Consider the following 66,033-nt stretch of genomic DNA (forward strand, 5'->3'; position numbering starts at 1 on the left):
AGAAAGAATATGGAGCAGATAGATTGTGGAGATGGATTTGGCAAGATTTAGCAATGAATAGAAGCCCTAGTGACTGGAAGAACATTGGACTTCCTTATCTGCGTGCTGGTAAAATCCCTTCAGTCAGATGGAAACTCTGTGATCATATGGACAGTTTCTGGATGTTTTCATCTTCCTAGATCCCAATGTAGCCTTAGCAAATGTTTATGGAATTTAAATACGGAGGCCTTAGCAATTCTCTGGACCAGAGGTCTCAAACCTGATGCCTATGGGTGAAATATATTGTGTTGCCTGAACCAAATTAAAATGCAATTGAGGAATATTTAACCAAAGAAATAAAAATACAATGAAACAACAGATATGGTCAATAGCCTCCCTTCCTATCTGAACTGGACACCAATGCTGTAGCCCAACATGCTGAGGAGGAGCTGGTTAAACCCTTGACAAGGCATCATCTTCTTGCTGCAGCACTAGTGAAGCAATAATTGATCAAGAATGGATAATTCATTTCCAAAAAGGTTGCAAATATTAAAAATTCTTCTTTGACAGGGTTAGCATGTATACAGAGAACAAAAGCAAGATCTGGATATACCGAGAAAATATTGGAAAAAGACTGATGAGGCTGTGAATTCGTCAATGAAATGTTTCAAAACTGTTCAGATGAAGATCAACTATTCTAAAACACATCCTAACATTTAGCAATAAAGCCACTTACAGTTTCTCCTCTGTTCCCATCCACAAATCAGGTTGATCATTTCCAGTGTTCATGACTTGACTACAATCTCCCCATTGGTGTGGGGTTTCTTTTGTTGAGCAATCTGGTAAGTGACTTTATAGGATGCTCCAAGAACAGATTTTTGTGAAATAGCAATTCAAGTTTTGGAAGTACTCCAGTTTATTCCAAATTGAGCTTTCTTTGAATGAAAACAACCTGCATCTTTAGATGTATGTCTAGGATGGATAGACATGAAATGCTCTTTCAGTTTTGCTGCCTTTATATTTCCATTAGCAAGAATTTTTCAATTAAAAAAACTGCTTTCTTACACAGAACTGTCATGTTCAGTAATACAAATAAAACCATGTAATGGATAGCCTCCATCATACATTCTTTTCGACATTTCAACTTCAATTGGGTCTGTAAAACTATAAAATAAAGTTAAAATCATTGATACAATTGATATTTTTGAATAATGTTTGTGTGGTTTTAAAGAAATTTGCTAAGGAATGTACACACAAAGTAATTTATATATGAACTGAGTAAATTGTAAAATATGGAACAAACTCGCATGACAAGTAAGTAAAATAAGGCAGAATTTATAATTTATTCAGTTCTAACACTTTAATGGCTTTTAACCCTCTGATAGACACAAGCAGATTACAGTAGTAGCTCAGAAGTAATTTCATTCCTGGAATTTGGCTATTTGCACAGAGCCTGTGGCTTTCTTTGCTTTCCTAATCATGATGTAAACCTGGTTCATATGATTGATAATACTGGAGCCTCTCCTCATTGATGGAGTTTGATTTCTCACTGTCCCTAGCATGTATGAAGGACAAGTAGAGTTCATGAGAGTGAGAGAGAAGAAAGATCTGGCCTCTTCTGGATTCCAGCTTCAAGAGAGAAGATAGGATATCCCAACTTCTCTTCAAGTTATTGAAGAGAGAAAGAATGGACAGAAGCTGACATGAGATGAGCCAGCAATCTCTGTCACATCCCCATTCTCACCTTGCTACTAGAGACTTCTGGGAATTTCCCCTTCATCTGAAACTTTTTCTGGCATTTAATGGGAAGGTTGTCAAGTCTTGGATACAGAACTTGGAGCCTTCTTTTCCTGGTAAAGAAATGCTCATCAGGAACTGTAATTTGAACCTAAAAATTATATTCCCTAGAGTAATAATAGTTAAGGGAGTTAATAGATGTAATTCCAGCCCAGTATCTCTTCTCTAAGGAGAACAAGTGGCCAGCCTCTGGCTCCAATCTTCCTGCTTCCTCTCCTGGCAGAAACCAGTCTCCTTTGGAGAAGGGAGAAGGAGAAGACAACACTAGAGGTGTCTATTCTGTGAGCCACATTGAAATAGAATCATGTGGATGCATATAATCTACACTGGCAAAATGAAACAGAACAGAAACAAATACCTTTAAGTCCATTTCTTGGAGCTCAGGGATAAGAGGAAGAACGAGGGAAGGAAATCCTTTCCTTTTCACTCATTCAATTCATGGGGCCCATGCCATGGGTGAATTGTGATCTTCACCCTCTGGAAACAGCAGGAAAGAGGGCACAGGAAAGAACAAGACTGGTCAGTCTGGCAGTTTTTTAAAACGTGGCCTGTTGTGGCCACACGGACAATTAAAGGAGACTATCTCCACCTATGTGGTAGCAGATACAGAGACTACCATATTAGCCAATGTGAACATGCTCCAAAGGCCCTTAAGGGCACTTTCTAGTTAGGTAAAGTAGGCACGACCAGACAAGCCCAGGTTACCTATGCAGCGCTATTTTGTACTTTTTCTATTGTTACAGTCTATTTTAATGTTACATTGTTACTTTTCATATTTAAAACAGCCTATCAAGTATTATTTTGTATCATGAAATGTGACTACATATTTTAACTTAATGTAACATCAGTTTGGATTCAATGTAAACAAGTAATTTACACTGGACTGAAAAATTCTTGCCTCAGGGAGAAACGTAACATCTATTTCAAAATCCTCTTCTATAGAGGCTACATTTTCTGTTATTGTAGCCTTCGCAGCCAAATGGGATGTTGTAGAAAAGGCGGTTTTTACTGTTTGGGGAGACTGTTGTGACAGCTTGAGAGAAAGCGAGTATTGTTTCCTGTCACGGTTGGAGAGAAGATGGGAAGAAAGAAAAGAATGACCTTACTTGATTGCACTCTTTTAATCTTTTTTCTTGTGAAGATGAAGTCAATTCTGATGAAGAGATAGCCACCTGAATGAACTGAATGACATGGAACAGTGTTCTCACGAGTAAAAATCTGCCATTACAGTGAAGGTTTGAAGAGATTATAATTGTGATAATTCTTACAGCCAAAAGACATTAAATATTTTGTCTTTTTCTTATTTGCATTGTTAATAATTTGTATTTTTTAGCATAATATTTATTTAATCACAGGAGAGGAAATGATTTAATATAAAGACATGAGGAACTATTATTGAGAAAGGTTTCTTCATTCAATAAATATTAAACTCAGTAAATGCTGAATAAAAGGGAATGAGAGTTAAAGTCAATTGATTAATTAATAAGAAGTTAAATTCTTAATAAATAAGAAAATATTCAAACAGGACCCTGGATTGTTCTAGAACTCAAGAGGATAAAACTAAATATGGGAATGAGTCAAGAAGTATCTGGAGTTCAAATCTGGCCACAGACACTTAAGCTGTGTGACCCTGGGTAAGTCATTTAAGTTCTGTCACTCTCAGTTTCCTTATCTGTAAAATGAAGATTAAAAAATAGTAATGCCTACCTCCAGAAGTTGTGAAAATCCAACGAGACCATAACAGTACAGCACTCAGCACAGTGCCTGACACATAGCAGATACAACATGAATGTTAGCTATTATTGTCATTGTTGTGCTTGCTATCATTGTTGAAGTTCACATGGTTGTAGCCTATAATCTCCTTCACTTATAACAAAAGAATAAAGTCCCAGAGAAAGAACTGAGGCTCGTGTTCAGGGGTCACATATTAACTTCAATGGGGAAGGTATGTCTCTCTTCTCTCACCAAGAAGACAGGACCTGTTTACCCAAGATCCTCAGGTCCAGCTGCACTGCTCTAGTCCATCAATCAGGCTCCTTCCTTATCATCTTGTTAGCAGACCTGTACTAGTTATGGAATGTCTATACATGCCCCAAAGAGTATGTGAGGATGACTTCAGTCTAGAACTCTGCATAGTCTCCTAAGAGCTGGGCTCACTGGCCAGTCACCATATCCAAAGATGGAAAGAAACATGCTTCAGTGGCCTTGAACCTTGCCTCGTTAAAATCCATTGAAAACCTAGGAACTATAATAAAAGTGAGACTTGGGAAAATGGATTATTCAGAGAATATACACTTAATATTTAATATGAAAAAAGTGTGGTTTCATGATGAACAATCAAATAGGATAAAATCTTGTGAACTCATTACCAAATTATACAAAACAAGTTATCACCACCCAAAGGAAAGCACAGTGCACACGAAATATCCTTCAAAGATACAAAATGTTGTAAGATTTATTGTAAAAGTCAATAAATAAAATTATTTTCTCCAGTCTCTGTATCCTTCTCATAAGCATTGCCCCTACATGGGTATCCTCCTTTATACCTCCATTCTTTGCTTTTCCAGATCCTCTTTATGTCTTGACTTTCTCCACTAGAAAGGAAATTCCTTGAGAGCAAGCTTTGTCTTTTTTTAAAGACAAATATAAAAAGATGAAGGAATAAAGCATTTATTAAGAGTTTACCATGTGCCAGGCATTGTGGTATGCTAGAAAAGTTAGTTTATTAGAGGAAAACAAAATATAAAGGGGAGCTGGGGGGTGGCATTGAGAGGGAAGAAGGGTAGCATGGCAGCCCATAGGGATTGAAGGGTGGGTTGGAAATTCAGAGAGCTGAGAGGGGTCCTGAAGCTAAAGGGGTTTGCAAGGCAGGCCTTACAGTACAGCAGTCCTCAGGGGAGCATGGCAGCTAGTATGGAAATGAAACAGACCAGAGATTGCTTCTCTTTGTATCCCAATGCTTAGCACAGTGCCTGGCATTTATTAAGTGGTTAATCACTGTCCTTAATTCTTTAAGAAATGTTATCATCTCTGTCTGTCTCTCTCTCTCCATCTGTTTGTCTTGGTTTGTCCCAAGTAGACCTAATACACTGTTGGTATTTGTCGAAGTGCCTTCCATAGGTGAGAAATAGGTATACTCCTTTCTGTGCCCATTAAGTAGTCTTCCACAATCTGTCATTTTCTTTTTTAGGTCCTTATTTCTTGCTTATTTTTTGGCTGCATTTTCTCACTCTGAAAATGATTTGTTGAGTGCCTCTACTATGCCTATGTGTCTCTTGCCTCTCTTCCCACACTTTACCTGTGTCAAATTCCAGGTCATTCTGATCAAAAGTGTGACTATTGCCACCTGTTTTGGTATGTTGCTCCAGCACCAGGACTTGTTTCCCAGCTTTGGCCAGGACAGTTGCTACTATCAGGCCTCCAATGCCACTACTGGTAGATCACAAGCTCCTTGAGAGCAGGAACCCTGGCTTATTCCTGCTTTCCTTCCCAGAGTGGTTGAGGAATTTTTAAAGCCCTCATTGGAAGATGAATTTCTGATCCTAACCCCAGCGTTCAGCTCAGGCCCACCTTGGCCCATCCCTTAATCTGGAGTTCAGATAGGTAAGCCTGGGGCAGGGAGGAAGTGAACATCAGGGAGTGGCTGACAGGTGTCTGCTGCAGTCATCAGGTGATCCCTGCTCTGGCACTGCACCCACAGAAGCAGTGGGATGGGCATCCTGGTGGGGGTCCTTTATAGACTGATTCTGTTTCATTGTAAGTCTGAACAAGCCTCAAACTATTTGCCTTCTCTACACCAGGAGCTACACTGGAAGTGACAAGCATGGAGTGGCTGTGGACAGTGTTGGCTCTGGCTGCGGGAGTCATGCTGTTAGTGACCAGGGTGTGGAGGCTCGTCCTGGGTGGCAGCCCAAATGCCTTCGTGGAGAACGTGAGGAGGTCTCTGAGGGTGCTGGTGATGGATGGAAAAGCTTGAAGGAGGGTCCTTAAGCAAGGTACTTGTGGGGAAAAGAATATGGGGCAGGAGAGATACAGATAAGAGAGGGACTACAGTTCTGCTTCTGCAGTCAAGGAAGTCATGGGTTCAAATCCCCTCTCTGAGCCTCAGTTTCCTTACCCGTACAATGCTGTAAGAATGTTTTACAGGAGAACAAAGTATAATCTAATCCCTTGTCCTTGGTCCTTTGAATGGACTTTAACTCATGTTCCTAATTTCTGAAGTTGCAATAACTAATAACTGGTAAGAATGGGTACCACAATGCTGATAAAGTTGGTACCTGATTTCCTTTAAAGCCTTCCCACCAGGTATGCCTGGGCACCCAGGCTGTATCAGCAGTTTTTATTTAGGTACAGTCATCACACACCACATATCAGTCGGTTGTGCTTATTCTATTCAATAAACATTCCTTCCTTGTATATTATATGCAAGTCACTGGGTTATACTTTCTTTCCTTCTCCTTTGCCGATGCCTGATCCATCAAGTGATGATATTATTGCTTGGGCTCCAAGTTCTAAAGTCACCTTTTCTCAGTCCGGTCTATTATTCAGGTCTTGCTTAGCAGATAGGAAAAATTTTCTCTGGAATAGGCTAACTGCTTTTGAGTTAGAGAAACAAGAGTTTCAGTAACAAGAGAGTCAGTGACTTATTTTGTTCCCATGCCTCACCTCCTGATCACCTGGTACTGTCTGAGATACTGACTCCCTCACTTCTGCCTTTGTGTTGCAACTTTCTCCATCACTCAGGTACCAGACCAGCTGGATGCAGTGGTGATCAGTAGTGGCATTGGAGGCCTGATAGTAGCAACTGTCCTGGCCAAAGCTGGGAAACAAGTCCTGGTGCTGGAGCAACATACCAAAACAGGTGGCAATAGTCACACTTTTGATCAGAATGACCTGGAATTTGACACAGGTAAAGTGTGGGAAGAGAGGCAAGAGACACATAGGCATAGTAGAGGCACTCAACAAATCATTTACAGAGTGAGAAAATGCAGCCAAAAAATAAGCAAGAAATAAGGACCTAAAAAAGAAAATGACAGATTGTGGAAGACTACTTAATGGGCACAGAAAGGAGTATACCTATTTCTCACCTATGGAAGGCACTTCGACAAATACCAACAGTGTATTAGGTCTTAAAAACTTCAAAAACAAACGCAGAAAAGCATATATATATATATATATATATATATATATATATACATATATATATATAAATACCTCCTTACTGCCTACAATTCAATAAAATTAATTCAATAAAGAGCCTCTGAAAAATGGTTAAAAATAATTAAAGGCCAATTAACTTTATCCTAAAGAATTGGTGAATTAAAAATATCATAGAAACAACAGATAATTTCATTAAGATAATGACAACAATGAAAAAATCAGAATTTTTGTAGGCAGTCAAAGCAGTCCTTAGAAATGTAAAAAGTTTATATTTCTAAACATTTTTTAACAAAAGAAAGAAAAACATCAATGATTTGTAATTTTAAAAAACCCTAGAAAATCAATAAATTTAACCCCCAACCAGATATTAATTAGGTGTACACCACTTGTACACCACTTTGGTACTTCACTTAAATCTCTGCCTCTGGGGACACTAAGGCTGATGGATTTCTTGAGTTCAGGTGTTTTGAGTTGGAGATTGTTTGTCTACATTAAGTCCATTACCAATATGATGAGCACACAGGAATGGGGGAATGAGATTAGAATTGGGGTGGGGTACAGGGTAAAGTGGCCCATGTTAGAAAGGGAGCAGGCCAAGGCTCTCGTGCTGACTGGTCATGGGATTGGGCCCATGAATGGCTGATGCCACTGGGAGGGAAGGAGGGAAGGAAGGAAGGAAGGAAGGAAGGAAGGAAGGAAGGAAGGAAGGAAGGAAGGAAGGAAGGAAGGAAGGAAGGAAGGAATTTCTGGAAATAAAAAAATGAACAAAAACAAAAGCAAAAAAATTGAATTGATAAATAAAATTAGGAGCTGGATTTTTTAAAAATATGGGCTATTTTAGGCTAATTTGAATTTTTTTTAAAGAAAAAAGAGGAAAAACTAATTATCAGTATGAGTAATAAAAAAGAAGAATTCCTAACAAATAGACACTGGACCTAGAGGCAGGAAGGCTCAGACACCTCCTCAATAACCCTTTGTATGCCACAGTTTTCCAGTAAAATGGGGATAATAACAGCACCTATCTCTCAAAAATGTTGTGAGAATTGAGATAATATTTGTATAGTGCTTTGCAAACCTTAAAGTGCGATATAAGTATGAGCTATTAATTAGTATTATTATTGGAAATTATTTTGTTCAACTATATATAAATAAAAATGACAAATGAGATGGATAGATATTTACAAAAATCTAAAAGCCCAGATTAGCAAGAAATAGAGAATTTAACCCCATCTCAGAAAAATAAATTGAATAAGCCATAAATGAACTCACAAAAGGAAAAAAAGAACAGAGAAGAGATGGCATTATAAGCAATTTCTCTCAAACATTCAAAGACCAGTGAAGTCCATTATTTCACAAACTGATTGCAAAAATAGAAAAAGAATCCTACCAATTTTTTCTATGATACAAATATGGTCTTGATGCCTAAAGCAGAGAGAGTCAAAACTGAAAGAAAACATCATTGTCTCTAATGAACACTGACATAAACATTTTAATGAAATATTAGCCAAGGGCTACAGTAATATGTCACAAAAATTATATTCTGTGGCCAGATTGGATTTATACCAGAAATGCGAGATTGGTTTAATAGTAGAAACGTGATAAACATGACATACTGCAGTAATAAGAAAAATAAAAATTATGATTCTATAAATAGATATAGAAAATGATTTTTGATAAAGTATGACACATGATTCTGTTCAAAATGGTAGAAAACATAGGAACAAATGGACCTTTCCTTAGTATGACAAATAATATCTATCTAGGGCAGGTAGGTGGTACAGCAGATAGAGAATTGGGCCTAGAAGCAGTAGGACTGGAGTTCAAATTTGGCCTCAGACATTTGCTAGCTCTGTGACCCTGGGAAAGTCTCTTAACCCTATTTGCCTCATTTTCCTCATCGGTAAAATGAACTGGAAAAGGAAATTGCAAAAAGCTCTAGAGAGTCAGACATGACATAACAATAATACCAAGAGGCAATATTATATGTAAAAGGAATAAACTAGAGACTTTTCCAATAAGATCATCCAAATACACCTCAGCCTGGGAGACTGAGAAAATGTTGGCATCATGTACTGTAATAGAAAAGTTAGAAAGATGGGGAAGTTTGGGAGGAAAGATGGTCATTTTGGTTTTGGATACTTTGAATTTAAGATGTCCAAGGGAAATCCAATACAAAATGTCGAATATGTCATTGGAGACATAAGACTGGAGGTCAGGAGAGAGGTTGGGTTAGACAAATAGATGTAAGGACCATCTGCATAGAGATGATCCATGGCAGAAATAGTATAGAGGGAGAAGAGAGAAGGCTCAGGACAGAGCTTTGAGGGATACCCATGGCTGGAGGGCACTACTAGGATGAAGGTCCAACAAAGGAGACTGAAAAGAAGGGCACAGAGAGGAAGGAGGAGAAGCAGGAGAGAGCCATGTCATAAAAGAGAGAAAAGAGTATCAGGAGAAGACAGTGCTGAACAATGACAAAAGCTGCATAGTGGTCAGAAAGAGGAAACTTGAGAAAAAGCCATTCTTGGACTTCTGGGAACCAAGAAGGTGGAGTAAGCATTAAATCATTCTCAATCTCCCTTACTGACCTCTAAAAACCCAGTAAATATCGCTGCAAGAAAAACCCTACAACAGTGGAGCCAGTAGAAAGATGGAGTACAGCAGTCTTTTAGCCCAGGAGGCTTGGGGGATTAATGGGAAGGGAAGACTACAGGATGGGAGGTATCTCAGCAAGCCCCACCCCAGCAAACTAACAGGAGATCTTGAGCCCTAGGGTGGTAAAGCAGGCAAGTGCCAACACCAGGAACCCCACCCCCCTGGACCACCCATCCCCCTGGACCACCCATCCCCCCCCCACCTGCTTTGATGCAGCCAGGGGAAACAGGAGACTCCAGCTCAGAGAACCACCATGTGCACCCATGGGCAAGCATCCTCCAGCAAACTGCCCTGTGCTTCAGTGCAACTCTAGATGGCAGACGCCCTACAGCAACCAAATCCCCATAAGCTTCAATGCAGCCCTAGCCAAACAGGTGTCTTCCACATGTTTCAGCACAGCCCAAGGAAATGCAGAAAAACCCCACCTGGCCTCAGCACCCAACAGCCACCACCACTAGGACCCTAGCTCAGTACCATGTAAGCTGCCAGATGCCTATAGCCTCTAGCTGCCAGCACCTGAGGCCCCAGCACACAAAGCCAGTGACCAGTCCCCTGGCCCCTAACACAAGAAGTTTGGGACGGTGTTCCCTGCACTCCAGTTGGAGAGTTCAACTTTAAAAGCCAAGAAATAGGCAGACATCATGGGCAAAAATATTGACCATAGATTCTTTCTATGGGGACAGGGAAGAGCAAAACAAAAATTCTGAAGGGAACAACATCGTCAGTATACCTAAACTGGTTTCAAGCCCAAAAAGCTGCCTTAGAAGAGCTCAAGGAGTTTAAAAAGTCAAATAAGAGAGGTAGAAAAAGATTAAGAAAAGAGATGAAAGATATTCAAGAGTTAATAGCTTGGAAAAGGACAAAAATTGACTATAGAAAACAATTCTTTAAAAAATACAATTGGCCAAATGGGGAAAAAAGTCCACTGAAGAAAACACCTCCTTAAAAAAGTAGAATTGGCCAAATGAAAAAAGAGGCACAAAAACTCACTGAAGAGAATTCCTTAAAAAGTAGAATTGGCTAAATGGAAAAGGAGGTACAAAAGCTAATTGAAGAAAACAATTCATTAAAAATTAAATTGTGCAAATGGAAGGTAATGACTTTATGAGACATCAAGAATAAGTCAAATAAAATTGAAAGAATGAAAAAATAGAAGAAAATATAAAATACTTCATTGGAAAACAAACTGATTTGGAAAATAGATCCAGGAGAGCTAATTTAAGAATTATTGGTCTCCCTGAAAGGCATGATTGAAAAAAGAGTCTGGATAGCATCTTTCAAGAAATTATCAAGGAAAACTGCCCTGAAGTCCTAGAACAGCCAATTAGGGAATTTGTTTTACTTGATTATGCATATTTATTATAGGGGTTCTGTTTTCTTTTTTAGCATGTATGGAGAGAAGTACAGAAAATATTTGTTAATTTTGTAAAAATTAGTTAACAAAAGTAAATCAATGAGTTAATCAATCAACAAGAATTTATTCAGCACCTACTCTCTACTTGATAGTTTGCTAAGGTTGGGTTACAAATACAAAGAATGAATAGATGTTTAAATTGTAAAAGTTTCCTGGGAGCCTGGTTAACATAAATCAGTTTAGTAGGGCCTGATCAACCAAGGAAAATCAATAACATAAGTGGTATGATGAGGATGGGATGCCTCCCCTCTCTTGGAAGGATGACTTATAGTATGAAGGACAAAAAGAGTCCAGATTTACAGAGAGCAAGAGTTTATTTGGAAGAAATTTTACTGAGTTACATTACCTGTTCTTTTGGAACCAAATGGAAGAGAGTTCACAGCTGTGGGAGGGTGCAAGGACTGCAAAGACATAAAAGGAACAATATTTGAGTTTAATAGTAAAAATATGAGCTTTCAAAATCAGTCCTGAAGATAAATAGAGGTATTTTTTTTTAATTTTAAAACCTGGGCCAATCTCTCACTCAGGTTGGAAGTTTAGTGGACATTCATGGGGTTGATCTCAATGCTGAACTGTGTGGAGAGTAAAACAATAGACATTTGGTCCAGGAATTTTAGAAATAATTGGAAAATCAAGGTACAAACTATAGGTTCATAAACAAAGGTAGTCTAGTCCAATACCTCCCTCCCAACTTTATTTTCAAATGAGGACACCAAAGCCCAGAGAGATGTTACAGCTGGGAGGAAATTTAGAGACCAGCCAGTTCAGCCCCTTTGTTTTACAGATGGAGAAACTGAGGGCCAGAGAGGTTAAATTATTTTTCCAAGATTACATAAATAACAAGTGTCAGAATAAGGATTTGAACCCAGTTCCTCAGATTCAGAATTCACCATTCCTTCTAATGCACTCCACTGCCTTCATTTGGGCATCTCAGAGAAGACTGTGTCTATTATGTCACACATCTATTGTGACAGGTAAGATTTATGGTTCATCCTAATCATTCAGCAGGTAAGCTGGTGCAGCAGGGTCAGCTTTGAAGACGATAGGTATTGGTTTCAACTCTGCTTATCAACTTGCTATATGATATCAAACAGGTTATCAGACCCCTGTGCAATCCCAGATATCTTGAATAACTTATGGGACCTAGGCTAGGAGCTCCAAACACCTGGAAGGACTCTGGTTTAAGGCAAAGGCAGTACAGTGCAGTAGAGAGAACCCTAGGCTTGAAGTTTGAAAATCTGGGATGGGGGATTATTAGGGAGTAGAGGCAAGATGGTGGATTAGGGGTAGCCACCCAACTGAACTCTCTCAACATTCCTCTCTAAACAACTTTAAAATTATGCCTCAAATCAAATTTTGGAGCAGCAGAGCCAACAAAAGGTTGGAATGAGATATTTTTCTGTCCTAAGAAAACTTGAGAAGTTGGCAATGAGAAATCTGTAACATGGGATGGAGGTCTATTCCAAGCCCACACGTATGGCAGCAGCAACAGTGACTACAGCAGCAGAAGCAGCAGCTTCAGGAGCTGTTAACCCACAGATGTTGAGAGAGTTGAATAGCTATTCAGAAAGAGAACACAGGGCACCTTTGCTGACGCTGGGAATAGCTAGTGCTGATGGGCAATTCTATTACTCATATGCTGTTCTGGGTAACAGCGGCCAAGAGGAGTGCTAGTACTTGTGACTGCAGGAGACCATGGACCCCTCCTTGGTAAAAACCAGAACACAGACCAGAGGAGCAGTGACCATACCTCTCCAGAATCACACCATCTTAGAAGCACCAAAAACTAATGGACTCCCAGAACTAGCTCTGAAAACAGCAGCACAAAAAAACCTGAAGCTTGGCACAGTCCCTCCCCACACCAAGGTGAGCAGAGCACAACTTTAACATCAAGTTTAAAGTCAAGAAATAGGGTGGAAAAATGAGTAAGTCATATACATAAAAAAAAGAATTGGCCATATAAAGTTAATATGGTGGCAGGGAAGATTTAGACATAAACACAGAAGACAACAATTTGCAAACAGCTACGAAAAAAACTCAAAGAGAAAATGCTAATTGTATCCAAACCCAACAAGCAGTCCTAGAAGAATTAAAGAAAGTATTAAGAATAATAGAGGAAAAATTGGGAAAAGAAAGAGTAATGCAAGAAAATCATGAAAAGAGAATTATTAGCTTGGTAAAAGAGGTACAAAAAACACTGAAAAAATAATACCTTATAAAACAGAATTAGCCCAATGATAAAAGAGGCACAAAAATTTACTGAAGAAAAGAACTCCTTAAAAAGCAGAATTGGCTAAATGGAAAAGAGATACAAAATCACACAGAAAAAAATAATTCCTTAAAAATGAGACTTGGGCAAGTAGAAGCTAATGACTCTATGAGACAGCAAAAAACAATAAAACAAAGTCAAAAGTGTAAAAAATAGAAGAAAATACGAAATACCTTTTCATAAAAACCTGGAAAAAAGATTGGTGAGAGATAATTTAAGAATCATTGGACTACCTGAAAGCCATGATGAAAGAAAGAGCCTAGATATCATATTTCAAGAAATTATCAAGGAAAACTGCCCTGATATCTTAGATCCAGAGGGCAAAGTAGAAAATGAAAGAACTCACTGATCACTTCCTGAAAAATATCCCAAAATGAAAACTCTCAGGAATATTATAGCCAAATCCCAGAGCTCCCAGGTCAAACAAAGTTCTTTAAGAAGTAAGAAAGAAAGAATTCAAATATCATGGAGCCATAGTCAGTATCACACAAGATTTAGTGGCTTCCACATTAAAGGAGCAGAGGGCTTGGAATAAAATATTCTACAAGGTAAAGGAGTAAGGATTACAACTAAGAATCACCTATCCAGAAAAAATGAGAATAATCTTTCAGGGGGGAAATGGATATTCAAGGAAACAGAGGACTTTTAAGCATTCCTGATGAAAAGACCAGAGCTAAATAGAAAATCTGACATTCAAACAGAAGTCTCAAGAGAAGCATTAAAAGGTAAACATGAAAGGATAATCACAAGAGGCTTAATACAGTTAAACTGTTTACATCCCTATATGGGAAGATGATACATGTAACTCCTAAGAACTTTGTCATTATCAGGGCAATTAAAAGGAGCTTACATAGGAGGGGGCATGGATGTAAGTCCATTATGTTGAAATGATTTCTAAAAAAAAGTGAAGGGAGGAGAAAGCAGAATGCAGTGAGAGGAGAAAGAGAGTTAGAATGGAGAAAATTTTCTTACATAAGAGACATCCAAGGAAGTTTTTACAATGGAGGGGAAAATGGGGGCCAGGAAATCCTTAAACCTCTGTCTTATTAGAATTGGTTCCAAAAAAGGAAGAATACATACACACACACACACACACACACACACACACACACACACACACACACAAATCATATTAATCAATATATGTGTAATGAGTATACCAAAAATTTAGTTTTCCTGAGAGCTGACTCTGGCTTGGGAGTCAGAGCTCACAATACAGCTTAAACTGATTAATGAAAACTCCGACCAGGCTCACTATCAACGGACCATAAGTGAAACAAATCAAAAATTGTAGAACCTGTTCTGTCACAGAACTCTGGTTCTGTATTTTGGGGGAGGTGGTCACAACCCCCAAAGACTTGATCCTGAATTGTTGTATTGTGGGACTTAGGGATTTCTTGTGGAAAACCACTAAATGACTGTATGTAATCCACCTTCCCCGCTCCTTCCTCAGTTGTGATTTAAGTATATAACCTGTGCTTTTACTTCAGCAAAAGGAACACTCCTCACTCTGAAATTAAACACCTACCTGATTACTGGGACTTTATCTCTGGCTTGCTGATTCGCCATTCTCAGGTTAGGAACTGGCTCAGTAAAAAAAAGCCCTGTTTACTACAGACACACACAAACACACACAGGGGAAACTGAAAGGGATAAGAAAAGAGGGGGTGATAAAGGTGTGGGATGATAAAGGGAGGCAGTGGTTAGAAGCAAAAGAGACTTCTGAGGTGTTTTAAACCATTGCCTGGGCAATGAGAGGTTAAGGGACCTCCCCAGCAGTCACTTAGCCCATGAGTTTTATAGGACCGTATATACCTAGAGCTAAAGAGACGTCAGGAGGCACCTAGTCCAACCCTATCGTTTTACTCAGATGAGGAAACAGACACAAAAACGTTAAACAATCTGGTCAAAGTCACATAGACGTCAGAGGTGGATGTGCAGACAGGTCTTCCGAACCCCAAGACCCTCTGCTCACTACAGGGCACATTATGGTGATTACGCAAAATATCCCGCACACTGAACCCGAGGAGTACATCAAGTGATCCTAAAGATACCTGGGGCTTCTTCTGCAGATATCAGTAATTTCAGAAGATTTTTGCCTAGTTAGCCTAACGGGGAGAGCTGACCCCTTCTTTCTAATATCTAATTCTATACAGAATGAGAATGGTCACAGATTTAGTTATAAAGAATCTTAAAGTTCACCTGGCCCATCCCCCTTCAATGGACAATGGAAATGAGACGTCTCCAGGTCCAGTCTTTCTCATTGGAATGTAAACTCTTTGTAGAGGGCAGGGTTTTTTTTTCTGCTTCTATTTGTTTTGCCAGAGTGGAGCACATTAAAGGATGCTTAGAGAGTGACTAAGTGCCCTGCATAAGGGCATACAAGTAATAACTGAACTGCCTGTTTCCACGTGGCTGGCACACAGCAGGGGTCCAAACATGCTCCCCCCCCTCCCCCGCCCCTCGGAAGCCCTGACCACCCCGGAAGGCGAGCTTCCCCGGCCCGTCGTGGCGGCCCGCCTGCAGGGTGCCCGTAACGGGGTTACTAATACCTCTACTACGAGAGCGGCGGTGCCCGCGGCTTCACCCACGAGGGGACCAAAGGCCTCCTACCCTGCAGCGCAGCCCCAGGGCCCGGAGGGGCTCGGTCCCACGCCCGGCAGGACTCGAACCCGGGGCTTCCCGGCTTTTTTAGGTCCCGTTTCCGGCCCAGCGTCTCTCGGTCGGACCGGAAGGAGCCCAAACTTGCCCCTCCCCCTCAGACTGGGCACCGCGCTCCCGGTAACGGCGAGTCCTCCAGGAAGGTTCTGGATTTCCAGGGCGGCCAAGTCCACTGCCGTACGTTACAGGAGGGGCAGACACGTGCCGTGTATTTCTTAAGTCGGACGAGAGCACTGAGGCCCCGGTAAGGGACTGCAGCCCGGCCACCCACCCAGCGACAAAGCCAGAGGCGGGATTCGAACTCGCCTTCATTCTCTTCCCCGACCTGCCCCTCCCCCCAGCACGAGCCCCGCCAGCAGTTAGCAGCGAGCGCACGCGCCACAGCGGGTGGGCGGGGCTCCCGGGGCAGACCTGGGCGTCACCCACTGTGACGCAGGGCGCGGCAGAGGGCGTTCCCCGTGCTAAGGCCCGGCGCCTGAGAACGAGGCCAGAGTTGGGGAGGAGGAGGGCCGGAGAAGGAGATGGTGGGCGGGGCGGGGGCCGGATGGGCGGGGCCGGCCGTGCGCCGCGAGGGCGTCTCCTGCGCAGGCGTGCTGGGCCGCCCCGCTGACATGGCGTCGGCGCCGAGCGCTGTCACCTCGTCGCCGCCGCGGCTTCCTCCGCCGCCGCCGCCGGGGGAGGCCTTGTCCCCGGGCTCGTCCTCGTCGTGCGCGGCGGCGGCGGCGGCGGAGGCGGCGGGAGCGGGCGTGGGCCCCGGGGCCGCCCCCTCCTGCGGAGCCCCCGCCGGCGGCGGCTCCACCACGGCGGCGGCGGGGAGGGGGGACAGTAGTTGTAATGTAGACCCCCGCCCCGGCCTCCGAGAAGGTGAGTGCCCGCCCCGGGAGGGGGCGCCGCGGGGCGGGGGCGGCCCCATCCCTCCGGCGGGGGGAGGGGTGTGACACGCCCATGTGACCAGCCCCGCCCAGCAGTAGGGGAGGGGGCGGGGCGGGAGCGACTTCAGGAGCGGGGGAGGGGCGGCAGAGGGGGGGGGGGGGACGCCAAGAAAGGGGGGGCAGAGAAAGACCCCAGGAAAAGGGTATGGAAAGGTTAGGAGTCAAGGGACAGAAAGATAGAGGGATACCCCAGGAAAGACGGGGAGAATATGGAGGAGTTAGGGCAGAGAGGGGGACCCCAGGGAAGAGGGGGGAGTATGGAGGGGTTAGGGCAGAGAGAGGGGGACCCCAGGAAAGAGGAGGGAGTATGGAGGGGTTAGGGCAGAGAGAGGGGGACCCCAGGAAAGAGGAGGGAGTATGGAAGGAGGGGCAGAGAGAGTGAGAGAGGTAGACCCCAGGAAAAGGGTATGGAAAGGTTAGGAGTCAAGGGACAGAAAGATAGAAGGACACCCCAGGAAAGAGGGGGGAGTATGGAGGAGTTAGGGCAGAGAGAGAGGGGGTCCCTAGGAAAGACAGGGGGAGTATGGAAGGATTAGGAAAGGAGGGGCAGAGAGAGAGGGGGGACCCAGCAAAAGGATATAGAAAGGTTAGGAGAGAAGAGATGGGGGGAGAATTAGGAGCCTTTAGTAAGGAGGGTCCAAGGCTTGGAAGGAGAGAAGTAAAGTGAAAATACATACATATATACATATACACACATTCATACCTATATAGACATATATAGTAAAGTGCATACATACATACACATTCATGCCTATATAGACATTTGTTTATATATAGACATATATAATATATGTGTGTATAAGTGAGTGACTTTGCCCCCTAAGTCATCTCCTCCACTCTCTCAGAGTAGTAGTTGCAGAGAACATGCTGAGGGAGGAGGAGTTTCCTCACCTGGGAGTTCCATAAACCCATGAATTCAGGGTTGAGTCCAGTTCTTATTGCTTGTCATCTTGTTATTCTTGTGGCCCTTGGCTCAGTGGATAGAGAACTGTTCAGGAAGGCCTGGGTTCAAGTCCTGTCTGACACATATGGCTGAATGACCCTAAGGACAAGTCACTTCATCTCAGGTAGGCAGATGTAGCTCTCTAAAATGTCTTAGCTTTGGCAGAACAACACAGGCCAAGGCCAGATCCCAGAGGCACTCTTTTCTAATATTCTCATCTCTAATTAAAATCGATTTAGAAAGAAATAGGTTCATGGACCTCTAGGAAGGAGCCTCAGAGGCCATTCAGTCCAACCCCTTTGTTTACAGAGGAGGAAGCTGAGACTAAACAGGTTCAGTGAATTCTCACCCAAGGTCACAGGGTGATAGAAAGCCCCGTACTGCCCACTTAAGCACCACCAGCTCAGAAGCTTTAGATTCCTGTGTAACTAGAGGGGCTTGGCCTCATGGACCTCAGAGGACCTTTCCAGCCCAAACTGCAGCCATCTCTGCAAGATGTGCTGCTTGGTTGTCCTCTACATTTCAAAGATGGGAAGCTTGGGACTGACAGAGGTTAGAGTGACTTATTGCTGTGTCACCCAGCTGTTGAATGTCTGAAACCATAATTGAACCCAGGGCCTTCTGACTCCCAAGTGCAGTGCTGTATACCAGGCTACCTGTAGGGTAGAGAGTGGACAACAAAGGGAAGGAGGGGGAGCCTGCCAACCATGTGGGGACAAGTCTAGCCAGGTAGGGTAGGAGGAGGAAGTTTGTTGGGAGACCTTGTGGCTCAACTACTCAAGCCCCCTTCTGGGGAGACACGGGCAGAGAGACTGTACAGTTTGCCCATCATTTGCAAACTGGAGTCCTTGGCAATGTACAAGCAGCCTCCCTGGGTTTCAGCTCATATATAAAGATGAAGTGGGCCAGAACAGGCACTAGAAAGGGGTCCATCCTCTGAGCCGTGGTCCCCCTATATGTCAGAGCTCTGACCTGACTTTCTCATTTATCAGCGGATAATCAAGCAGATTTTTAGGCACACAAAATACGAAGTACAAAGAACAGTAAAGTACTTCCTGGGCTTCAGCCGCCCTCCTCATTTTCCACAGTTCTTCCCAGACCCTGTAGACCTGACCTCACTATACTAACACTTAATTCTCCTGAGAATCACACTTCTGGAAGGCTTCAGGCCCACCAGATCAAGGCCCACGTTGTTTGCCTTTTCTTTGGATGAATTCCATCCTAGTAGGCTTCAGGGAAAAATTTACACCATGTGAAGTTTAAATTTGTACTTGCTATATAAAAAGTGCACTGAAACTTTAAATGCTTCCATACCTATTTTCCTTGGTTTTAAAACTGCCATTTAAAAGAAGACATCCCCTCATGAGGGAGAGTAAACATTTAAACACTATTTTTAAAAACTTTACAAGAGAGAGGGGCAAGGTAATTTTCTTTTCACCACTGCAGCACACTATAAAAATAGAAGCTTTCTACCTTAAATTCTTTTGGTGTGCTATATACAAAGCCTAATAATAATAATTTTAAAAAAATCCCTGAAATTATTTTTATACTGAACAAGGTAACAGTCTTTCTTATATAAATCACCATAGATGGAAGATTAGTATAGTATTCTGTATAATAGGATAACATTCTGTAAATCTTAAAAGCCCCCTTTAAAGAATTAGGCTTTGTTACCAGTCTATGTAATTGTTCTTTTTATTCAGAAATGGAAATCACTTAGGCGTTTTCCTGCTCCCTCCTGCCCCCTCAATGAAAGCTTGAGCTGTTTTCAGTTGTGGTTTGTGTAACACTATACCTGTCCTCAGGCTTGCCCTTCTCAGTGTCCTGAAAAGTGACACAGACAGCTGGCTGCAGTCAGTCACCATCTTAAAGGAAATGGTTGTCTGTGCAAAGAACGACTAACTTGGTTAGCATGTGCCATCTTGGAAGCATATTCAGGTCCTCTTAGCAAGCTGCAGTGTCAGGTCACTATCCCTACAGTACAAACTATTTCATCACAGCAGGGTAGAGTGGGCACACTGGACTCTAGGAGTCAGGACACCCCATGATCTGATCCTGGCTCTGCAGTGAGCCAGCTGTGTGACCATGGGCAAGTCACTTCCCCTCCTCTGGAACATGAGGGGCTCAGGCTAGATGAGATCGAGGGTCCCCTGTGGTTCTCAGATTCTGTGATTCCATGATACCTGTTACAGTTAACACTGAAGCACGTTACATGGGAAACTGACAAGTAACATGAACTCAGTGGTGATATTCAGTGAATAATGAAAAACCCAGCTTTGGGTAGTGTCATATTCTTTTTCTTTAGAATATTAAAAATCAAATACAATTCCTCTGCTAGCTGAAGAAATCGACTTTTTGTCATTTAGTCAGGTGATTAATCTTGCCCCAAAGCTTTCTGACTTGACACAAGTGGTCATTCTGAAGCGCTCACATTTAAATTTAGACATTTCTAAAAAAGTCTTAAGCATTTATAAGGAGGAAGCTTGGCATGATGGGCAGAGTGCTAGGCTTGGAGTCTGGAAGACCTCAGGTTCAGAAAGTGCCTCTAATGTTAGCTGATGATTTGGGGCATTTGTAAGTCACTTAACCTCTCATGGGAGAATATCCTTCAAGTAGCTTCCTCCCTAGTGCTTTTATGTCATTAGGAGTATTTATTGCCCTTTCCTGTATTAGGAGTCCTATAATACTGTAGTTCCATGTTCTGGATAGGGGATAAGCAAGAGCCAGGGAGAAAGAAAAACGGCCATTTTATTACTTCTAACTTGTGCATTCCTGGAAGTGTAGCTAAAGAACCATTCATACCTTCCTCCTGCCTCTCAAGATCCTGATCAGATTACTGTAACAAAAGTGGCTCCCTTTTCACATGCCAAACCCTACTTTCCTTCTGCTTTAGCTGTAATGGGCTGATCAGGATCTTGTCAGTCTCCTAGAAGGGAATGATCAAAGGTCAATGTAGTGAGAATTCTACCAGGAGCCAAGAAACAGAAGCTGAAATGTATTGAGGCAAATTAAACGTAGGCTTTAATCCAAACAAAACAAAATGAAGACACTTCCATGAAGAGAAGCATTGAAAGAGCTCATGGTAAGAGTCATTATTCTATTTTTCCAAGAGCCAAATTTTTAAAATGTTAGTAACATTGAAAACAATGTTTTTCTCCCACCTATGACCCTCCTCCCTCAAGTGAATCTTTTTTGTTTCCCCACTTAGAGAAAAAGAAATGTAAGATGCTCTTCATTGAGAATGAGGAAAATTCCTAGCTTCATTATTACAACAGTCAAATTATTTCTATTAGTATTTCTCTAAAATAGTCAAAATGAATGTTCATCTTCAAGATGATGAGGCAGAAGTACCTAGATTTTGATACAGATGTTACTAGATTCAAGTTAATTAACAGCATAAGAAAAAACCCAGCAGATTACATCATAGCATTATCCTTATAAAAATTTAGAAATCATAAATTAAAAGGAATGTTTTTTTTAACTAGCTAGTGAGAATCATATTTAGAAATAATGAATGAGTGACTGAAAAAGCATTTACTAAGCACTGTCTTCCAAGGACTGTGCTAAGGACCTGGGGATACAGATAGGAAAAAACGCAAGACAATCCATGCTCTGGAGGAGATCCCACTAAGGGCTGTGCTGATTGTGTCTGCACTAGGTAAGAAGATGAGAATAGCAAATTCTAACATTATACTGTAGTTCTTTCATGAAAAATAATAACTTGTTAGATTGAAATCCTGTGCATTTATTACAGATAGCATTGTATAAAAACTGACAGAATTAAACGAGTATGAAGTGCTTACTATGGAACAGCAAAAATGACTTAGTAGGTGGAGTCAGGAAGGCCCAAGTTCAAATCCTGGGACTTTGGGCAAGTCACTTAACCTCTCTCAGCCTCAGTTTCCCCTCCTGTAAAAGGATAATAACACCTTCCTCCTAAGACTGTTGTGAGAATCAAATGAGAGAATTTTTGTAAAGCACTTTGCAAACCTTACAATTCTTTGTAAATGCTGGCTCTTATTATTATATGCAAAGGAACTGTACCCAAGGCCCAGTTGTAAACACTGGAACTTCAATGTATACCAATTCAAATACATTATCAAATAATATTAGCGCTATTATGGGATGGTTTTCTTTTTCTTGTAGGATGATGATACTTTAAGACCTGTGCTTTTGATTTGTTTTTCTTGAGAGCTGTGGTCTATAGGCTACACTTATCTTAAAATGTGCAAAGCTTGGTATCGTAACAGCCTTGTAGTTGATCATCAGTAAGCGTTTATTAAGAGCTTACTGAGTGCTCGACACTGTGCTAGGTGATGGAGACACAAAGAAAAGCAAAAGCCATTCCTGCCTTTAAGGGGCTTATGGTCTACTTAGGAGACAACATGCAGACAAGTATGTAGATACAAGATACAGTGTAAATGGGAGATCATCTCAGAGAGGAGGCCCTGAGAGGGTGAGCTGGACTGGGAAAGGTGGAGCATTCCAGGCATGGGGGACAGTGGTTGAAGAGGCTCAGGGTCATATCCATGGAACAGTGACAAGGCCAGTGTCCATGGATCACCAGTTGAGGGGAGTGGTGTAAAGGGTAAGGAAGCTGGAGGTGGAATGGGGCATTAAGAGCCACATAGCATCTTCTTTGAAATCCTGAAGCAATGGGAAGGGGGATATGGTCAGACTAAGCTTTGAGGAACATCTCTGTGGCAACTGAGCTGGAGTGGGGAAAAAGGCAGGGAGACCAGCAGAGGACTATTGATCAAATCCAGGCATAAAGTGATGAGGGCCTGTCACAGACTGGGTGGTATGGGATAGATGTTGTGAAGGTAGAGGAAGATTTGGCAAAGTGTTGGTTTTGTGGGGCCTGAGGTGGCAAGCCTGAGAGAAGACCATGGTGCCCTAAACAGTAACTGGGAAATTTGGTAGAAGGAGGGTTAGGAGGGCAAGTTAATGAGCTTTGTATGCTGAGTTTAAGATGCCTCCAGGACATCCTGTTGGAGATGCCCAGTTGGTAGTAGATGATACAAGACTGGAGGTCAGGAGAGAATTTAGGGCTGGCTAAATAGATCTGAGAATCAGCTACATGGAAATGATAATTGAATTGGTGGAGCTGGTGAGATCCCCAGTGAATATAGTATACAATGAAAAAAGGACATTAGTTATATATTTCCAGGGAATGAATGAAATGTGGACATCCCTTGATGTTCCTTTTAATGAGGTTTCACCTGCAGTGATAAAAAAGAGAAAGTTCTTTGTCTATTGTCACAGTCAAGAGAGCAAGAGCTGGCTCAGGAGGGCTTTCCACAACTCAGTGCCAGATTTTGCTAAAAGGCCAGATCAACTTTTCTTTCCCTGTTTAGACAAGATGAAAACATCTTTCTATTTTTGTGGAGAGAGTTGTTTGAGAGTAAAGTCATGGCTTTACAAAATAATACATTCCCTCACATACTATGGCAATTCAGTTCTTTAACATCCTAATCCACATGTAGGACTCAGATTTCAGGGCGTGGGGAAAACAACAAAATGAAATTTGGTGTTTCCTTTTTTTCTTGGGAATTATCCCCAGGACCTTTGCATATAAGAGAACCTTAAGAGGTGTTTGTGGAATAGAAATTTGAGCAGTTCAGAATATAAAACCACCATTTCATAGAAGCCCCCTTTTTTCCCCCTTGGTAAGCATAAATTATTCAAAACATAGAACACTTAGCTATTTTAATACATCAAGAAATCTCACACTCAGGATTAGTAAGCCCTAAACTCTCACTTCAGTATAAACGTCTAAATAATGGCGAAAAGTAATAGATAGTTTTGAGCTTGCCTAAAATTGCACCAAGACTCCTAGAACCACACACACACACACACACACACACACTCTCTCCCTCTCTCTCCCTCTCTCTCCCTCTCTCTCCCTCTCTCCCTCTCTCCCTCTCTCTCCCTCCCCCCCCCCCCACTCACTTACACGCTAAGCAGGGTCACTATCATAGTTGGTGGGTTTTTTTTTAACCAAAAAAGTTAGCTGGATAATTTATGACTACAATCATTTGGAGAAGTGTTGCCTAGTAGCTACAGCAGGGGTGGGATACCTGTGGCCTTGTACCCACATGTGGTCTTCTAGGTCTTCAAGTGTGACCCTTTGACTGAATCCAAACTTCACAGAACAAATCCCCTTAATAAAAAAATTTGTTCTGTAAAACTTGGACTCAGTCAAAGGCTATACCTGAGGACCTAGAAGGCCACCTGTGGCCTGAAGGCTACAACTTCTCACCTCTGGCACTAGAGAGCCAGCCATGGCATCAGGAAAACCTGAGTTCAGGTCTTTACTCTGACAAGTAGCAGTAGCTACACACACACACACACACACACACACACACACACACACACACACACACACACATTCTCCTTTGCTCTTTCTCTCTCTCATTGTGTGTCCCTTGACCTCTCATTGTCTTCAACCGCTACGATGATGCCAGGTTGCAAGTCTGCATCAGTGGAAAGAACTTCCATCTTGGGAATTCCTCAAACCTGTGAATGGGCAGCTCCCAGTGCATGTTCCCACCCTTTCCCCCAGAGATTCATTTTTATCAAATAAGTAAATAGATCTAGCCCTTCTGCAGAATCATTAAAGTAACAATAAGCCTTTCAGCAGAATTGGACACTAAGCAAAAGCAGTTTAAATTCCATCAGTGGTCTTCATGTCTTCAGCTGCATAAGCATTAGCAGCTCTCCTTGGACAGAATCAAATCAGTTCTCATCTTCTCTGTCCATCTCCAGAGACATTTATGTAAGCACAGAGTCTTTATAATCCTTCATGCCTCAAATTTTATCATTAAATATGCCAAAAAATAAAAAGCAGTGATGTCTAAAGTCACTTGTTATTATCTAATAGAATTAGTTAAGAAAGGGATCTAAATTGGTGTATCTCCTGGCTGGATGACTGTAATCTCTTGCTGTCCCAGACCTCTCCCCCAGACTTCATTGATGAGCAGGGCCCAGTGTGCATTGGTGGAAGGGATTCCTTATTATCAGGGATTCTCAGGTCCAACCCAAATAAAAGTGGGTCATTGTAGGAAAATCAGGGCACAGTTGGCCCTAACTTTGGCCAGTTTGTGCTTTCTAACAGATGGCTAGAAACCAAATGGTAGTTTCTTTGATAAAGTATTTCACAGAGAAAGAAACCTTAAATGTCTAAACTGAAAATTATTTTCAGGGAAAGCAATGTTGATTGTAACTATCAGGCTAGGTGTTAATCCTGGGAGTTCTTTAGAATACCCTCCTAAAAAGGGAATTGATTACTTACCTAGAGGACTCATTCTACTTTTGGAGGGTAATTGTAAAGCTATTAATTGCCAAGGTTTTCTTTATGAGAAGCCTGATTATGCCTCCTGCTTCTCCTTAACCCACCCCCACCCCGAGTCGTTCCTAGTTGTGCTCCCTAAGGGCAGCAGAACACATCTGATCTCTTTTCCTCATGATTGATAGCTTTTCCAAATTCTCAAAGACAGCTGTCCTGCTCCCTAGTAACTCTTCTCCAAAATCCTCGCCAGTTCTTCCTTTGATTCTCTGGAACACATTTTCCAGTCCCCTGGCCATTTCTGTCACCACCTTCTGGAAATCCTGCAGCTTTTCTGTTTTTTTTTTTTAAATGTGTCACCTGAAACTGAAGACAGTGCTACCTACCTACATGGTTTGATCAAGGCACAGCACAGGGGCATTCTTGTCTCCCTTCCTCTGGACACTGTCTCTCAGCCCAGGCTTCCATACCACACTACTGACTTAGTTTGACATGTGTCCTAGTTCTTTTTCATAGGGACTCTTGTCTACTCCTGCTGCTCTCATCTTGTACATGAGGCGAGGGGACAATCATTTTTTTGAACCCAAGGATAGTACCAGACACTTATCCATACTAAGAGAGCTGGCCTCAGAGTCAGGAGATGCCTGGGGTCAGGTCCTGCCTTGACACCTACTAGATGTGTAAGCCTGGCCAAGTCACTTACCTCTCACTGCTCAGGGAAGTTCTAGCACCCTAAGGTGCAGAGAAGATGCATTGCTAAAAGTCGCTCCTTATTAGAAGTTCCCCCAGGTTTCAAAAATTTAATCTTAACTCAGTTCAACCTTGTAATCTGTCAAGGTCTTTTTGTATACACTGTAAGCTGTGTCTTCTGCAGGCTTGACACACATGGCTTCTGTGGTTTCATGCAAGTAATGTAAAAAGAAGACTGGCTCAGGACCAAGGACAGATGCCTAGGAGACTAAGATTTAAAAAGCAATTTATTGTAAACTGTTAAATAGCCATATAATCAATCAAAATTAAGTCACTACCACAAGCTCACTTATTCTCTCTGGTGCCCAGTTTCCTATTCTGCAGACTGAGGAGGTGGATGATCCCAAAGGTGGATGACCCCTCCCAGGTCAGTATCCATGATTATACTTGATCCTGTGATCCAGTGACATCTCAAGTTCAAATCTGTGTCACCTTTAGGGAGTGAAAGGCTTTCTTCTCCCCATTGCTCTTCCTTGGAATTTCTCATGCCTTAGATCCCTTGACTCCACAGTTAGGATCCCTTGACTCCCCTTTTATCTGGAGCATCTTTCACCTTAACCTGTCTGTGCTTCTCTCCACTGCAGAGAAAGTGGTCCCTAGTGATGCATATCCCTTCTACTCTCTGGGGGAAGTTGTGGTGATATAGTCCATGGTGCTAGGTGACTAGCTTTGGGACCTTACAGATGTTCCCTTCCTCTCTACCTCTGTTTTTGTTCATCTGTATGGTGGGGATAATGGTACTTGCATCATTCACCTCATAGGGTCACTGTGCAAACCCAAAGGCCCCATAACAGTGTAGTCACAAAGACTCGTGGTTTTATTGACTTGACTCTTCTGCCAGGGCAGACTTGGATGGCAAGTGATAATTACTGCAGCCCATACAACCAGCCTGGTGATGAGCCTCGCCAAATTAAGGTGACGTGGTCCTCAGACAACCAGATGCATACTTGAAGCCTTTCCATCTTGATAGGGCCTCTCTGCTGTCCATGGTTGTTATTATCAAATGAGATGATGTATGTAAAAGTAAGCCCAAGACAGCAAAGCATACATTAAGGTCCCAAGATCCCTCTTGGCATAATTGGCATGGAATGAGACCAGTAGATGACTTTAAAGATTCAGTTAGTTCAGGGCTTTATAATCATCAAAGCAAAACTACACTTTACTCTGAAAGTGCTGAAATTTAAACTTGTGAAATAAGTTTATTTACAATAATAGCTTTGCATCCTTTTCCCTTTTCTATTCTTATTCCAGACTTCTCAGACCAGGCACTGTGCTAAGTGCCAGGGATTCAGGAGACAAACCAGTCCCTGTCCTCAAGAAGCTTAACAACTAATCATGTAACAGCCAGTTTCTGAGCTCCTGTTCTCTTTTTCTCCAGTCAACAAAGTATTCTCATCCATTCTCCACAGTGTATTTTCCAGTTATGTGATGGTGTGTTGTGCTGCGTTTTACATGGGTCATGTTTATAGCTAACTGCATTGCATGCATATCTTTAGGTGGCCCTACTTTAACCCCAAATTATCTGTAATTTCCTTCTCAGAAGTAGAAAGGTTGCAAAGGAAGAAAGTTATTCTAGAACAAGGGTTATACATGGACTCCCAAGGGGATAGATTTCAGGAAGTCTGTGAACTTAGGGGGGGAAATGCATCTTGATTTCTTTTGTAATGCAAGGAATTTTTATTCATTTGAAATTGTTATTCTGGAAAGGGATCCACAGGTTTCCCCAAACTGTCCAAGGATCCATTACATATACCCACAAAGGGCCTCTGTTGTAGAGTATCTCATTGCACTTTGGTAGCATCCAGAGAAACCTTGTAACATCTCTTGATTTTTATTTTATCACCTGCCCCTAAATTACTAATTGGGGCCTCAGAGGCATGCTATGTACTCGCATAAACACTTATTATGATTCTGAAGTATTTGCTGGTATCTCTGGCCTTAGCCTGCTTTGTCAGGTTTACAAGGGATCAGGAAAATGTCATTCAAACAGAACACAGAGGCAGAATTTGACATTGGAGCCTTGTGAATCATTTTTCTTCTTATACCCTTATGGGGGTGGGGAGTGCCCTGGTCTGGGGCCAGGAAAGAATCCTCCCCACAACAGGACTCCTCTCCTAAATCTCCCCATCCACTATCTCCTCCAGGCACGTGATGCGGTGGGGACAGCTCTATCCTTGGAGCCAGGAGACCTGGATCCAAGTCTTGGCCCCAGAATGTGTCAGCTCTGACCTTAGGCTAATCTCTGAACATCAGTCTCCTCATCTGAAAATGGAGGCAATATTAGGACAACATGCTTAACCAGTTTCTTCTGATAGAAGAAAACCAAAAATACTTGTAAACTATAAACATGAGACAGTATTCATTTTTATTTCCCCTCAAGGTATTACAGGACCTGCTTTTTTAACCCAAGTAACAATTCCTCATTCCCTTTCCCTACGTACTACTACTAAAACTGAAAAAAGTATCAAAACAGTATCAAGAGATCCCCTGTTAGCACACTATTTTCTGCAGGGCATTTTCTGGAGCTCTCTGTACTCTCTGTGTACCTACAGTCATTGCAGCTACTTCCCCTCTTCAGCTCTGTAACATCTTTAGGGTTAAATCTAAATCTGACCTCTTTTGAGCATGTGTATACACACATACACACACACACACATACACACACACACACCACTTTATGCAAATCAGAACACATCTTGAGACCTCATGATATTTGTAAACCAACTCTTTATATGAACTCATATCATTTCCAAACAAGCAATTACCTTCTTTTCAGAGTTGACTGTGTGCCCAGCACACAGAGGTCTTTACCTCTCACTATTGGGAATAATGAGTAGAGGCTCCAGTCGGGAGAGGAGATGGAATCAGGTCATGCAGTTTGGGGGTGGATAAATAACATAGCTCACATGAAACATTTGCCAAGCTCACTATAGTCCTGCAAGTGAGGTAGAACAAAATACCGATTTTAAAGATAAGGGAACAATCTCAGAGTTAAAATGACTTGTCCAAGAACACACAGTTAATAAGTGGCAGAAGCAGCATTTGTACCCTTGTCTTCTGGCTTTGGGTCCAGTGCCTTTGCCATTAAATCAGGGCCTTGTGCACTTTATGGCTTACCTTTATATAGCATTTTATAGTACTGCAAAATCACTTTTCCTTCTGTCACAACAGCCCCACAAGGAAGGTGGTGCAAAGTAATATGCTCATTTTAAAGATGGGAAAACAGATTAAGTGAACCCAAGTGTTCATTCACTAGCAGAGCTGGGCCTGACTTACTCCAAGCACAGAATGTGAGAGCTGGAAAGTCTTGGGGACCTTGGTCCAGCCCGCACCTAACTACCTCTGTCACCCTCCTGCCAACTTGTCATCCAGCCTCTGCTAAAATTGCTCCAGGGAGGGATGACTCAATACATCTTGAGGCAGCTCAGCTCTAAAGTAGGAGCATCCTTATATCAAGTATAAATGTGCTTCCCAGATTCCTCCTTCTCCTGCCCTCTGGGGCCTCACAGAACAGTTTGATCCCTCTATATGAGCCTTTCTGATACTCAATGGCAGCTCTCATGTCCACTTCAACCTTTATTTGTGACTAAAGAAAGACCCTCAGTTCCTTCAGCTTATTATCATATGAGATGGACTCAGGCCCCTCCACCATCCTAGTTGTCCTGGGGATGGTCTTTAGCTCATCAGTGTCCTGCTTAACCTGTGGTGCCCAGACTGGAATGCAGCAGGTAGTGCAGGGAGATCTGATGAAGGTCAAGGACGATGTGATTATGGGCTCTCTGTTCTGCATGTTTGCATGGTGACTTCTAAAGCCCCTTCTGCTCTCAAGCCGTGATCCTGTGATTCTTTAAAATCACCCACATCCCCTCTGACTGGGGGAGCTTGCAGTCCTCCCATATTTCTTTCACATAGTTTGTTGTCTAACTGTATACTTTTGCCATGTTATGCTTGCAAAATTGGTACTTTTTTTACCCAAGTATAGGACTTTACACTTATTCCTCTTGAATTTCATCTTACAGAAGTCATTCCTATGCTCTAGCCCTAGGGCTGCAAACTACAGGGTCAAATCTGTAGTAAAATTTTATCTTAAAATATGAAAACTCTTCTTAGCTTGAGGGCTATACAAAAGTAGGCAGAGGGTCAGATTTGACCTGTGAGCCATACTTTGTCAACTCCTACTATAGACTGGCAGGATCTCCTGGCTTTCACCCAGCTTGGTGTCATCTACAGATTTAACAGACATGCCATTTATGCCTTTACCCAGTCATTGATAAAATGGGAAACAAAACCTACCAGGACCAAACTCAGATCCCTGGTGTATCTGACTGGAAACCATACTGACATGGACCCACCAACTCAGTGGACATTTGGAGTACAACCATCCAGCTGGTTCTGCATCCTTCTAGATGTATTATCATCTAGTCCACCTCTCTACATCTTCTCTGTGAACTAAAGAGTACAAGGTACTTTATTAAATACTTAGCTAAAATATAGGTAAATGCTATCTATTGTACAACATTTCTCTCAACTAGGAATTCTGTTTGAATGTAGTCACAAAAGGAAATGAAGCTGGTCTGGCACAACCTGTTCTTGATGATGTCATGCCAGTTCTTCGGGAACACTACTTCCATCTCTAGACAATCAGCAACCATATCTAGTGATCCATTCTAGAATTTTCTCAGATCTTAAGCCTAATACCCTGTTGAGTATGGGATATAGGCCAAAACATACAGGCAGTCATGTAGAAGGTACTTCGTCTTGGTAAAATATATGGAACATTTTTGGTCATTAAACCGTTAAAGTGCTAAAAGAAACTCTATCATCTATGTGAAGAGTTATATCCTCTTAACCCCACCTGCAATTTTAAAGAGTTTGGAAGGAGCTAAAATATTTGGTCATCTTTCTTAGAAGGTCATACATACATTCCCAAATGACTTTTGAACAATTTTTTAAACAGATTGGGACCTTTTTTTTTGTTTCCCTACAACAGGGAAAATCATTTAAGGAACATTTACAAGTGAAAGACAACTTTAAATTATTTATCTTAAAAATTAACTATGCAATTAGACATGATATAGGCTTCTCTATTATTTTTAATGGAAGTGAGGTTCCATAAAAGTTGTGACTTATCCAGGGTTAAACAACTCATTATTAATGGGATTAGAAATCTTAGATATCAATCTATAGACGTTTCTCCACTATATCACATTGTCTCCCTAAAGCTTTCAGTTTAACCATTTTAAAAATTTTAACCTTAATGGGTGCCAGTTGAGGCAAACACAGATTCCCCCCAAGTCTTGATGGGGGCCTATTGAGGCATGCACCGAATTCCAGCTTGTGTATTCAACCGTAACCAGTGCCCACCTGCTTTATAGGGCAACAGACAAAAAAGACATAATACCAGCACTAGCCTCATAAGTTTACATCCCCTCCTCCCTGTATCTCACTGCATAGTCGCAGCTGGTATTTACAATTGAAGCACAAATGTTTATATTACTTATCATGATATAGTGCTGCGCCAGTGTGGTGGAGATGTTTTGAACCATAATTGTGAGAACTCATATCTAATACCTGGGAACAAGAGATTGTTATGGTTATGGATCCTAGAAAACTTAACTCAAAGAACTAATAACAAAAATCCACTTTATACACACTAAAATCCACCTTACATCTGTCAAGTTAGAGTTTGCTCTTGTCATTCAATTAATACTCACTCCCAGTCTTTTATTGTATAAGAAGTCAGAAGTTACATTTTAAAAACATTTTTCTGAATTATGACTAAGGGCTGAGACAGTACAGATTTATGTGCTGTGATCTGTATGTTGTAGATCATTCAGTCTAAGAGACTGGCACTCCACTAGATTCTTCATTCGAAGTTTTTCAGTCAGTTCATTTCCTACATGGGCTACCTCAAACCTTTAATCCGCTGCAAATATTTTAATTTTCTTTTTCAGTTTTTAAAAGATTGGGTTGTGTCATCTTTACCAGATTTAGAATTCACAGAATATCAGAACTGCTGACCCCCGGCAGCTCCCTAGAGACCCAGTGACCACCTAGTTCAGTTTATACCTGAGAAAGAATTCCCCTCCAGAGGGTACCTGAGAAGTCATCACCCTCTCTTTGACTGGAAACCTTCACTGAGGGGTAGCACACTAGTAGCTTCAAGGCAGGCCATTCTACTTTGGGACAGTGTTGTTTCTTGTTAGAAAATTCTTCCTTATCCCAAACCTAAAGTTGACTCAGCTTCGGCCCATTGCTCCCTTTTGGCACAAACAGAACAAGTATCATCTTCATATACCCAGAGACAGCTGCTGTCTCTCTAAGTCTTGTCTTCTTGACGCTAAATGGCTCCATCTCCTTCAGCTGATCCTTTGATGAATTAAAGCATCTTTACTATCCTGATGGTTCTTGTCTAGTTACCCTCCAGCTGACATGTCTTTCCTAACATGAGATGTCCAAAACTCAATGTAGTAGTACTTCAGATGTGATCTGAGCAGGGCATAGAATTATTCTTACTCTTTTTTATTTACCTACCTACAATCTTCGATTCTTTGGGCAGTTATTAAGCTCCTATTATATGCAGAGCCCTCTTATAATCACTGGGGAAATATAACGCTAGGATGGGTTCCTGACCTACTGGAATTTAGAATCAATGATTTAAAAATTTCTCAGACAATATATGCATGTTTAGCAGGAAATTTATCATGTAGGTTTTTACACTGCTTTCATTTTAATTATAGGCATTATATATTTTGACGTTTAAACTTTGTGATAATATATGTGGTTTTTGTTTCTTCGGAATCAGATTTTTATTTCTGCTTATACCAAATCCAACTTCCTAGAATTGAAAGTTCCTTTTCTGAAGAATTCTGAAATTTGGCATGTAAAATGTAATGATTTATTAGGGGTATCCTTTAAAATTTCTAGAACATATGGTCAAAGATCTAAATAGAACTCCCCTTTTCACAGATAGTTTTATTTTTAACACAGATGACTTCATTTGCTTGGAGTCTAACACCTCAGAGTAGTAGAGTGACTAGGAATCCTAAATGTAAATCCCTGACTCACTTAATTCCCTTAGGAACTTTGTCATGATCACATCAGCTTTGTAATTCATCAAAATTACATTTTTGAACATCTGGAATGGTTATTTCTCTGTATGGATAGATTTCCATTAACAGCAACACCAACAAGTCATGTGGCATTCTACATTCAGATGACTAACTCTGTCTCTTAACCTTAGCATTTAAAATATAGCTCATCCAACTTTCAAACCTTTTCAGAAACCTGTCTTCTCCAAATATTTATTTCTCTTTCCCCCTACTGAATACTTCTTGGGGACAGACATGATTTCTTTTTCTGTCTTAGAATTTTCATTACTTAACATTGGTGCTTTGTATGTAATAGGCACTCAATATGTGGCTATTGAATTGAATCAAATGTATTCTATAGTAAAACATAGTTTCTGAATTGCTAACCTTTGCTTGAAAGGTGTAGTGCCTGCTACATAAATGTACTTCAGTAACTACATTTTGCTTGATTCTAAACTCATTATCCTGAAGAAAGATGTAAGGCTACATAGACTCTATTCTACAAAAAGCATGATTTACATGTTCTTAATTGTACTCAAATGGTAATGATGCCTCTTCCTTGTCTGAACTAAAAAGTAGAACAAGAGGAACTATTGATCTGTTAAGTTCGTGGGCAGGAATGTTGTTAAAAAATAAAATTCTGGCAAGTCTTTATATTGAACCTTAGGAAAATGGCATGAGTATGAAGTTAACTTAATGAGAATTCCAGAAAGCAAGCAGAAGTCTTCAGAGAGTTCAGTCCATACAATGATAGTCTGATAGGAAAGAACCAGAACAGATGATTCATTATTTCTTAGTACCAGGCATTCAGGGGGGTGCTGCAGATTGTCCAGAGACACATGGAATATTCATTCTTCTTAATGGTCTGCTCAGGGTTTCAGTTGGATTTTGTGGATTTCAAATTGCCTTGAATCTGGAATAGGAAAAATACAAACAGGGCTAAGCCACACAAAATCACACTGCCTTCAGAACTTCTAATATTCTAGGATTCCTCTGCTGAGGAACTGAAGATAAGGAGCACCTCTGATCCATGGGATGCATTTCAAGTGGTACCAAGTCTTTGTGACTATCTTAAGCAATCTACAGATGCATCATAATATGGCTTATGGCCTTAACCTCCCTCACACCAAAGGAAAAACTGCTGAAGACTCAACCAGACTTTTGTCCCAGTGTATTCATCCTGTCTTGCCCTGGAGTTCAGAACTAGAGTGAAAGCTACAAGGCAGAAATTACAAATTTCAGCTTACTGTAAGGAAAAATAAATGGATAGCTAAGGATTAGAGCTGTTAAAAAATTAAATGGGAAGCATTGTGAGATGGCTTTGGTGTTCAAGGGTGACCACTGGGCAAGGGTGATATTGAAGAAATTCCTCCACTGGGTAGATTGGACTGCACAGGTGCTAACACTTGGTCCATCTGATTCTCAAGATTCTATCATTCTATTTTGTTAAACATTTTTAAAGCACTTCCCTTCTCTCTCCTGTGCCACATGTCTATCCTCACAGCTTAACCATGCTCAGGACCAATATTAAGTGCTGTCAGCATTACAGTTGACCTAAACTACAAGTTAGACAAGTTGTTTTAATATGAGAACTCAACCACCAAGTATAACACTGGGGGGAGGAAGTGTTTGGCCTCCTCAAAACTCAACTTAAAAGTGAACTTTTGGAAAACAGCCTATCAGATGGCAATCTCTATTTCCATAATTCCTTAGAAACATGGGCAAGCCTCAGGACATTTTAAGAGGCCAAGAAGATTCAGTATGAAGTGAATCCCTTGTCTTCTCCACAGAGGAGGTGGGGTTAGAGGTAAGGCAGGTAGTTTGGAAATCCCTCCAAAAAACAGGCACATTGACTTCTGACACCTCCTTATTTCTTCTCTCTGATGGTGCCTCTACCCTACCATGGCCCCTTAAGTAGAGGACAGAAGTCTGGTTGAGTCTTCAGCAGTTTTTCCTTTGGTGTGAGGGAGGTTAAGGCCATAAGCCATATTATGATGCATTTGTAGATTGCTTAAGATAGTCACAAAGACTTGGTACCACTTGAAATGCATCCCATGGATCAGAGGTGCTCCTTATCTTCAGTTCCTCAGCAGAGGAATCCTAGAATATTAGAGCTTGGAGGGACTTTAGGGATCACCTTGGCCAGCCCCTTCCTCTTTGTGGATGAGAGTGGTAGATTAAGGCAGCTGCAGAGCACCAGAGGGCGCTGAGCAATGGACCAACAGTCAGGAAGATCTGAGTTCAGATACCACCCAGATACTCACTAGTTGTATGACCCTGAGCAAGTCAACCTCTATCTGCCTCAGTTTCCTCATCTGTAAAATGTAAATTAGAATAGCTCCTACTGCCCAGGGCTGTGGAAAGGATCAAATGAAACAATATTTCTGAAGTGTTATATAAATGCTAGTTGCTGTTATCATGGTGATGAGTAATGAATTCTCACTTGTTTGTTGTCACAGCAGAGCCAGCACTTGAAACCAGGACCTCTTAACTCTCAATTCCAAGCCTTTTCTAGTCCTGGTCCTTAGACTTGATGCCTTTTTCTTGCTAGTTTGCCTGATTCTTTCTTAGTTCCCTAAACCCCTGGAAAAGTATTTTTTGTGTGGCTTCCAGACCCCCTTTCCCCTCCTGAAGCTGCCTCACCTTACAGACACTCTGACGAGCATTCTGTTCCGTTTTTGATAAGTGGCACTGAGTCAGGCTTGGGCATCCTGACTGGAGCCCCTTCTCTTTGTCCCTGAGGAGCTTACCAGCTCCAGATCAGCCTCATCTCATTTGTACAGAGCAGTCCCCAGTCCTCCTGGGATCTCTGTGCTTGTTACTCCCCACAGAGTTGCCTTCCAGGCTCTGACTGCTGAATCCTCATTTATTTTAGGAGAACGTTCATCTAAATCGTGAACATGCTGCAGTTCAGTTATATCTCAGTTCCTGCCTCCAGTCAGCTTGGTTTGTTGTTGTTATTCAGTCATCTCAGTTGTGTCTGACTCTCTGTGACTCCATTCGAGGTTTTCTTGGCAAAGATACTGGAGTGGTTGGTTTGCCATTTCCTTTTCCAGCTCATTTTACAGATGAGGGAACTGAGGCAAATAGTTAAGGGATTTGTCCAGGGTCATACAGCCAATAAATAAATGTCTGTGTTCAGATTTGAACTCAGGAAGATGAGTCTTCTTGATTCCAAGCCCAGTGCTCTATCTACTGCACTAGAGATGACCTAGTCAGGCTGGACCAGGGTTGGGGGGGAGGGAGGAGGCAAAGCACAGTTTTCTCCAGTATTACCTTCTTATAGTTGAATGATAACTTTAGAGGAGGTGGAGGGCAACAGAGATGTGGGCATTAGAAATGTGTGTGCACAGAAAATCTTTATTTTCTTTATAAAAGTGAGAAAAAGTAATAAAGACCCAAATTATTAGCAAGGAGGTAACATGAAGTAGTGGAGAAAATCAGAAAGACGTGGGTTAGATGTGACAGTAGGCAAATTATCTTCCCTTCCAGTGCCCTAGACTTTCTGTATTATCAGTTACAGATAAGTTGCTAACCTGTGTCAGTGAGGGGAGTTTACACATTGGAAGTCCCCCACAGGTCTGAATCCTCCTGCCCCTCAAACAAAACAAAACACTTTACTCAATTTAAATCCTAATCATTACTGTTGAGCAGCTACAGGGGAAGGAATAGAACTTTAATTAGGAAGTCATTTCCATTTCATAATTACTCACCATTCTTGTACCTCTATCCAAACATCATCCACCAGTGATGTACTAGGAGGAAAGAAGAGTGTCTCTGGGTCTCCTTTCTTGCTTTTTGGAAAGTACTCCTTTCCCCTTGTTACAAATCACAACCTCCAGGGTAAGAAAAAGGTTCTTGGGTATAATCCTCCACAAGCACTCTGTGCTGGGTGTGAAGAAGGCAGAGAAACCCTTTTTTATTCCAGGGGAGCTTACCATCTAATTGGAAGAAAGCTAATTGTCCAGTCCATTAGCATGTGAGTGCCACTGGACAGTAGAAGAGGCCTGCAGCCTGGATGGACATCCATTCAGATGGAAATACATAGAGGAGATTTGATTTCAGAACAATAGCCAGCATATAGGGAGATGCTATGATTATTCCCATTTTATAGAGGAGGAGACTGAGGCAGGCAGAAGTGAAGTGACTTGCCCAAGGTCACACAGCTAGGAAGTGTCTGAGGCTACATTGGAACTCGGGTCTTCCTGGCCCAGACCCAGCGCTCTGTGCCCCAGGATACCCAGTAATTTCCTCGCTAAATACACATCTCCCTCTGTCTTCCAGAATCAAAGATAAAGTTCTCTGGCACTGGAAGCCTTTCACATGCTGGCCCCTTCCTCGAATCAGCCTTCCCACACACTGTCCCCTTTGACATGTTCACCGTCTAGCCACCCCCACTTTATTGTTCAATGCACTGTCTGTCCCGCCCTCCTCCATGTCCTTGCACCTCGAATCTGGAGACCTCCCTCTTCATCTCCCTGGTTTCCTTCACAACTCATTTCCAGTTCCCCCTTTGGCAGGAGACTTTTCCCAGGATTCCCCTCTGCCTCCCAATCTTCTGTGCACTCTGTACCCACCCAGTTAAAGAGAGAGTTCCTTGAGGTTGGGGGCTTGATTTGCCTTTCTTTGTGTCCTCAGTGTTCAGCACAGAGTTACTACAGTAAGTGGTGATGAGCCATACAAATGAAAGTGCTAGGGAAGACGATGCCAAGACTCCCCATTCATCAGGATGAGAAGAGAGCCCCAGCTTGTTCCTTGAGATACCTAGAGATTAAGGGTCACTTTTCTTAAGGTTCAGATCTGACGATATAACTTCCCCCTACTCCTCATCCAAGGGCACATAAAATGTCAGCTGCATCATGTTTGCCCAGGTCTGTCCAACTCCCAGGCTCCACTACCTCTCTATGAAGAATCATTAGGAAGTGGTACATTACAGGATGTAGAAGAAGAGCATGGTCAGGGGTGTCTCTACCAGCCAGAGATAATGATAACTTTTACAGAGACAGGGAAGCCCCCAAAGGGAACTGCCTTGAGGTGGGGAGACAGAGATGAGTTACCATGGTGTCATAGAGAGCAGGCTGGAGATTGGGTCAGTGTTTTCTGGAGTGCTTCACTTGTAGCCTCTGGGCCTCAGTATCCTCACCTGTAAAAATGGGATTTGTAATTATTTGGGATTCACAGACCTCTCATGAGGTGAGAAAACAGGCTGGAAAGGGTCACCCTACGCTAAGGGCAGGATCGAAGCCTGAGAACCCATCCACAGTCAGCTCTCCTTCCTTCTTCTTTTGGTCCTTTTGGGTCCTTTGACTCATGACTACTTAACACTCAATTCTAGTTTCTCTCCAGCCTCTGAGAAACTGTTTGTTTTCTTTGGATTTCCATGAACAGGGTTCTAAATATTTATCTTTGCAGTAAGTGTTGATAGTCGCCAGGGGGAGGTATTTACCTCTTTTTGGTGGAGAGTTTTCAATGACCTTTCAAGTCCCTGCCCCCCAGGGAAAAATCAAGTTTCATTTTTTCAGTCTGACACTGGAGACAATCTGAAATAGGAGTTGCTATTCTAGGCAGCCTTCTTAGTTGTCTGGCTTTAGAGACAAACGATAGAACCGTTTCTTGCATAGCAGAGTTTAGAGATAATTAGAGATTGTCCCATCGAACCCCACCTTTTTAAGGTACAGAAGTCCAGAGATGCACAGTGACTTGCCCAAGGTCACAGAGAAATATTGATGTAGCCAGGCGCAGAACCCGGGCTGGTTGCTCCTCCCGTTATGTCCCAGTGATAGGTATGTTTTTAAGAGCTGTTACAGCTCATTAAATGATTTCTAACCTAGCTCTGGTATATACTGGACTCAAACTTTGGGAATTTATCAAGCAAACCTCTCATCCATTCAGTGATGCTGTACAATATGCCTCGTGTGAACATGTCCTGAAAGTGTTCCCTCTGCTTGATTGGCCTTCCCCCTACGTCTTTCCCCCAGCTTCTCCTGGCTGCTTCTTACTGCTCCTTCCAGACCAGGTATAAATGCTTTCTCCTCCATGAAGCTTCTTGGATCCCCCTTCCAGAATTAATCTCCTCCTCTTCTAAACTCTTAGAGCATTTTTGTGCCTTCACCCTCTGCCTTACATTACAAGGACTGCTCAAACATCAGGCTCCAAGGTCCTTAAGGTCACCAGCCATATCTTCCTCTATTCCCAGCACCACCTTGTACAGGGTCGAGCACATAGTGAGTGGCCAGGAAGGGTTTGTCAAATAGCAATAGACCCATCATCGATTTAGAGCTCAAGGATCTTGGACACCACCTGGTCCAAACTACTCATTGTGCAGATGAAGAAACCGAGGCAAAGGGAAAGTCAGCGACTTGCCCACAGTTACACAGATAGTAAGTGGCAAAGCCAGGCTCCAAACCCAGCATCATTTCTACTACCCCTTCCCTTCTCCCCCCTAGAAGACTTGGAGTGATTTGTATCTCACACTTGGGCTGGCAAATTCTCCCAAGATAAATTTTAGCTATTAGAGCTCAGAGTGGGAATGTAGATGCTAAAGATGAGTCCTGAGATTTTTATCTAGAGAAGTTATGACAGTCCATTGTGAGATATCTTGTGGTAGAACTTGTACTTGTTGAAAGTGAACTGTCCTTTGTCGCTTTGGTGCATGAGTGGGAGAAGTGTTTTGTGACATGGTTGGTGTCATGTTTGTGCCAGCTACGGAGGATGTGTGCCCACCTTTCTTAAAGTAGGTTTGTGGTTCCTTGTGATTCTCAGGTAATGGGTGGTGTAGTACCTGGAACTTGGTGACTGTCTCAAAACAAAGTGCTCACGTTTAGTTTGGTGGTCTGCTGGGAAACAGAAACATTCATGCGTGGTTTTCAGAGCCCAAGTCAGAATTATTGCCTAAGAATACCAATCATTAGTTATTCTGTGATATTTCACCCCAATTTGTGTGAAGGTAGAAATAAAAGCATTGTCCACTTTTCTATAGAGGGTTGAATGCGGGTGGGAGTGGGGTTGGGGAGGCATGTGGATTAAGTAACAGAGTCAGCCTTTGTGATAATCTTTCAATACAGAGACCCAGAAGTTAGCATCCATAACATCCTGTCACCTAGTACTGCACCCATGACTTTCCCTTTCCCTTCCTTTAGCATTTTTCCTCCTGTTATTAAGAGATTTATAATACATGCCAGTAGCTTTGTAAGCAGACAACAAAATTTACATATCTTTTTTTTAAAAATGCATAACTTTTTTTTTAATTGAGTTAAAGTAGTCTATGTAGGAGCTAGCTGGGAAAGAAACGAACCCCCCATGGTCTGTTCCTATGATGCCCTGTTTTACTCCCCGCTCCCTCCCCTTTTGTGCTTATAGATACTTTATTGGATGAACATAAAAGGAATGAACTTTTTACAGACAACTTTTGTAAAGTGTGTGGCGCAATGCTACAGTTTGAATCCCAAAGGATTTCACATTATGAGGTAAGCTGAAAGCAAAGAGGATTATGTCCTGAAGTAGGTTGTTTTTTTTTTCTTTCCATGATCATATCCTTATACCCCTGTAAAAAACAGAGGAGAGAAATTATGAGCCTCAGGTGGGAAACTCTTAGTTTGATCATTGGATGATAGACTCACAGACATGATCTGAGCCTTCTCAGGACAAGATCACTAAACATAAGAGAAGTTAAAATAGGGTACCTGATTTAGTGCTCTGACTTTAGACTCAGACAGAGGGGGAAGGAACCAAGTTCAACCCATTCATTGTAGAGATGAGGAAACTGAGTCCCACAAAGGTCAGGTGCCTTGCCCAGAACCACAGCATAGCCAGCCAGGGAGTGGCAGTGATGAAATGCCAATTCTAGTTATGCCTATTCAGTGATGATCTCAAGTCATTACCCTGTTTATGGACATATTTGTGAAGTAACATGGAGCCACCAGGGGAGACCAGTACCCTGGCAATATCCACATCACCTAACCCAGAGCATGTGCTGGCTGCTTTCCATTTCTAGTAGTTGGGATTCTGTGCATAGCACTTCTGGTGGCAGCAGCCTGCTTCAGGGACAGACAGTGCTACCACATGCTCTTCATTCAACTGTATTTAGGTCTAGGGTTAGCTTAGGCTAATGTTTTTAATGCTGCTGTTATTGAAGATGTTTTGGTTTTGGGTATTCACGCTATGTCCCAGCTTCTGTGCCAAGGGCTGGGATTATAAGTACTACAGAAAGACAGTCACTGACCTCAAAGAGTTTACATTCGGATGAGAAAAACAGCATTGTCAAAGGGAACTAAAAAGAAGGAGAGTAAGAGAATGGTAGAGAAAGTGGCCCACTGCGTATCCCCTTCACTGGAGGCCAAGGAGCCAGCCAGCCAGGTCTGCCAGATAGAGGGGACAGCCAGGGCTGGAGTGAGGCTGGAAGAGGAAGGGAACATTCCCAACCAGTCACCGAGGAACAAGGCCACATTTTCCAACTCCAACCTTTAGAAGCGTTTCCATGTTGAGTTGTTAGGGTTATTCTTGTCAGTTCCAGATGGACAAGCTGGTCATTCAGAAGAGCTGCTAGATTCCAAACTGTGGTGCTGAGACTTTGTTTAATGAAGAGTTAGTGACTGGAAAGCCAGCAAAAGGCTCCCCGCCAACTCTGCTCCAGTAATGACTCCTGATGGACTCTCAAGCCCTACCTCACTCAAGGCCAAGTGGCAGGTTTGCTTTTTCACTGAGTTTTATCATCTCTTTCCCCAGGGCAAAAAGCATGCTCAGAAGGTTAGACTTTATTTCCAAATTCATGGGGAACAAAGTGAAGCCCAGGGGACTGATAAAAGAGGGCAGCTGGACTTTCTGACTCGCCAGGTGAGTGCCCCATGTTGCTATTGTGATGTTAAACAGGCTCCAAATTGTTGAATCTTTATAATTGAGACTGCGCTTGATTTCAGACGGATGGGAGTGGAGTGGTGGACAAAAACAAATTTTGTGATCTCTGCAACATGATTTTTAGTTCCCCAGTTGTTGCTCAGTCTCACTATTTGGGGAAAGTTCATGCCAAAAAGTTGAAGCAGTTAATGGGAGAACATGCTCAGACGTCTCCACCAAGTTCTCAGCCAGACAAGGGTAAGGTTCCATTCACCTCTTTCTCTTCTGTACTCCCTATGCTCTCATTCTGTCATTTTTCAAAGTTGGTCCTCCATCTTTGGTTCTGGAAGCATCCGTGTGGGGAGGTGTCTCTTTGAAGGGATCCATTGCTAGTCTCCTAATTCTTTACTTTCATTCTGTGTCCCTAACATTAAACTTGGAAAGTATGATTGCCCATTGGCCTTGACCTCCCTTTTCATCTTAGGCCTCTCATCTGAATAAAGCCAAATAAAAATGGGTGAATTAACTCTGCTTAACCTGGCCACTGTCTGGCAAACAAGCTGTCTACCTCCTTCCAAGCTCCTTTTCTCCTTGCTTCTAATCAGAGTTAAATCATAAAGCATTATCCAACTGACTATCAATCTCTCCCCTTCTCTGTTGTTAATCTCAGTTCTTTTCCTTTTCTGTACCTTCCTTCACCTCATACCATACCTAAGCAGTATCTTTAAATGGTTATGGCCATAGCATACCCTAGGTAGATTTCCATTTACCCAGCTAACAGAGAGCAAATTACATATCCCCATCTCCCTGTAAAGATCCAGAAAAGTTATATCATTGTGAACAACAGTTATTAAGCACTTATTGAAAAGCTTAAAATAAGATTTCTGATCTGGGTGGGGATGAGTCTAGTTGGGAAGACAGAACATGTGAAATATACTGTGAGGGCCTACCCAAGAGAACCTAAAATGGAGACATCTATTCTAAAATTGGATGGAAAGCTGGAAACCCATCCAAACCTGGGAAATCCAGTGTGGGTTTTGAAATGGAGAAGAATCTGAGGCTTGTGTCCTGTTATAAAGAGAGTGAGTTAGCATATCTCTACCAAGTAATCGACCACTCTCTTACTGATTGCCCTGCTTTGGAGGAAAGGAATTCATTTCCCAGTACGGACTATTCACCAATGTAGCATACTCCATTGTCACCAAGTCATTATATCAACTTCACATGCTGAAACCAATGCTGTGCAAAGCTTTGTATACCATCAAGATTATGTTAGAGTACTAAATATTTATATTGTTATCAGTCTTTCAAAATATATATTTTAGGTTGTATAAATTCATGATTAATTTTATCATGTGTATTATGCTTAAAATGAGTTTTTCATTAGTGTCAATTTTAGCAATCATGAGATAGCAGAACAGTTCTCTTACAATGTGTTGCAAGCCCGGCCAAAGATGAACAGAATCATTATGATCTGTTAGAGCTAGGATGCTCTGACCTCAGTCCCCCAGGCTGAATGAGCTGACCTCAGTGGAACAGGTGGAAAGAAGAACTTTGAAATAAAATGGGGCTGGGAATATATAGTTTGAGTGGTATTAAATAATTACTTGAATTAGTGTCATGACGTGTTCTTGCAGATAGACTGATTCCTTGGCCATTATGAGTAAGCCAAGAAGAATGTGTCATCGTAGTCGGGTGTTCTAGTGGTCATTTTGCCATGCTGAGCTTTGCTTTCTCTAGTTCTTTGTCTGCCAAGATTTTGGAAGCCTTTTTGCACAGAAAAATATGGTGACCAGGTTTGGATTCCAACATACACATGTGTAAACGTGTACATTTACTGTGATCTTACTAGTCCTACTCAGTGGCTTTGAGTGGACAGACTAAGGATAGCAGATTTTTGAAGAGTTCCCTTGCTGTGAAAACATTTTAAGTATGTTATGTGAACAAATGTTTGTCACTTGAATTATATGGATTTTTCTATTAAAATTCTATTTTATTCTATTTTCTGTAGATATTTGTAGGCATTAGGAGTCTGTTTTTCTCCCAGTAGGTCTTCCTCTTGCTGGTTGTGCTGGGCCAGAGCCACAACCCACTTCTGATAGAGCCACCACAGAAGTGGCTATGGAAGAAATCCCCCTGTCCTGTGGTGGCTCCACTTTGGATCTGAATGATCCAGACAGATACTGCGAACTCTGCTGTGCATCCTTCAACAGCCCGCTCATGGCACAGCAGCACTACCTGGGCAAGAAGCACAAGAGGAGTGAGGCCCGGAAGAAGATCCTGGAAGAGATTGGGCAGAAGACACTCCCTGCTGAGTCCACGAGCAGTGGTGAGTGGTAGGGTTACCCTGCAGCTGTCCTATAGCAAAGCCTGCAAATATGTGTGCCCCTCTGCTCCTCTGGAGGAGGAGCCTCTATAGTCTAGCATTTAAAGTTTTGCACAAAGAATGATGAGGTAGTGCATTGGAAAAAGCATTAGATTTGGAGCCAGAGGTCCCAGGTCCAAATTTAGCTTCTGTGGCACCTGGGACAAGGCATTTAATTTCTATGGGACTTGAGTATTCTCACTTGTAGAATGAGAGGGTTGGAGACTTTTTAGATGCCTCTCAACTCTAAATCCCTGACCCTTACATAGAAAGTCCCTATTCTGTACCCATCACCATGTTGGTATTTCGGGCAGACCAAGCAGATGTAGCTTCTGCCCTCAGGAAACTTATTGACTGATTGTATAGACCAGATTTACCGGAAAGCTCAGTGATCAGGTGCCAGGTTGTCTTGGACAGGCTTCAAATGCCAGAGGGATCCAGAGAAGTGAACAGTCTTTATAGGGGGCTGCAGTTAAGTAGGATTGAACTCATGGAGAATGTGAACTCCTAGGAGAGGTGAGATAGGATAATCAGACATCTCAGGCACTAGGAACATTATGAGCTAAGTTACAAAGGCAAGAATGAGCTTAGGACATGCAAGGAACAGTAAGGAGGTACTTGGTTTCTCTTCTCACAACCTACTCTTTTATTCACCCAATTTTATCCTACCCACTTATCCATTGTATCTTCCTTTCCATATTCTTGTCACCCACCTTCCTCCATCATTCAGTCAACCAAAATGGCTTTGTTGAATACCTCCTATCTTCAGAGAAGTTGGTTTAGCTAAATGCTAAAAGTAAAGTTAAAGTAGGATTTTGGAGATACAACAGAATTTGAGAGTTTTAAGGGAATTCATTGACTGTCTAGTCCAAACCATACCTGAAAGGGAGTCCTCACTGCAGCATGTCCTAAAGTGCTCATGGAGGCAGCTTATCCCACCCATGGGATGGTTAGGAAGGTCTTCCTCATAACAAACCTAAATTTTCTTCTTTGCATTTTCTAGGGCCAAGCAGGACAAATTTTGTCTCCCTTTTACATGATGATGACCTTTCAGACAGTTTTCTCTAAGCTAATTTCCCCAGTTTCTTCAGCCTCTCCTCATTTGGCAGGAGCTTAGGGCCCTTCCCATCCCCCTTGTCTCCTCTTGATTCTCTCCAGCATATCTGTATCTTTCCTAAGCCATTACCCCAGAATGAAACCCAGTACAACAGGTATGGTCTGATAGGGTAGAAACAGCAAGATGATCCGCCCCTCTTCCTTCAATCTCTGTCTCTCTTAGATGGCCTAAGACCACCTTAGCTTTGGGGGCTGTCATACAGCGTGCTCGACTCCTCTTACGTTTGCCATGTACAAAACCCCCTGGAGCTTTTTCACACAAACTACTAACTGTTCCTCCCCCATCTTAATACTTGGAACATTGATTTTTTTTCCTCCCCACATGTTTGAGTTTACATTTATCTGTATTTATTCTTATCTTAGGAGATTCTGCCCAATGGTCTGTCCTTTTGGGATATTTCTGGATCCTCACTCTATCATCCATTATGTTAATTATCCCTCCCAACTTTATGTCATCTGCAGATTTGATGAGCATACCATTTATGTTCTTATCCATGTCACTGATAAAAATGTTGAAGAACACAGATCCCTGGAACACTTCTGCTACAGTGACACCAAAGCACCACCATCTTAGACCATTCATCCAGTTCCAAATCCATTTAATTGAACTAAGCCACATGTCTCCCAGAAATTGAAGCTCACTGGCATTTGGTTACAAACTCTCTCTCTTTTTTTTTTTTTTAATTGAGACATTTGCCAGTCTCCAGTCCTGGGTATCCCTCCCTCATTCCCCATGATTGCAAGTGGCTTGACAATCATATTTTCAAGTTCTTTCAGTTCCAGGAATGTGGTTCATCTAGACGAGATGTTCACACTCATCAAGGACAGCCAGGCGCTCTCACTTTATTGAGCTTGGGTATTCTCTGTTAGCTATCTATGTACAATCCTTTTCTTTCCAAAGATGAAGACAGCCAGCATGCCTGCTTTAGAAAGGCCCTGCTAGATCTGTTGAGTTTCCAGCTCTGGGGGGCTTTGAAATGAATAACTCCAAGTTTTGTGAGACTGCTTTGCACTGGGTCTAGTGTTAGAAACATATGAATTGACACCCTATGGAGGAAGGAGTGTTTAAGAGCCCTGGCTAGATCTCAAAGTAGAAAGTCTAACTTCCTCACAGACCTAGCGAGCCCAGGTGTAAGATGTTTTTGCTAATATGCTCACTTCAGAGCCTAGTCAGCCCTTCTCTTTCCCACCATGTGCCTTCGAGCCCAGGTGTAAGATGTTTTTGCTAATATGCTCACTTCAGAGCCTAGTCAGCCCTTCTCTTTCCCACCCTGTGCCTTCGTTTCCTCTTTATCTTCCTTGGTAAGGGAGCATTTCTGTCTTCTTTTCTCCCTCAGCCTTTTTTCCCTATTGTCCATCCCTCTGCTTTCCTTTTTTTCCTTCTTCGCCCTCTGTTTTTCTTAACTGTTCATAATAATAGAGAAATTAGATGTGCAAAATGTATTTGTTGTCTTTAGTCTCTCCTGAGCTCTTTTCTGTTAGCTCCAACTCCTCCTTATATTTCCAATTGAATGCCTTGCGGTCATCATAAATTCAGCATTTCTAAAACTAAATGAATTTTCTTTCCCTTCCCCCTAAATCTCTCATTGTGTCAGTGGGGCTGCCATTGTTGTCACTCAGGCTGGAAACCTTAGAAGGATATTCGATCGGCTCTCTTCTCTCTTTCCCCTGGCCAATAAGGCCCACCAGTTGTTCCTAGAGATGCTTCTTCTCTGTGTTCCCAATCCTATACCCTGATTTAATCTGACATCTAAAGATGTCTACAGGGTGACTTTTCTGACTACAGTTGCTTCATCTGTTCAGTAAATACTCACGTATTAAATAGCACCCACTTTGTGCAAAGTTGGACCATGATAGACACGTAAACAAGGCCCAAGTTTAAAAGTCCCTGTCCTGAGCAGGGCACTCACATTCTAATGGGAAATAGAGCACACATGCCAAAAGTAAGACCAAGGTAGTTCGAGGAGGGAAGAAGTCAGTTGGGGAAGGGATGTGGGGCCACATTGGTGACACTTCTTGTGGAGTCATCTGCTGAGCTGAGGTCTGAGAAGCAGACAAGGTCAGGAGGGTGCTGTTGTGAATGCAGCAGGACAGGAAGTATAGAGGTCCAGTTTGGCTAGAACGTAGCGCGTATACAAGGCAGGAAGGGGAGAAGACTGTGGAGAGAAGAGAATCAGAAGAAGGACTTGGGTGACTGGGCAAAGTAGATGGGTCTTGGCTGACTGAGGGTGGAAAGAAGGCGAAAAAAAAAAAGAAACTACTTTCTCTGCCACAGGAAGGGATCTTTGAGTGGGAAAGGAGAGAACAGAAATGAATAATAGAGAATGGAAACCCAGGATATGGATGGAGAGATTAAGAAAACCACCCAGCTGCCCTTTGTGGCCCAAATGAATTATATCCCAGTTATGGAAAGAATGAGTAGATATGATTGGGACAGTTGGAGCCAATCGTTGCTGCCCAGAGGTAGAACGGCCTTCCTCAGGACCAGGGACCTTTCCTGCACTAGAGGTCTTCAAGGGAAGGCTGAATGACTCCTTGCCTCAAGGGGATTCAGGTGCTTGCTCCCAAGGTCCTTTCCAGTTCTGAGATAGGACAATTCTTTTGAATTATTTTTTAAAAGATTTTAATTACTGTTGTTTTCTGTAAGTTAGCATTCTTTGATGGTCAGTGAGTCAGTGTGCATTTATTAAGCTATTACTGTGTGCCAGGCACTGTGCTAAATACTAGGTTTACAAAAAAAGGCAAAACCTGCCCCTGCCTGCCAGGAGCTCCCAGTCTAACGGAGAAGACAAGATGCAAACAACTGCGTTTATGTACAGTCAAAGGAAAGTAATCTTAAAAGGGAACACACTAGCATTGTCAAGTTAACAGGCATTTATTAAGTGCCTGCTGTGTGCCAGACACTGTGCTAAGTGCCAGGGATACAAAAAATGGCCAAAAATTATTGAATAGTAAAAAGCTTGTGAGATAGAAGTAACAGAGGAGGAGAAAGGTCACTGGACTCAAAAGGCCAAAAGGCCCTTCTTACCTCCACTTCTGCCCCCTCCTCTACCCTCTAGTCCACAACCTCCTCTGTAACCCCAGCCCCACTCCTCCTCCTGACCTAGACACAGGCCTAGATACAGGGCTTCTTAAATTTCTTCTGCTTGTGATCCCTTGACACTGGTGATACTTTTTTGTGATTGGGTGTTAGCTGGTGTTGCGTGGCCTAAGGGCATGAACATGGACAAGCTCTGCCAGAAACACCTCAGATTCATTATGTGGTTGATTTTTCATTAGTTTTTGGTCATTGGGCATTCAGAAACCTTTTACTGGTATCAGATGGAGTCATGGCCCACAGTTTAAGAAGCACTGATAGAACATATTAGCCTGGAACCATCAAAGTCCTTCCCTGATATTGCTGCCAGCCTACCTCAACTGGCTCATTGGCCCCTACGCTACTGCTTAGTAGCTTAGAAGCTCATGTTAGCTTCACTTGAATCCAGCCCTTTCCTTCCAGTGGTCCAGAAGGCAAGATTCCAGACTCTCCCTACCTGGGGCCCCCTCCCACTCCATCTCCCCAGGCCAGCACTGCCCAGAAGGCAGCAGCTCAGGAATGACTTTGTCCATGAACTCTTCTCAAGAGGAGACTAGCTGGGCAAGTATTCCTAGCTCCAGTGGGCATCTTGAGGATACTCCACCCCTGTCCCAGCTATTTCCATCTTTTGGGCCAGGAACTCTCACTCTCATGTATGGTCTCTGATCTGTACTCAGGAGAAGAACAAAGGCCAAGACTGGTAAGAAGCTCTCCCCTAGGGATACAAGTGGAACACGGAGTCCCTGAGCCTCAGTCATAGTTTCAGGGGAGGCAAAGAAATCTTGCCTCTCTACACCCTATCCCATCCCCAGCCATGGCTCTCTCAGGATCCATTCTCCCAACACAGACAGAAGGATAAAGGCAGAAAGAAAGCCAGTAAGTTGATCAGGCCATTGTGGAGAGGAGGGTTTCCCTCAGCAGTGCTTCCTTCCAGCAGTCCAAGCCAGTCATTTCATCTTGGGACAGTTCTGCCCCTTGGAGCCTCTTGGTGCCCAAGATTAGGGCTGGAGTCTAGCCTCCTAAGAGCGAGTTAGTGGTGCATTGGGTAGACTGCTAACCAAAGCACAGGGCCAGAGTCAGGAGGATGTGAGCTCCGAGTCACTGCTCCTCTGTCTGCCTCAGTTTCCTTAACTATAAAATGAGGTACTCCCAAGGTAGTTGGGAGTACCAAACAAGATGATATTTGTAAAGTGTTTAGTATAGTGCCTGGCAAAAAGTAGAAACTTAATAAAGGCTTGAGTTCCCTTCTTCCTCTCCCCCCATCCTCTCCCCAACTAAGAAGCAGCTTTAACCAAATAATTCATTGTGGGGCAACTGCCAGTCACTGAGACTTTGTCCTCTTAACAAAGTCAGTGGGCATGGCTCATTAGCTTCATCATCTCTTGATGAACTCTTATAAATTACTATTTAAATATGTGGCTGGTTGATTAGGGTAACACTTTTAGGTTCTGGCTGGGCTCCCCCTCCCCCATTTAAAAGAAGTTTTTGCGCTTCGGGAGTCAGTAAATATAATTGAGCAATTCCTGTATTCCTGAGTATTAGATGCCATGAAATCTTGTTAAAAGCCATTGGAAAGTTGTAGTGCTTTGAGGACCCTAGGAATCATCCTATTCAGACCCCTTTCGTTACAGATGAAGGAGCTGAAGCCATGAGTGGAAGCAGCTGCACAAGATCCAGCTGTGGGCAGAGCCCAGACCTCTGGACACTGTCCAGTCTGCTTCCACGACAGTCATAGAGGGCAGTGGACAATAGTGGGCCATCTGAGAGCCCTGGAGGGAGAAGCTCTCTGTTTGGGACTTTGATTGAGTATAAACCTCCTGAAAGGTGTGAACATCTTGTGAGAGGGAGCATGGCTCGGGCTTTGGTATTAAACCCCTTTGCCTTGACTGAGTCAGTGGGCTTAAAGTTCTGCCTGCCACAAAGAACTGGTTTGGTAGGGGGTGGAGCTAGGAAATAAAGCATGAAGAAAAAGGGACAATATAAAAAGACAATTATATTAGAGAGGAAATAGATAAAGGAGGAGGTGACAACTTAGCGAAAAAGGCAGCAGAAGTCTGGGGTCTCATTGGATTCTGGGTTGTTTGGTGGTCTGAGCTGGCCCTGGCAGAGCAAGGGGATAGAGGCAACTGATGGGCCACCTTCCCCTGCTTGAGCCCCTGCTCAGACTCTTTTCTTGGTCTTGTCATCATCATCCTCATCATCTCTGAGGCATCCCTAAGACCCTGAAAGCGGGTTGGGGATGCCCAAGAGATGATCTTGAGCTCAGGCATGTCCATCGCCCACAAGCTGTACCCAAGAGGACAATGGTTTTCCTGGATTCAGCCAACGGCTTGGGGAAGGAGAGCAGTAGAGCCTCAGAGAAGGGAGAAGCAGAGTGAGAGCCCTGGGGGCAGAACTGGTCTGTCTTTGGGAGCCACTTTGGGCAGCCTGATTCACAGTGGTGGTCCCTGGTAATGGGATCAGATAAGTGGGTTTCTTCTTGATGTGTCTGCATACTGACATTAACCTGAATTCTGTGTTCTTTCAGCACTTGGTGTGGGTAACTACATCTGTCCCATTTGTAGTATCACCCTTACATCTATAGAAATGTACCAGTCCCACATGCAAGGAAATAAACATCAGATTAAGTAAGTAATTCTGTGACAACACTTCTGTGACCTGGGTGATTAGGGTCCCTGTACATTAGTGTGTGCCTGCAGATTTTCCTTCTGTATGAACAGATCCTAGACACCTGAGGCGCCTTATCCTGGCTTACCTATCTTCCAGTGGCCTCTAGAAAGAAGCTTCCAGAACATCCCCGGCTGGGCCAGGAAGGCGGGCTCCTTACTTTGCAGCCATGTTTGCTAGCTCAGTCAGGCTGGGCCAAGGGGCTGAGACTGGTCTCCTGGCTTGGGTCAGGGGTTTCTTTGGGTTCAGAAGCATCAGCTAGAGGGCTCTGCAGCAGGAGAGTTGACTTTTGAGGTTTGAGTATCAAAATGGTGGGGTTTAAATCAAAATCTAGTATTTCTGTTTTCCTTTTTTTTTTCTAGTTAGGAAACTTGTCTTTTCTGGGTTTTGGTTGTTTTTTTTTTTAATTTGAGCACTAAATTTTTGGGTAAACTGCCTTGGTCTTCTCTGTAGTTCTTATCTCTCTTCTGGAGGCATCAGAATGAGTCGTTTGTACTCAGAAATGCTCAGTGGCTCTGAAGTGCTTCAGCAGGCCCATCTCTCAGGCTGGGTCTGCTGGGAGCTTCTACCGCCTTCTTGTGGCATTAAGGTCATCAACATTTCAGGGAGAATCCATGTTCTTTTTCTGTTTATGCTGTGCTTGTTTTTCTTCTGAAAGCTCTTATTCAGATTTCTTATGAAACTTGTCAGTGCCACACCCCCTTCCCTGGCCTTCTTCCCCTCCATCCCAGCCCCTTGACACTGTAAGAACTAGGCTGAGGACACTGGTGGATACTTTGGTTCTCACCTAATTCACAGAAACGGAAAGAAATTAAAACCCTTACGGGGAGAACGGTAATATCATTCCATCTCACCTCACATCATACACTGAGGGAAGTTTTCTACATGCTCTACGGGTGACTGTTACGTCAGCCTATGTATGTTTGTGCTTTAATCAAGCTGCACCGGCAGCTCATATTGGTAAGGGGACCCAAAGCTGACTGGCTCCAAATCCACAAAGACCTCAACAGCTAGAATGATAATCAGAGTCTACACAAAGAGAGGGGAGGGAAGATGCAACCAGACATTTTGTAGGAAAAAGATTTGGGGGGCCTAGTGGCCTACAGGCTCAGTGTGAGTGGTATGGCATGGTGTAGCATGTATGGTATGATGTGTGGCATGGCTTGGCATCCCAGGAGGGAAGGTGGCCTTGGGTTACATCCTAAGAAGGAAACAACAAAGGAGGGGGAGAGGTCCCTGCACTGTTCTCTGTCCTGGGTTGGCCTTACATGGAGTATGATGTCTATCTCTAAGCACATTTTAGGAACATGAGCGCTGTTTTATCCAAAGAGAAGTGACTCACATGATAAAGGGACTTGATACCATGCAATAAGGAGGAAGTCAGGGAGTTTAACCTTCAGAAGAAAAGACTGTGGGGAGTGATGAAGCCATCTTCACACCTTTTGCAAGGTTGTTGCTAGGGTAGGGGATACCACTCGGTCTTTTGGCTCTTGAGGGAGAACAGAGGAGGTGAACCTCCCAGGGGTGACAGCTGGACTCTGTAGAGCTGAGCAAAAGGGAGTATAATCAGTTCCCTGTCACTGGAGGTGTTCAGGCAAAGGCAGACTGATGGGAAGGTTCTAGAGGAGGTGAGCACTTCAGATACAGACTGGATGACATGATCCTGAGTTCCTTTTCTGTGATTTTATGAGTACGCACATTTTGAAAGCTAAAATTTTCAAAAAGAAGATTCCTTGTTCCTGGCCACACAGTATGTCCCTATGGGAATTTCCAGGACCCTTTTCTCACACCTGTCTTCAGAGGCCCAAAAACCAAGTAGCTAGTCTGATCTTTGACATTGATCTGAACCTTCAGGATATGACAGAGGCTGGACCACGTTGTCGTGGGGCCCCTTCTTTCTGCAGCCCAGAAAATCCTGGCATCCCTTGTATCTCCTAAGCAGAGTGGGGAAGAGAGCCCAAGGTGAGGGCTCTGGATCAAGTTGATTTGTGAGTGAGCTGGAGACCTTGGGGACATCTAGAACCAGGGTTGGGCCACTTTTCTGGATTTTATATCTCAGTTGAGGGACACAGAATTTCAAGCTGGGAAGGAACTTGAAGATCATCTAGCTAACCCTCTCTTTTTACAAATAAGGAAACTGAGACTGAGGGAAGGGAAATGACATGCCCACACAGTAACTAGCAAAGCTGGGATTCAAACCCAGGTCCTTTGGCTCCAAATCCAGCTGTTTTCCATTGGCTCCCACTGCTTCCTTGAGCCTAGTGAATTTTTGAAAGGACATGTTTTAAACAAGGCAGCCCAGTTACAAGACCTTTCTCCTTCTTCTTTCCTTCAGAGAATCCCTGGTTGTCAACCTAATGAAGAATTCAAAGAGAACCTTTCATTCTTTCCAAGATGAGCTGGCTGACTACATCCAGGTCCAGAAAGCCCGAGGGCTGGAGCCTAAGACTTACTTTAGGAAGATGGCAGAGGGGCGCTTTGAGATGGAGAAGTACAAGGAGGAACGTGATGCCAGGCCTCAGAGTGTTCTGGCGACATATGAGCAGAGACTCCCTCCTGAGACTTTCCAGACCTGCCCAGGAACATATGCTCTCACTCGAACAATTGAGAACACATTGTCCCATTGGTCACCAGTCCATGACAGCAGACTCAGGCTGGAATCTCTTGGCCACTGCCAACCCAGCAAGGTAGAGTTCTCAGAAAAATTAATGGCCTTGGGGCCCACTCAGCAGGATGATAACTCAGACCCATCCAGCATCTCCTCCGACAACAGCACCAATTCCTACCAAGCAGGTCAGAAACCAAAAGTGACTCACCGGAGGAAGAACAGGAGGCATCCAAGGGAGGAGAGAGAAGACCGGCCAAATGAGGAAAAGAAGAGGAAGAAAAACACAGAGGACAAAGACTCAGGCAAAGAGCACAAGGCTGTCCGGAGGAGGAAGGTCAAGGCAGATGCCACCAGTGGAGGAAAGCCAAAGCATAGGAAAGAGAGAAGAAATCAGGAAGTAGCCACCGACAAAGAAGACCGAAGACACCGGAAGGAGAAGAAGGAGCCCCTGGCCAGGAGGACAGAGGAGGAGATGTTGTGGGACGAGTCCATCCTGGGCTTCTGAGGCTCCTTGTCTGACGGGACTGCCTGCCTTTGAGAGGCCACCAGAAGGTGTTCAGCCTGTTCTCCAGCACTTTAAAATGAGAACAAACAATTTCTCTTAACATTTTCTAAAAATGATTTCATGAAAATGCCTTGTTTTTTTACAGGTAATGCTGCTTCATTTTGTATGGAAGACTACTTCCCCAGGTGGCAATGATATCTTTGAGTTATCCCTTATTTCAAATGACTTTTCTGAATTTCTTTCTTGCTTAGGTTCCTGTTAGTTTGGGTTAAGGTTTGGTGTTTTGTTTGCTTTGTTGTTTTTTTAAGAGACTATATGGAGCAGTGTAGGATTATTTTTTTCCATGTTTAACTTAATTTACAGTGTATTTTCCAGATCTGAAAGTAAAAATGACAGGATAAAGTCAGATAGACATAGTTCAGAATGTTCTCAAGTAAATAATACTGACCAGAATTCAGCACGCATTCAGGAAATATTCATATTAAAAATATTCTAATTTTACATGCTATTCTATATAAATGATGTCTTCCCTTTATAATATAGTTGTATCTTTCACCGAATGATTTGGACTTAGTACTTCATTCCTCTGTTATTTGACCACAACAACTGCTCTGACCACAGCTGGTAAGGAGGAGGTAGGTGCTTGAGCAGGGAAGCCTAGGTTGATTAGAGCAGTGCTTCTTAAACTATGGATCCAGACCCCATGAGTCGAGAAAAATTTGGCAACATAAAAGATTTCTGAACATGCAGTAACCAAAAGTTAATTAAAAATCAAACACATAATGAATCGGAGGTGTTTCTGGCAGCGCTTGCCCATTTATGGCATCAGGCAACTACACAGCAGCCTTGGTTTTGAACCGATGGCGTTCAACTTTGCATTGCCACGCAACACCAACAAACTCTGCCAAAATGGGAGAAGGAGTCCAGGGGGTTGTGAGTGGGAAAGGTTAGTTTAAGAAGCCCTGGATCAGAGGGCTCTTGCTTATTGAAATGATTTCCACCTCAGGAAACATGGACAGGAAATTCCCCCACCCAAAGACACTGTTGTTGCCACGCAGGACATAGATTTGACTGTCCAAGCACACAAAATGAGGCCGTACTTTGGGACCACTCTCACTAGCAGTCTGGCTTAATGGACTCAGAGGGTGGGGAACTGTTGACCCTTTCCCAGGACTATGGTGTAGCCTTCCCATCCTGCCTGAGCCCTGCCTCAGTCTCTGCATAAACAAAGCCCAGGTACGAAAGGCACATTGGAAAAGGTGGAATCAGTCTGCAGTGTTATGTTTGTCTTTAAATGAAGTTGAATGTAGAATCACAGAATTTAGAGATAGAAAGGACTTAGGAGATCATCTGGCCCAGCAGCTCTCAAACTGTTTGGTCCCAGGACCTCTTTACACTCTTAAAAAGTATGGAGAACCCCAAAGAGCATTTGTTTATGTAGTTTATAGCTATTCATATTGACTATGTTTGAAATGAAGACGTGTTAGAATTATTTTGAAAATGTTTTGACCTTGCACCTCCTAAAAAGGGCTCAGGGACCCCCATTTTGAGAAGTGATAATCTAGCTCAATATCATTTCACAGATAAGTAAACCTTGATCCAGAGAAACAAAATCACTTGCCTGAGGTCCCCCAGCAGGTTAGAGGCAGAGCCTGGCCTGTCGCTGGCCTCCTGGCTCCCTCTACCTCACCCCTCTTTCTATCATACTGAGTTGCATCAGGCAAGCCCATCCATTCCTTCTCCTAACCCTAGTTTAATTACTCTTATTCCCTCTTAGAAAAACTCATTGATTGACCAGATTTGCATCAGTTTAGTCCATACCGATTCTACCTCCTGATTTTTCAGTGTCGTATCTGAAGCAAGCCCCCTGGGACAGCTATTGTGGCATGTACCATTTCCTGTATATTCTCTTTGAAATTAATTGAAAATATTCCTGGCCATGATGGAGGAAGATGTGTTTGAAGAGTAATACAGTTTCTCCTGGCTTACCGCTCTCCCTGACCTTTGAAAACCAAGCACCATTCACAAAGGGCCTTGTAGATGATCATAAACCCTGCTGACCATGTCGGGCAGGGGAGGAAACCCAGAAGTGTATAGGATACAGCCTCTGCCCTGATGAGGCTTACAGTCCAGAGTAGGGCCAGGAACCATTAAGTACAGGCAATTCTATCATAATTCAACATAGACATTCCTAAAAATCACCCCTTCATGCAAACCACACAGAACTACAAGTCTTATGGGGAAAAGGGGTTCAGGGTATTAACACAAAAACTTTCATGATCACATTTTTTAAAAAGAAACCTAAATAAAAATGATAGCACCATTTTAGACATGTTCAATGGTTAAGCATATAAATATTACAAGAACTAGTAGTAATGGCTGGGACCAGGCCTGCACTGCTCTTGACTTGGAGAGAGGACGGGCCGGGGGAGGCAAGGGAGTATGTGGTCCACACCAACCTTCCTCAGCCCATGCTTCCTACTACACCAGGAGATACACAATAAATATGGCACTTAACGTCTTTGGGATGTTGAATGGCTGTTGTATTGGTTTTTTTTTTAATATACCCAGAAAAGTTCACAAGAGGAAACAGAAGTAGCTCATACTTGCATGTGACTTGTGCGTTCCTATATGACTAGGGTTCAGATGGATAAAATCTTCAAGTATGAAATCATGCATCAGCAGACACAAAATTTGCATTATGTATTATTCCCCAATATATCCATCTAGTTGGAACAAATTAGCATTTTTCAAAGCTACAGTAATAGCAGAGCTTACTGTACATGATAAATGCATGAGATAGAAAAAAGTGGTATGTGAGGTCCAAGGGAGAAAGATAGCCACTAATATGATGCATCGTGCCTATCGGCCCCAGCTTGCTGGAGCATTTACAGTGGGTTCTGAGGGGTGAGTGGGTAGGAATTCAGCACAGGAAGTGTGAGGGGCAGGAACATATTCCAAGTATGGAAAACTTGCTAAAGGCATGAATGATTCATTTGAATACCAAGTGGTATTTGGCCTGCGGGGAGAGTTTTTGGAGGGCACTAGTATGAGGAAAGGCTGGAAAGGTAGGGTGGTTCCATATGGGGAGGGCTCTGACTTGCAACAATAATAATTAATTTTTACATTTCTCCAGTTATCCTCAAGATGACTGATTTTGGAGTCACATCCCTTGGTGGGTCCTCCGGACTTTCTTGCTAGATTCCAGCCACAACCCCCCTCCCTATGGTGAAATGGAATTCTGCAAACACCTGAATAATTAAGTCACTGCCCTTCTTAATCCTGCTTTCAGAAGGCCTCTCTAACTTCAGACATCTCTCCCATCCTCCAAATTGTTGATTTGATGAATCCATTTTTTTCTTATACTTTGTCAAGACCCTATTTATAGGAATCTACATTCATGCTTGCACACCTAACTGCTTATTAGGGCCTGTTGTTATTCAGTCATCTCAGTCATGTCTGATCCGTTGGTCACTGACTAGAGGACAGAGAAACCCAAAAACCAAGTGCATCTTCAAAGAAAAATATCTAGGCTACAGCTAACATTGTTACCCTTTCCCAGCTTTTTCCTCTGCTGGATGACTTACTAAATTATTTAACCTTTAGCTAACTGCAAGAGATACGGTAGCTATGGGTAATGTTCAGGTTTCTGCCCTTTCCACATTATATCCTAGGGCGGGAGCAGAGCTCAAGAGGTCATGTAGTACCCTGCCTCTGGCAAGGACTGTTCTACCCCAGAGTGGAGGGCAAAGGCTTTGTGATCTACATTTTGGTGCCAGTGCTCAGGTAGTATGCTATTGCATGGGAGAGAACAGGAGGAAGGCCAGGCAGCTTTGAAAATACTGGACTGGCCTCGATAATTTTAAAAGAAAAGCCAAGGGAACATAATAGAGATTTGCAGTTTCATGTACAATCAATCCCCTTTTTTCTGTTCTGCTATACATACAGCAGAATATATTTATTTATTTATGGAAATGTCTGTTATATATGGTGTTTTTTAAGTTCAGAATTGAAATACTGACCCTGAAATATCACATGATGGAGTTGAGTAGAAAAACATGTATAAATGAGAATAACCAGAGAATAGTGCTGTACGAGAATGCTCCCATACAGTACATGCGGAATATGATGGATATTGTCAAACGCTGGGGATGTGTCACTTCGGTTGAATTGCTCCCCCCTTTCTTTGTAAATCTTTATTATAAGGGAGGGCATAGGGGTGGTATATTTAGAAATTAATGTGACAAAAACAAAATGTCAATAAAAATAATTTTCAGAAATGAAAAAAATACTCCTTTCCATGTGTTTCATTGGGGGAGAAATTGTCTTTCCTTTTTTTCATGTTTAAAATTAATTATTTTAAACTATTTATTGCATTCTTGTTATAATTATATATTAACTATAATTACATATAATACATACTTGTATATAATGTATAACATAATATATGATGTTTTTTAGGTTTTGATTATGTAATTATATATTATAGGACGATATATAATATGATATATCTATATTGTATTTCATTGTTTAATTTTTTAATATTTTTAAATAATTATATTTATTAGTACACATTATTTTATTATTTTCTCTCCTCCCCTCAATGGAAAAATAAAAGCAAACAGGCATAGTCAACCAAAACAAAGACACATTTGCCATGTCCAAAACTGTGTGTCTCACTCTGTGCCCCAAGTCCCTCACCCCTCTCAATACTGGAGAGCATGCAGACATCATCACTGGTCCTTGGGAGGGAGTTAGTCAATGCATTGATCAGAGTTCTTTCAAAGCCCTTTTCAAGTGGTTCAAACCTCATCCCTGGGAGGTAGGCAAGGTAGACCAACCTTTTAGCAAAAGAGGAAATGAGGCTCCGAGAAGGGAGGAGACTGTACAAGGTCATAGCTAGTTAGTGGGAGACTCTCTCTCTAGGGTTAGGGGCATGGTTAGGGCATGGGGCCTGTAGTCAGGAAGACCTGAGGTCAAATGCAGCCTCACACAGTAGATATGTAACTCTGGGCAAGTCACTTAATGTCAATTTACCCTTTTGCAAAAGGGGAATAGTACCTATCTCGCAGGGTTGTTGTGAGGATCAAGTGAGATAAAAATTATAAAGTGCTTAGCAGAGTGTGTGGCACATAGTATGAACTGTATAAATATTGTTGTTCAGTTGTTTCAGTCATGTCCATTTCCATTGGGACCCCGGTTGGGATGGGTTTTTTTTTTTTTACAGAGATATGGAGTGTTTTGCCATTTCCTTCTCCAGCTCATTTTACAAATGAGGAAACTGAAGCAAAAAGGGCTGCCCAGGGTCACACAGCTAGTCAGTGTCTGAGGTCAGATTAGAACTCATGAAGATGGGTCTTTCTGACCCAGAACTCTATGCACTATGATGCCCCCTAGTTGCTCCATATAAATTCTAGCTATTATTAATATAGACCAGAAGTTCCCAAACTCATTTGGATTACCACTCCCTCTAAAAAAATTACTCAGTACTATCCTGGAAATCTACTTTCTTTAACCCTTTGATTTTTTTTTTAAATTTGCATCATTTCAAAATATATATAGTTTTTTTAATGACACATCTTAAATTTAATAATTTATTGTAAATTTGTGGGGTTTTCCTGCATTGAAATTTTGATGATGAAATATTGTATCATAACCATATAGTATCATATTGTAAACAGCTATTACACACACATATTCTTACCAATGCATGCTGGCCTTCCCAACAATGGGCCACACGCTCCCCTGCCAACACTTGCTTATTAAGACCTATTGGCAGACTTGGACTGCTGATTCATTATAACTTGTATTTTGTGTGTTTATATGGAAAATAATGTAATCACTATGACTTTAACTCTATTATACAACAGATGAAACATGAACAAACAGTTTTTCAAAATTTTCATCTCTTCTTTCCTTATGCATCTACTCCCCCCTTATTTTTATTCAATGTTCCCCCAATTGCACCCAAGGCTACCCCACCCATCATTCCAGCACCCCTCAGGGGGCTGTATTGCCCACTTTGGGAACCTATGAATACACTATACACTCAACCGCTACCCCTTAGAACTTAGGGAGCAGAGATTGCTTTGTTCTTTGTATCTGTATCCTTAATAGCCAGCACAGTGCTTGACACAAAGTAGGTATTTAATAAATTCTGGTTGATTAACTGATGCAGGATGCTCCAAGACCTTTCTTCACCAATGATCCTGGCAAGGAAAGTAGTACAAGAATTCGTGAAGCCTAAGCAAATTAGGAGAGCAAGGAATAGTTTACCTGTCTGGTCTACGGAGAAAGGAAGAATTTATGAGCAAACCAGAGATAGAAAACATTATGATATGTAAAACGAGTAATCTTGATAACATTAAAAAGGTTTTGCACAAACAAATAATTTTTACAGTCAGCGTCTCTGATAATGGCTTCATTTCTAAAATATATAGAGAACTGAGTCAAATTTATAAGAATACAAACCATTCCCCAATTGACAAATGGTCAAAGGATATGAACAGACAGTTTTTAGATGAAGAAATTAAGGCTATCTATAGTCATATGAAAAAAGTGCTCTAGATCAGTACTGATTTGAGAAATGCAAATTAAAATAACTCTGAGGTACCACCTCAGATTGACTATCAGATTGACTAATATAACAAAAAAAATTGATAAATGTTGGAGAAGATACTGGAAAATTGAAACACTAATACACTGTTGGTGGAGTTGTGAACTGATCCAACCATTCTGAATAGCAATGTGAAACTATACACAAAGGGCTATAAACTATGCATACCCTTTGATCCAACAATAGCACTACTAGGTCTGTATCCCAAAGAGATCATAAAAATGGGGAAAGGACCCACATGTACAAAAATATTTATAGCAGCTCTTTCTGTGGTGGCCACGAATTGGAAACTGAATAGATGCCCAATCAATTGGAGAATAGCTGGTATAAGATGTGGTATATGAATGTAATGGAATACTATTGTGCTATAAGAAATGATGGGCAGGCAGATCTCAAAAAAACCTGGATTTACATGAACTGGTGCTGACAGAATTGAGCAGAACCAAGAGAATATTGTACACACAGCCACATTTGATAGACTTAGCTTTTCTCAGCAATGCAAGAACCTAAAACAATTCCAAAAGACTCATGATGGAAAATGCCATCCTCATCCAGAGAAAGAACTATGGAGTCTGAATGCAGATTGAAGCCTACCTCTCTTTCCCCGTTTCTCTCTCTCTCTCTCTCTCTCTCTCTCTCTCTCTCTCTCTCTCTCTCTCTCTCTCTCTCTCTCTCTCTCTTTCTTCCTTTTTCTCGTGGTTTTCCCCTTTTGTTTTGATTCTTCTTTCACAATACGACTAATGTGAAAATATGCTTTTTTTAAAAAAAAGAATTCATGAGGCTCACAGGAAAAAGTGTTTTCATCCAAGATCACAGAGCTTGGAACTAGTTCAGCTAGGATGTTTGGTTTTCCTGGAGCTTTCCCCATTACATCCCAATATTTCTGAATCAAGGTACCTTAGTTCCAGAGACTGAATGCTGGGCCTCTTACTATGAACAGCACCCAATCCTAAGTGACCACATATGGACCATGTATGTGGAAAACTGGCTTGAAAGTAGCAAAGGCAAGCTTCACCCTACTTGTCTACTTGTCATGCCATTGTTAAAAGGTCCAGGTTAATGACCTGGATCAGGAACACCTAGAACATTTGAGTTATCCCACCACTGTTGACACTTGCAATGTGATGGTTGGATTTTCCCCATCCCCCAGCTGGTCCCCCCAGTGAGATAAGAAGCCTACCACAGGCAGCCTTTTTGAAGCACTCCCACAGTGGGAGCAACACCAGGTGTGCCAGTCCTGAGACACATGGTAGGTTAACCCACAGCAGCTGCAGAGACACCGCTCCTTTCCCCCACCCCTTCCATCCAGTGGGTAAACAACTCTCTAAGCAGGTTGATTTGTTGGGTGGAGGGAGACCACTTCCCACCCCTACCCACAGAGTGGGGATGGGGGTAAGGCTGGCACACAACACACAGGTTTACAATGAGGAACATTTGAACATTCCCATTCTTCAAGGGGTAATAGACCTTCTACACTGCCCTGGTCAAACTACATTCACTTCTAGGTGACCCACTTTAGGAAGAACCATTGATAAGTTAACAGCTTGCCATTGGAGGATAGAGAAAGGTCTCCAGCCCACCACATGAGAACCTCTGAAAGATCAGCTAGGGATGGTTAACCAGGAGGATACTCAGAAGGGACAGACACTTCATGTATTTGAATAGCTGTCACAGAAGAGGATTAAATTTTTCTGTTTGGCCCCAAAGAAGAGAACCAGGGATGATGAGGAGAGCGTGCAAATAGGCAAATTAAGCCTGATGTGGAGAAAAACTTCTAAGCACCTGAGAGCCAAAAGGAGCCTGGGTGTCTGCCCCCCCACCCCACAAGATAGCAGCTTCCCCTCTTTAGCAGATGCTGGATAACCCTCAGGCAAACATGTCACAGTATGGGCTCTTTGGGAGCCATTCATTGTCCAACCTTGGTGGCCACTGAGCTTCCTTCCAACCCGCAGTCCCTGTGAACCTTCTCTGTGTAAAGGCATGTGTTCCAAGCACCATGAGAGCAGGGCAGTGGGAGTGAGGAGAACTGGGTCTAAGATCTGTTTCTTTCCACCTATGTAAATCACCTTCCTCCTGGGGTCCTTGTCAATCTCATCTGTAATAGTCTGCTGGCCTAAGAGCCCTTGGAAGTCCCTCCTAGTTCTGACTCTCAGGGATTTCTGTCTGGGAACAAGGCAAAAATGCAAAGGCTTCCATGGACAGTGACACATGACAGTCACAACGCTCAAGCCTCTCCTAGGGTATGAAAACAGATGCCTTGTCTCAGCTCTCCCCACTTATACCACATCACACTCTGTGTGTATGTGTATATGTATGTATACACACATATATGTACATATACACATATACACATACATATATACATCAAACAGTATGCACACATATAGACATTTTATATATATACACAGCATGTACATATAGTGTATATACGTATGTATAAAACAGCATACACATATATAAACATGCTTTATATATCCTGAGCACATACATATTACATATTATACATAAAACAGCATACACATATACAACATGTTTTATATATACAATGATACATATAGCGTATATACATTATTATGCCTTTGTATGTATATATTTCTGTTTATTATATGTTTATATATGTATTTCCGTGTATTCTATATGTGTATAGCATATGCATATATTCTATGTATTCTGAATATGTATGTATGTCCTATTAGGACAAGTGGATTGAACAGTAGATATAATGCCAGGCCTAGAAAGAAGACGATCTGAGTTCAGATCTTGTCTCAAACCCTCACTAGTTGTGTGACCTTGGGCAAGTCATTTCACCTCTATTGGACTAGGTTTCCTCATCAGTCACATCAGGGTAATAGTAGTAGCTATTTCCCAGGATTGTTGTGGGGTCCGAATGAGGTGATAATTGTAAAGTGCTTGCACAGCACCTGGCACATAGTGCTATATAAATGTTAACTATTGTATACGTACTATATTTGTATGTACACTGTACACAAATATGTGTGTATATAGACCAAACTATATGCACACACACACACATATATATATATACACATATAGATATTATGCACCTAATAGCTAACATTTATATAGGATTTACTATGTGCCACTTACTATATCTCCTGTCTAATCATAAAACCACTTCTAGGAGGCTGAGGTGCTGTACTCTGAACCTTTCCATTGAGGAAGTCCCTCTTGTCTGGTCCCAAACCACAGTCAGTCCCAGGAGAGCCTGGCCACCTAGAAGAGTGTCAGGCTCCTCCTCACCCCCTTTGGCTCATTATGCCCCCACTCTGACACCAGGGCAAAATTATCTAAGTTTGACCTCATGGCTGTGATCTCCCCAGAGGTGAAAAGAGAAAGCTACTCAAGATACAATATGAATTAGGTATAGGACAGCTATTCACTCATTCCCTCCACACAAAGGAAAGGCTCTCACAGACAGCCTTGATAGAAGAACCTGAACAGGTCATACAAACATCGGCAATTAGTTCTGAATAAGCACCATGACATTTTACCCCACTCTACTCAGTCCCTGCGTGTGACCAGCTGATGACCATCTGCTCCAAGCATGCCTCCTGCCCCCAGTCAGTTCTCATCACAGACCCCAGAACGCCAACCTCCTGACCTTGCACCCATCTCAGGATTGTGTTTGGTAACCTCGATTCAGGAAAGGAAATATAAAACAGAAAAGGCAGCCAGGGTCATAAGACCTAGGCTCAACCCACCTAGCCCAGAGCCTGCCACCCAGGAATAGTCATTAGGGCCAGGGTGGGAGGAAGGGCTGCAGTTTTTCCACCCATTCCCCTCCAACAGACTAGAATACTCTTTATACAATCTTTAGATGGAAAAAAGAGGAGTCAACCGAGGGATTTTAAAGAGCCACCATCCTACTCAGTGATTGATAAGGGGGGAAGGGAAGAAAGCAAACATTTATTAATCACCTACTGTGTGCCAAGCACTCTGTCAAAAATTACCTCATTTGATCTTCACAACTACACTGGAAGGAGGTGCCCTCCTTCATTATCCCCATTTTACAGAAAAGGAAACAGAGTTTGCCCTGGGGTCACACAGCTGGAACTAATCTGATGATGGATTTGAATTAAACTCTTTCTGATTTGGCCCAGTATTCTGTCCATTGGACCACCAGCTACTTTGCCATCCCCAAAGCACTTGAGCTCATCGGCACTGAGTCACATGTGACCAGCTGAAAGTAGCCAAAGGTTTGTCATCCTTAAGAATATGCCCTAGTATACGTACACACAAACACACACACACACACACACACACACACACACACACACACACACACTATATCCAGGATAACCCTATCCATGTCCCACTGTAGAAAATTCATTTTGGGAGGGAATTCTAAGATTTAAAACTAAACAGCCCCTTAGGGATGAGCCAATGCCCTTGCTTTACTGATAAGGAAATTGAGGTTCAGGGAAGTCATGACTGGCTTAAATTCACACAAGCTGGGAATTCCAACACAGTTAATTTAATTCCAAACCACCAAGAGCACACATTGACCCATTATCAGTCACTAACTCCCTTTCTTGGATTTAAATCATCAGATTGTCTCTAGCAGAGGGATCTGGTATAGCCCTGGTCTTGTCTTTAGAAAAATACCCTTTCAGATTTCTTTATATTCCTCAGACCTGCCCATATCAATTGCCTTGCAGAGGTGGGGAACCTGTGGCCTTGAGGCCACGTGGGGTCCTCTAACTCCTCAAGTATAGCTCTTTGACTGAATCCAAACTCCACAGAACAAATCCCCTTAATAACAAAATTTGTTCTGTAAAACTTGGGCTCAGTCAAAAGGCTGCACCTAGAAGGCCACGTATGGCCTGGAGGCCAGAAGTTCCCCATCCTTGCTAGAGGATTCCCTTAGATTACTGGACCACAGTTGAATTATGAATTCCACTGTTGGACATGTAGGCGGCTTTTAGGGTTTGTTCTGCTTTTTTTTTTTTTTAGTTTATTTCTTTTTAGTTTTCAACATTCACTTCCATAAGTTTTAAATTCTCTCCTTCTCCCTCCCACCTCCCTCCCCAAAACAGCAAACAATCTGATATAGGTTCCACATATACATTCCTATTACACATATTTTCACATTAGTCACGTTATATAGAAGAATTAGAATGAATGGGGGTAACCATGAGAAAGAAAAACATTAAACAGAACAAAAAGGAAAAATAGTCTGCTTCAGTCTGCATTCAGACTCCACATTCTTTCTCTGGGTGTGGACAGCATTTTCCATACTGAGTCTTTGGGACTTGTTTTAGGTCCTTTCATTGCTGAGATCTGCTTTT

General features: G+C 42.4%; 1 protein-coding gene and 1 long non-coding RNA gene across 17 annotated transcripts; one reads left to right on the plus strand and one right to left on the minus strand.

The window, feature by feature from the left end:
* Positions 1 to 4,059: 4,059 nt before the first annotated feature.
* On the minus strand, positions 4,060 to 15,960 carry LOC140521666 (uncharacterized). 3 transcript variants are annotated; one of them, XR_011973019.1, is made up of 4 exons: positions 15,827 to 15,960; positions 11,352 to 11,406; positions 5,210 to 6,615; positions 4,060 to 4,865 (listed from the first exon to the last, which is right to left on the minus strand). It is a non-coding gene; the product is annotated as an uncharacterized lncRNA (long non-coding RNA). The 3 variants fall into 3 exon arrangements; XR_011973018.1 differs by having other exon boundaries at positions 4,060 to 6,615; XR_011973020.1 differs by having other exon boundaries at positions 4,060 to 6,669.
* A 90-nt stretch (positions 15,961 to 16,050) lies between these two features.
* KRCC1 (lysine rich coiled-coil 1) lies at positions 16,051 to 58,397 on the plus strand. Of its 14 annotated transcripts, XM_072636913.1 has the most exons (8): positions 16,733 to 16,799; positions 30,113 to 30,311; positions 40,299 to 40,405; positions 41,664 to 41,771; positions 41,855 to 42,029; positions 43,819 to 44,100; positions 50,856 to 50,955; positions 53,331 to 58,397. In XM_072636913.1, the coding sequence occupies exons 3-8, from the start codon at positions 40,367 to 40,369 to the stop codon at positions 54,106 to 54,108; spliced, it is 1,482 nt and encodes a 493-aa protein (XP_072493014.1). In that variant the 5' UTR covers positions 16,733 to 16,799; positions 30,113 to 30,311; positions 40,299 to 40,366; the 3' UTR covers positions 54,109 to 58,397. The 14 variants fall into 14 exon arrangements, with proteins under 14 accessions (XP_072493017.1, XP_072493019.1, XP_072493020.1 ...); XM_072636914.1 differs by lacking the exons at positions 16,733 to 16,799; positions 30,113 to 30,311 and adding an exon at positions 16,056 to 16,179; XM_072636915.1 differs by lacking the exons at positions 16,733 to 16,799; positions 30,113 to 30,311 and adding an exon at positions 16,056 to 16,179 and having other exon boundaries at positions 43,822 to 44,100.
* Positions 58,398 to 66,033: the final 7,636 nt, after the last annotated feature.

This window comes from Notamacropus eugenii, chromosome 1 (genome assembly GCF_028372415.1).
Source record: "Notamacropus eugenii isolate mMacEug1 chromosome 1, mMacEug1.pri_v2, whole genome shotgun sequence".
In the NCBI taxonomy this organism is placed as follows: Eukaryota; Metazoa; Chordata; class Mammalia; order Diprotodontia; family Macropodidae; genus Notamacropus; species Notamacropus eugenii.

What these genes read in the sequence shown, in the direction of transcription:
- KRCC1 (XM_072636909.1), top strand. Translation starts at nt 16,457, where the DNA reads ATGGTGGGCGGGGCGGGGGCCGGATGGGCGGGGCCGGCCGTGCGCCGC. An exon ending in TGGACTTTCTGACTCGCCAG is followed by an intron (nt 41,772 to 41,854) that starts GTGAGTGCCCCA and finishes GCTTGATTTCAG; the next exon opens with ACGGATGGGAGTGGAGTGGT. An exon ending in AAGTTCTCAGCCAGACAAGG is followed by an intron (nt 42,030 to 43,818) that starts GTAAGGTTCCAT and finishes TTTTTCTCCCAG; the next exon opens with TAGGTCTTCCTCTTGCTGGT.